Genomic DNA, 53,231 nt, shown 5'->3' on the forward strand with positions numbered 1-53,231 from the left:
GAGAGAGAGAGAGAGAGAGCTCGTGGTGCCACCCGCCGTAGACCTTAAGAGGTTCCTGTAAATCAGCACGAGGAAAGCATGGGTTGCTATTACAATTGTCGGCCGGCTATTGGTTGCTCCGAGCGAGAGGTGAGGGCACTAAGGGCTTGGTGAGGTGACGCGCATGGGGCTGCCGCGGGCCAGAGCTCGACCACTCAGGTTTGTCGATGTTGCAAGGACGGACCCATGCGCAAGCGCCGTGCCAGCATGAGAAGCTCCAGTGGTAGATGTCAATCGAACAGGCAATAATCACAGGAAGGTTAAGCATGAAAGGCAAATCAGCTTACGCAGAATGGATACATGCCACTGGGTCAGGCCCGAGCGGCTTGGGGATGATGCAGCCCGAGGGGCGCCCCTAGCAAGGTAAACTGAAGACATAAGAGAAAGTGGTACATGCCACAGGGACGGACCCATGCGGCCTAGGAATGATGCAGCCCTGAGGGCGCTCCTAGCTAAAATGAACTTGGAAGAGGTCACCTGGTACCATTGTAGAGGGGGTGTCGGAGTAGTTGAGGATATGGCTGAAGATGCGCGGTGAAGATGCCGACCCTCACGAGCCGCCGGAGCCCTGAGCCTCAGGAGGCTCTGCGGGTCCAGGTAGCTCCTCGAGAACCGTCTCCATCTCTACCAGGACCGCGTGGTTCCTGGCCTCCTGAGCCGCCAGAATGCTCTGCAGGTGATGCTGGAAGGTGGCAGCCGCGTTCGGCAGGCTGAAAGGCATGCGAACGTAGCTGTGTGGCGGATACTCGCAGTGTCCTATGCGCGAAGGCCAGAGGTGCTCCTGAGATGCGGCTTGGTTGAGCCCTGGGACATTGATGCAGACGTGCAGCCCACCATCCTTGCCTGGATGGGGGGGCACGCCAGGCAAGCGGCGGTCGCCGCGCATGGCTCTTGCTTCCTGAAGCTCCTATGTAGTCTTGGTGATGAACTCCTGAATGTTGGGCCCTCCACGCCCTGAGACCTCCTGAGGGAAACGTGACGTGAAGCACGCCTCCAAGTGGTGCCCGAGCGCCTCCCTTGTGATGTTGGCAAAGTCCGAGGCCCTCCAGAAGAGAGCCCCCGAGCCCTGCCCGAGGAGGGCGCCGGGCGCGCCTTCCTATGCAATGGAAGAAGGCGCCCCTTGCACGGGCACTGATCCTGATGCAGCACCTCCTGAGATGCCAACCTCCCGAGGCCTTGAGCTGAGCGGTTTCTTCTTCTTGGGGACTACCTCAGGAGGATCCTCGCCCCTGCTGTCTGGGTCCTTGATTGATGCAGCTTGGAAGGCGTGCTCGAGGGAGCACATCGCATCTCTCTCTTTGCAGGGGACCGTGATGATTCCACCACTTCCTGGCATCTTGAGGACATTGTAGCCATGGTGGGTCACCGCCATGAACTTGGCCAGGGCTAGATACCCGAGGATGGCATTGTATGGCAGGTGAATGTGGGCGACATCGAGGTCGATGAGCTCAGTGTGGTAGTTGTCGCGCTGGCCGAAGGTGATAGGGAGGCGGACCTGCCCTATTGGAGTGGTGGAACCGTTGGTGACTCCTGAGAAAGGCTTGGTCGGTTGGAGATGATCTTATGGCACTTGAAGGTTGTCGAACATCTCGACGGACAAGACATTAAGCCATGCGCCGCCATCGATGAGGATCCTGGTGACTTGCACGTTGCTGATGACTGGGGAACAAAGCATCGGGAGGACGCTGGCAGTAGCTACGCACTTGAGTTGATCTACCGAGCTGAAGGTCATGGTGCACTTGGACTACCTAAGGAGCGCGTGGCCTCGAGCTTGGAAGGACTGCATTCACCTCGCGAGTGAACTTCTTGAAGATGCATTGAGAGGCTGGGGCTTGAGCTCCACCTAAGATGCAGGCGATAGCACACGGTTCCTGGAAGCCCCCAGCCCTCTCGTCATGGTGATGGTCGTCATTCCTTCTTGGCGGCTGCGGCAGAGGACGAAGGCCTGTGTTGCCCTGCGGGCGGTCCTCGCGAGGCAGATCCCTCGAGGTACCCTCGCGAGGCTGGTCCTGCCAGCAATCCTCACAAGGTCGGTCACGCCACTCCTGGCAAGGGCCACGGTCGTCCCATCGTCCTCCGCCATGTCCTCCTCCTTGGACGTAGCCCTAGTCGTTGTGCTCGGGGCGTCGACCGAAGCGTCCTTCTCGAACAGCCCTGAGCTCTTGGCATTCGTTGGTGTTGTGGGTGTGGAGGTTGTGGTAGGCGCAGAACGGTCGGCTGCCCTTGGACGACTCTGGCTGATCCCTGTCGCGCTTCGTGTCTGGTTCTGCTGCAAGCACGGCTGCTCCCTTGCACTTCACGTCCTTGGCCTTGGCCCTCGTTTCTTCTGGGTCGGCAGCTGGAAGCTCGAAGGGGGAGAGGCGCCCTTCCTCAACTCTTGCGCACTTGGTCGCCAGGTTGAACAGCTCCAGGGATGTGCACAACTCCTCGTGGATGGTGATCTCCTCCTTCATCTTGATGTCACGGACGACATCAGAGAACGCTGAGATGATGGCCTCATCCGTCACCTTGGGGATCTTGAGGCGAGCGCTGTTGAAGCGATGGATGTATTTCTGCAGGGTCTCTCTAGGCCGTTGCTTGATGCGGCGTAGGTCACCCGCGGCCGGAGGGCAGGTCGCGAGTGCCCTGGAAGTTGGCGATGAAGCGGCTGCGCATCTCGTCCCAGGATGAGATTGAGCCAGGAGGCAGGTTTCGGAGCCAAGTGCAGGCACCATCCTTGAGCGCCATGGGAAACCAGTTCGCCATGACCTTCTCGTCTCTGTTCGCCACCTTGATGCCCAGCTCGTAGAGCTGCAAGAACTCCGCAGGGTCGGCGGTGCCGTCATAGCGAGGAGGCAGGTCCGGCTTGAACTTGCCAGGCTAGGCGACGCTACGCAGCTCGGTGGTGAAGACACGGCAACCTGTTGTGGTTACTGGAGCCCTTTGCTGACGCGGGTCTTGCTCTTGCTAGTGCCCGCGCACTGCCGCCAGGGGCAGTATGGGGTCTTGGCGCGTCGGTGTAGGGATGCGTTCTTGTCGTGCTGGTGCAGGAAGCACGGGACCACCTTCTTGAGGTCGAGGGATTTCTTTGCAGCTTCTTTCTTGCCGCGCGGGCGCTGGATGCAGTGGGTCGCGTCCAGGAACCGCACGCCTTGGAGCCAGGGTGCCGTCTTGGGGGAGAGGTGGCGGAGGCGCTCCCTAAGCTGCGTCGCCCATGCCCGACGGAGGGTGAGGCAGCGAGAGGGACGGCGCGGGAGAGCCCCCTGTGACGCTGACGAGCTCGGTGATGCGAGCGATCCGTTCTTCGTAGAGGTCGTCGATGGGGCAGTAGTGTAGGAGCTCACGTGCTAGGAGCAACACGGCCTGCGCGTCCGTGGGGGCACGACGAGCGTGAGACAACGAACCAGCTAGGGTCAGCGACAGAGTGGCGGTGCAGCCTTCCCGCCGCACCAAGGGGTGCAGCGAAGATGCTTGCTGCTCGTTCCCCGCCGGGCCGGTGGAGGCATTGGCGGCAGGCAATGGAGAACGACGAGGAGGCCCGCCGACAGGAGCCGTCTGGGCAATGCGAGCGGCGAGAGCAGCCCGGCACTCGGCGCGGGCTCGGCGAGCATCAACCATGGCTGCAACGAAGCGATGGGACGCAGATCGGCGGAAGGAAGATTCCGGTGCACCCCTACCTGGTGCGCCAAATGTCGGATATCTGGTTCCGGCAAACCATTAAGGTTCGAACTCTGGGGTGCGCACGAAGATTTCCTCCTACCGATTCACGCTCTAAGCCTCGCCGCAATCCCTAAGCTAGATCGATGAACTCACAACACAAGAGACACAAGGTTTATACTGGTTCGGGCCACCATTGTGGTATAATACCCTAATCCAGTGTGGTGTGGTGGATTGCCTCTTGGACTGATGATGTACAGTACAGGGGAAGAACAGCCTCGCAAGGAGAGGTGCTCTTGTGGTGGCGTGATGTTCTGCTTGGGAAGGATTCGATCCCCTCCTATTGTGGTTGCTAGCCCTATTTATAGAGGCCCTGGTCCTCTTCCCAAATATTGAGCGGGAAGGGATCCAACAACTGTCATTTTGAAAAGGGACAGCTAGTACAAGCTATCCTGACTATAGGTGGTCTTCGCCTGCCAAAGGTGCTGATGATAACGCCGCCTTGGGCTCCACGGTGACCTCCGTCCTGCCGCTCTGCTGGTCGTGGTCTCATTGCACTGATATGGAAACCTTTGCCTGATGCCTCGATACTCCGCACCTGCGCTTGCCTCCTTTGCACCAAAGAGGAAACGAGGACACTACGCGGGCTGGCGCCCGCCTGGCCTGGATCATCATGGCCTGCGTCATGGGCACCTCGTGAGGTACCCCTTGCCTTTATCTCTCCACCTCCTCGCGAGCCCGCCTGGTGAGGCCACTCCTGAGGAGGCCTTGTGTCGTCCGCTTGGCCCCTCACGAGGGTCTTGAGTGCTTTGGTTGATGAAGAAGGGCCGCACTGGGCCATTGTTTGAGCCACGCTGCAGGCTGCAGGCAGGCAAGTCTGGGGACCCCCGTTCCCAGAACACCGACAATGTGCTCTAGAAAGATCTTAACTCTGCCCATCCCAACTAGTTCCAATGACTACCTGATCGTACAATACGTAGACGACACTCTCATTGTACTTCCTGCTATGGATGCCCAGATCTTGGCTTTCAAGGAGATGCTTGAAAAATTTGCAAAGTCTACTGGTTTGAAGGTTAACTTCAGTAAATCCTCGCTGATTCCTATGAACATGTCTGATGAGGAGGGCTTAAGGATTGCTGGCTTGCTTGGATGTGAAGTTAGCGCCATGTCGTTCACCTATCTTGGGCTCCCGATGGGTGCTTCACATCCAACCATCTATGATCTTTTGCTCCTTGTAGACCGCATCGAGAGACGCTTATCGGCAACCTCTTGTCTGTTAAACCAAGGTAGTAGACTCTAGCTATTACAATCTGTGTTGGCTTCCATGCTGATTTATTTCTTGTGCTCCTTGTCTTTTCCCCAAGGCATTCTTAAGCAGATTGAGCGGATCATGCGGCAGTGTCTTTGGCATGGTAATTTTGACACCCCACGGCAGTCATTGGCTTCTTGGGACCTAGTTTGCAGGCCTAAGAAATTTGGTGGCCTTGGAGTTACACACATGGGTTTTCAAAATGAAGCTTTGCTTATGAGACACTTATTCAAGTTCTTCAACAAACTGGACATACCCTGGGTTAACCTAATTTGGAGCACATACTATGGATCCTCGGCCCCTCAAGCGACTCAGAGTTGTGGTTCTTTTTGGTGGCATGATGTGCTCAGCCTATATGATAAATTCTGTAAATTGGCTATACCTCAGGTGCGTGCAGGTGACACGGTGGTTTTCTGGTTGGATCATTGGAAAATTGATAACAGATCCATCCCATTGAAAGAAAGATTCCCGCGTCTCCATTCATTTGTCATTGATAACTTGATCACGGTTAGGGATTTTTTCAACATTACAACTGAGTCTGATTATTTGCACCTGCCCTTGTCTATGGCAGCATTTAATGAGTTGCAGCAGCTCCAATCTCTTTTGGCTCCCATAAATTTGGACCCCGAAGGGAAGGACATCTCGAAATGGCCTTCTAAGTCTGGAGATTTCAATCAAGGCTTTTTTAGGAGCTTAACTTCCATCACTTGTAGTTGACCCCATTCTTAAGTGGATTTGGAGATGCTCATGCACCCTCAAGCTCAAAGTCTTTGGCTGGCTCCTTCTAATGGATCGATTGAATACCAGGGATATGATGCAACGCAGGCATTGGAATGTGCAAGATGACACTTGTGTTTTGTGTCACATGGCCAGCCACGAGGATCATGTGCACCTTTTCTTCACTTGTAACTTCAGCCAGCGTGTTTGGAATTATCTTGGTATTTCTTGGATCTCCCATCCGAATCAAACCACATACATGATGGCTCATTCTGCCCGGAAGGACTTTGGGTTCCCTTTCTTCTCTGAAGTGGTTTTCACAACCACTTGGAATATTTGGACTCAGAGGAATGGCAAGGTCTTTAGGAATGAGAATCCTAGCTTCAGAGCTTCGAGAAGAAACTTTGTACATGATATATCTTTGTTAGCTCATAGGATAAAATGTAAATATAGGGACAACCTCCTATCTTGGATAGCCTCCCTTCCTTAGGACTTGGTATGTATTTTCCTCCCCTCCCCCACACACACCCTTCTATGTACATTGTAATTTGTTTGTTTTGGAGTTTTAATAAAGGACTGTGAGGCTGTTGCCTTGCAGTATATAGTCAAAAAAATTACTGGGATTAATAGCACCTGGTTTATCTGTTGTACCAATATGAAGAAAGGTTACTCCCAAAATTGGGACTCGATCCGCACACCCATTGCCTGATGGGCGATGAAGAAACGACATGGCGATGCTGGCAAAGGTTGGCTCGCCGAGGCAAGGCCCCCGGTCCAGCTAATGCGACGAAGTTGGTCGGCTGGTGACGCTGAATTCTCCGGAGTAGGTTGATGATGAGATGGCAAAGTCCTTGGTCTAGCCGAGGTGACGGAGCGGATCGGCAAGGAGGCGTTGCAGTTGCCATGTCATCCGAGATGTTGGAGCAGTTCGGCATGATGGACATCAGCTTGAAGAAGCAACAGGGCGGCCATGCCAACCCAGGTCGTGACTTGTGACGCGGTCAATGTCAGCTTGATGAAGTGACCGTGCGACAATGCCGGTGTGCCTGCTCCGTGTAATCCGTCGAGTGGCGATGTTGGTGATGATTTATCCTTCGCGATTTTGAACTCTTGTTCGGCTCGCTGAGATGATTATCCAAAGAAGTTGAGTTCGGCTCAACAAAGCGACGACATGTTTAGTGCAGGTCGGTACCATGGAGCAATGTTGCCGGACTGGTTTGACACCAGCGTGATGGTGAAGAATACCTCAGAGAAGGCTTAAAATTTTATGAGCACGTGTTTAAGAACAATTCACAATACCCTATAGAGAAATTCATTCAAAAGGTTGTCCAATATCCCGTCATGAAGAAACATGAACTCAGGTCGGATTCGTATTCGCGCAGAAAATAGATCTAAAAATTGGTCCACTCATCGGAAGGTTCCCGGAGTTTGAGCGGTCGGATCAAGCTGAAATTTTGAGGGGTGGTGGATATAGGAATCCCGCAGTAGATGGACGGTTGGATCTTCAAAAAGACCTCCAAGCTGGGCTCTAGAAACCACGCCCTAAACTCGTCCTGATTCTCATCCAGATTTAACAGGGCTCCAGTATACTCTAGATCGCCAGAGATTCCTCCATCGGAACGCAATGAAATTTTTCATGGTTGTTGTGGAATCAATTCCGCACAATTCCACTAAAGCAATCGTCAAAGCTATGCTCGAGGAAGCAGTGACGGTGGATACAAACTCGTTGTCTAGAAAAACAGCACGGTCGCTCAAGGGCAACGCTGACGTTGAGCCCCGAGCTCCATGAATGATTCATCCATGATCTTGATAGGGATCAGAGTTGATGTTGACGAATGCTCTCGTTCAAACATGATGACCTGACATGTAGCACAGTCCTCAGTCGAGCCAAGGTGATCGGTCGAGCCGACGATGAAGATGTCGATGTCGCAGTTGATCTGCAAGCTGGCCATTGATCCTTTGTCGATCTCACAGCGGGAATCTCAATGAAAGCACCATTGTCGATGTCAAAACCGGCAGATCTCAGGTAGGGGGTCCCAAGCTATGTTTCTTGGGATCGATGGGTAATAGGAGACGAGGGACACGGTGTTTACCCAGGTTCGGGCCCTCTCTAAGAGGTAAAACCCTACTCCTGCTTGATTATATTCAATGTGTATGATTACAGAGTTGATCTACCTCGAGAACATATGTTGTGGTCTAAAACTTGATGGTATGATGAATAATGTCATAATCATCTATCGACTAGCCTGGCCCTAGCTTATATAATGTACCAGAGGCCTAGGATAACAAGAGTCCTAGTCAAATACGTTGGTGGAGAGGAGTCCTTGTCTTGATCACCAAGTCTTGTGGAATCTTCCTCGTGTATGCATCGGTTGTCCAAACTGGCCCATGAGTGAACGTCCATGGGGGTCCTCAGCCCAACCCCACTGATTGGGAGACGACGTGGTGAGTACCCCTTAGTCCAGGACACCGTCAACGGCATTAAGTCAATCACCCTAAGGCAATACTAGCCCTAGATCTAATCCTACACCTACTCAGAGTGACAACCCGAATTCCTCTCACATCCCTACTCCTTCCGGTGAGGCCACAGGAGGTGAAGAGGAGAGGAGATAGAGAAGCAATGGTGACTCTCAAGAGGGAGGAGGGAGAAAGGGAGGGAAAATGAGAGCATCATTTCCATGCAGGCCCATTGTTGCTTGAAGTTTTTGAATGAAATATGCCCTAGAGGAAATAATAAAGTTATTATTTATTTCCTTATTTCATGATAAATGTTTATTGTTCATGCTAGAATTGTATTAACCGGAAACTTAGTACATGTGTGAATACATAGACAAAACATAGTGTCCCTAGTATGCCTCTACTTTACTAGCTCGTTAATCAAAGATGGTTATGTTTCCTAACCATAGACATGTGTTGTCCTTTGATAAACGGGGTCACATTATTATGAGAATGATGTGATGGACATGACCCATCCGTTAGCTTAGCATTACGATCATTCCTGTTTCATTGCTACTGCTTTCTTCATGACTTATACATGTTCCTCACACTATGAGATTATGCAACTCCCGAATACCGGAGGAACACCTTGTGTGCTATCAAACGTCACAACATAAATGGGTGATTATAAAGGTGATCTATAAGTGTCTCCGAAGGTGTTTGTTGGGTTGGCATAGATCGAGATTAGGATTTGTCACTCCGTGTTTTGGAGAGGTATCTCTGGGCCCTCTCGGTAATGTACATCACAATAAGCCTTGAAAGCAATGTGACTAATGAGTTAGTTGCGGGATGATGCATTATGAAACGAGTAAAGATACTTGCCAGTAATGAGATTGAACTAGGTATGATGATACCGACGATCGAATCTTGGGCAAGTAACATATCGATGACAAAGGGAACAACGTATGTTGTTATGTGGTTTGACCGATAAAGATCTTCAGAGAATATGCAGGAACCAATATGAGCATCCAGGTTCCGCTATTGGTTATTGACCAGAGACGTGTCTCGGTCATGTCTGCATAGTTCTCGAACCCGTAGGGTCCGCACGCTTAACGTTTGATGATGATTGGCATTATGAGTTTATGTGATTTGATGTACCAAAGTTTGTTCACAGTCCTGGATGAGATCACGGACCTCACGATGATTCTCAAAATGATAGAAACATAAAGATTGATATATTGGACGGCTATGTTCGGACACCAAAAGTGTTCCGTAGAAGTTTCGGATAATACTGGAGTGCTGGGGGTTACCGGAACCCCCCGGGAAGTAATGGGCCTTAGTGGGCCTATAGGGGAGAGAGAGGGCTGCACCAGGAGGTTCCCCCCCCAAGGGGAGTCCGAATAGGACAAGGGGAGGGGGCGCGGCCCCTCTTTCCCTCTCCCTCTCCCTCTCCTTCCTTCTCCTCCTAGTTGAACTAGGAAAGGGGGAAACCTACTCCTACTTGGAGTAGGACTCCCCACCTTGGGCGCGCCCCTTGTGGCCGGCCGCCCCCCTCCTCTTCTCCTTTATATATGGGGGAGGGGGCACCCCATAGACACACAAGTTGATCTTTAGCCGTGTGTGGTGCCCCCCCCCTCCACAGTTTTCCACCTCGGTCATATCATCGTAGTGCTTAGGTCAAGCCCTACACCGGTAACTTCGCCATCACCATCACCACGCTGTCATGCTAAAGGAACTCTCCCTCGGTGTCGGTGTCAAAACCGGCAGATCTCGGGTAGGGGGTCCCGAACTTGCGTCTAGGCGGATGGTAACAGGAGACAAGGAACACGATGTTTTACCCAGGTTCGGGCCCTCTTGATGGAGGTAAAACCCTACGTCCAGCTTGATTGATATTGATGATGTGGGTATTACAAGAGTAGATCTACCACGAGATCAAGGAGGCTAAACCCTAGAAGCTAGCCTATGGTATGATTGTTGTTCGTCCTATGGACTAAAGCCATCCGGTTTATATAGACACCGGAGAGGGCTAGGGTTACACAGAGTCGGTTACAATGGTAGGAGATCTACATATCCGTATTGCCAAGCTTGCCTTCCACGCCAAGGAAAGTCCCATCCGGACACGGGACGAAGTCTTCAATCTTGTATCTTCATAGTCTTGGAGTCCGGTCGATGATGATAGTTCGGCTATCCGGACACCCCCTAGTCCAGGACTCCCTCAGTAGCCCCTGAACCAGGCTTCAATGACGACGAGTCCAGCGCGCATATTGTCTTCGGCGTTGCAAGGCGGGTTCCTTCTCCGAATAATTTATAGAAGATTGTGAACACCAGGATAGTGTCCGGCTCTGCAAAATAAATTCCACATACCACTGTAGAGAGAATAATATTTACACAAGTTCAATCTGCTGACGTATTTTGTGGCGTGATGTCACACCACAACCAAGCCTTTACTCGAATTGTTTTTATTGTACCACCTCAGCGCGTTTAGCGAAGCAGTTTCCTTGGCATGTCTTGTCGAAGCAGAGATCGTGTTCCCCTTATCCCGGGATTCCCATTAATACGGACGTGGGTAACCCAACCGCGCCTGTTGCCACGCCCCCTCCATCGAAGGCAGGTTCCAAACGGTCACGGGGACGGCTCTTGGTATTCTCCCTCTTTATAATGAGACCAAGGCCCGTTCTTTTTCTTCAACCCTCAATCGAATCCGCCCCTCGCCCCGAGTTCCAACACCCAAGGCTCCAGATTCTGGTACTTTCGCCCTTCGACAATGTCCGGCTCCGACCTACGAGGCCGGTGGATGCCCTCCTCTGTCACGGAAGAGGACGTGCTCAAGCTGAGAGACGCCAGGTACTTAACCTACAAGATCTCGCATAGGTTGCCTGCCCAAGGGCAAGTTATTCCTACTCCCAAGCCCAGCGAGAGTGTTGTGTTCGTGTCTCACCTCCGTCGGGGTTTAGGCTTCCCAATGGATCCCTTCGTGAGGGGGCTCATGTTTTATTATGGGCTGGAATTTCACGACTTGGCTCGGAAGTCCATCCTCCACATCTCATCATTCATTGTCGTCTGTGAAGCCTTCCTCCGCACTACCCCTCACTTCGGCTTGTGGCTCAAAACCTTCAACATGGAGCCGAAGATGATCGCGGGGCGTCAAGCAGAGTGCGGCGGGGCGGTTATAAACAAGAGGGACGATGCTCCATGGCCCGAGGGCTTTTTTCAGGAGGAGCTCGGTTTGTGGCAACAGGAGTGGTTCTATATCACCGCTCCCAAGGGCAGCAGGCAGAGGCCGCTGCCCGTCTTTCGCTCGAGCCCTCCACAACGGCTAACGTCATGGGTCAACAAAGGGCTTGACTGGGGTCCGTCCAAAGACGTACCCCTGTTGCAGGGCCAGATTCGAGACCTCCAGGAAGGGGAGATCAATCTGGTCGTAGTGACACAGGTTATGGTAATTCGGCGCCTTCTGCCCTGCAAACGTCGCCCCCTCTGCCTGTGGGAATTTAATCCGGAGTGACCACGAGCTCTCCAACACTTCATGGGTTTGACACCCGTGGAGATGTACGAACTGTTCTTCGGATCACAAGAGATGCGTCTGGACTTGACCGAGGACGCTGGCCTAAGCTGCAATCGCCCGGATACTCAAGTAAGTAGCCCTATGTCCGGACACATTGTCCATTTATTTATCATGGGTTTTCCTTTTAACCAGCTATCCCTTGAATAGGAGTGGATAGCGCAAGCAAAATTGATACGGTGTCCGGCCCCCCTCCCTGAGACCACGCCGGATCCCGTGTTAATTAAATGTTGGAGGTCGCACCTTCGGAGAAGGGCAAAGGGGAGCACAGGGAAACTACCATCTCTGCCAAGGAGGCTTGCAGTAAGGGGGGAATCGAGGGTCCCTCCCTCCAGGGGGAGAAGAGGACCGCTTCCGAAGACCCGAAGGCCAAGGCCTCAAAGCGGGGAAGGAAATCACCAGAAGGTGCCGTGCCGGGAAAAGCCCCGGCCGCACAGTCTCCCCAAAGGAATCAGCCCTCCAGCGAGCCGTAAGTAAAAAGGGGGGTTTTGTAATAGGGGACATCCCTACTTTATTTCTAAGGTTAACCGAAGTTTTCACCTTGTAGTTCGGATCTCAGCCCTTCTCAGTAGAGCTCATCTTCGGGGGACCTTCGTTCGGAGATGATGGAGAGCGAAATGCCTCCATCTGCCGCCCCGTCAGGCGGGGCGGACGACCCTGAGGTGTCGTCACGGAGGGTCCCCCCGAGTCCGGCGGGGCCGAGGAGTTCGGCACCCACTGGAGTACGGCCGGTGGAGCTGCAGGATTTGCTCGAGAGGGCGTCTATCTCAGAAGATCACTGCACATTAATGAGTATGGTGATTGAAAGGATCTCATTCGCCGAGAGCGGGTTGTATGAGGCCGTCGGAAGTTTACTGATGGGGTTTGAGGTATGCAAAAAATGACATACCTTTTGATAGTTTTGCACATGGAGTGCGCCCTGTATAGATAGTAGCCCCTGAGACTTGGTATGTTGCCGAAAGTGACAGCGTGCCGAGGATCATTATCTCAGTTATAGAATGTTGCCTTTCCTATGCAGGTGGTGGAACGATCGGTGGCCAGCCGAACTGATGGAGCTGCCGAGCTGAAGCGGCAACTCAACATTGCGGATGCGGACATCGCGCTGGTCAATAAACGACTTGACGAATCACAAGGTAAATGGTTTCTCCACGGTCACCGAGTAAGGGAGCTGATGCCCGTTTCTTACAATTTGTATGCTTGATGCAGATGGTGCCGCTGCTGTGGAAGACCTTCGAGAAGAGCTTGCTCAAGCCAAGGAGCAAGCCAGGAAAAGTGATGTGGCTGCCTCGAAGGCATCAGAAGAGCTAAAAGCCGAAAAGGCTGCTCACTGCCGAAGCAGGGAGGAGATGGCCGGAATGGCCGTGAGATTAAAAGATGCTACCGACCGCTATGAGGTTCTTGAAAGAGAACGCCGAGTGGAGCAAGAGGACCTGAAGAAAGCCGTCGCCGAAGCCAAGGATGCCCGTAGCGTGATGCGGGCTATGAAGGAGGAATTGCGTCAGGCCGGAGACATTGCGGCTGGAAAGCCCTTTCTGCTGCGTAGGAAGTTCACGGATCCGAAGTATGCTCAGTTGGGCCAATTGTGTGGTGTGGAGGATCCTTATCTGGATTTGGCGGCGAGTGCGGTGGACGCAGTCGTGCACTTTCGAAGCCAGAAGGATCACAAAATGGAAGAGCTTTTCTGGTCTCAATTCCATAGTCCGGAGCGTCCACTTCCGTTGACTGACCGGTTGGCGGAGTGGGCTGAGCTGAATAGGTTGTCCGGACTTGCCATGACAGATGTGGTGGCTCATCTGTGGCCAGAAAGGCCCAAGCCGGAGAGTTATTTTGGCTTGTTGCAGCAATTCCTTGGGGCGGTGCCGCATATCGAGGCGACGCAGCGGTCGGCATGCATAGAGGGTGCACGGATGGCTCTTGCCCGTGTTAAGACATACTGGGCGGAGATGGATCCCACCGCTGTTGCATCCCGGGGTTCGGACAAAAGCCGATTACCCGCCGAGCACTATTTTGAGGAAGTCCTACAGGGCGCTCGTTTAATAGAGTCGCAGTGCTCGAAAGATGTTATGTTCAAATGACGTGTATGATTTGTGAGATCATGTTTATAATGCAACAGCTTTTTATACTTGTGCGTTCAAGTATTGAACTATCTCCTGTGCGGCCGTATATGTATGTATAATCTGAAAGATGGCAGTCTTTGGCTTCAGCCCCTACGCACATAGTGCGGGGGTGTTTGCAAAAGAAAAGCGCTTTTTCACACTTCATCCAACGTCTTGGTCCTTTGAAGGAGGTGATAGCGTAGCAAACTAGGCAACCGAACTATAATGCTTTATCACTTTCACTTAGCCATAGGAGCTTGAAGGTGGGGCTACGATATAGCCCCTAGAGGCACCGCGCTTCTCCGAACTCAGGGCGCGTATGTGCCTGACCGGGAAGCGGTCCTTCATCAAAGCGGAGGACTTCTAAACAATCCAGTAGTCGATCGAGCGGTTGACCAGTCTCTCGCTATATCATGACAGTCAGTTTTCGGCTTTCTCTACTGAGGTGCTCGCCCGGCCGAACCGGGGCACAATTGCAGTAGTTATCCTGGTGCCGCATTAGCCGATGGAGCGGAATGTAAGGCAGCAAAACACAGGAGCTGGGCAAACCCAACATTTGACCAAAGACATGACTCGGAGCTGATGCATATAAGGCCTAACTCGAGACGCAGAACACTCCCTGAGGTATTCGGTCTTTATGATACCGGGCAGAACAATGCCCTAAGCCCCTAGTGTCCAGGTACGGGCGAGAACTTCTGACGCGGCCGATGCCAAAACGCCAGCCTCCTCCTCGGTTATGGTAGGAAACCGGGGGATGTGTATCAACAAGAGACAGTGAGAAAGGTTTACGCAGGGTCTTAATCTGAAAAGAATCCTTGTAACGGGTCCCTGCTGCACGTCTGCGTCTCTGTCTCTGTTGTGCTGTATCCTGGACGGGTGTAGCACGTGCTTCATATGTAAAGGAGAAGAACTTAGTTTGGGAAAAAATATCGTGCAAAAGATGTTTTAAAATAAAGTATGATAAAGTTGAGCTTTATTGGCTCTCATTGTTTATACATGCAGCCCCTTGTAAAGAGGTATGCGGCGGGGAAGCCCCTTGTTTATTTATGCAGGACTCGCCTAACCGTGTCCAAGGTCTGAATGACCTGTTTTTAGGGGCTTTGACCAGCAAGGTCGGATTAGTGTGCGGCTGTCAAAGCAGTCTCACGTTTTCCGTGGTCGAGGAACACTCAGATTTACCCTTTACTGAGATTATGCCGCGCGGACCAGGCATTTTAAGCGTAAGAGACGCGAAATGCGGTATTGCGTTAAAGTGGGCGAATGCTTCGCGTCCTAGTAGTGCTTGATGGCTACTTTTGAATGGGGCGATATGGAAAATGAGCTTTTCACGATGGAGGTTGTCGGATGAACCGAACACAACCTCTAGTAGTACAGAGCCTGTACAATTGGCGTAAAGGCCAGGCGTCACTCCTTTGAAGGAAGTGCTGCTATGGTGAATTTTGGTAGGGTCTATCCCCATTCTACGGACGGTGTCCTGGTATAGCAGGTTTATATTGCTGCCGCCATCCATTAGGACTTGTGTGAATTGTAGTCCGTCGATTATGGGATCCAGTACCAAAGCAATCCCTCCTGTGTTTCGAACGCTTCTGGAGTAATCCTGATTGTCGAAAGTAATTGGTTTAAACATCCAATTCCAGGACTCTGCTGGGGTGGACCGTGCGGCGCGTGTTTTAGTAGGTGTCGCACTATTTTTCCGTGTTATCACATGAAGTGACTTCACTATTTTGACTTCTAGTGGGAAAGTCTTCTGTTTTCCGGCGTGCTGCTTGTGGGGTTCGTCATCGTCTTCACTTGGTGTGTCGAGCCCCTTGCGTTCGGCGTTAAGTCGGTCGGACTGCTTGAAGACCCAACAATCTCTGTGGGTATGGTTTGTAGGCTTCCCGGGGGTACTATGTATTTGACATATCCTATCCAAAATTTTGTTTAGGTTGGATAGCTCATCACTGTTGTCCTTGAGGGGCAGTGTTTTATTATTCGGCCGAGAGCTTTTGAATCCGGCATTGACCGCCGTGCTATTTGGGCCATTTTCCTTATTCCGGCGCTGATCTTTTCTGTGTCGTGATTTCCCATTTCCATCCCTGACTTCGGATGTACTCGGGTCGCTGGTGCTGCATCTAGCCAGCCAGCTGTCTTCCCCCGCGCAAAAGCGGGTCATGAGGCTTGTTAGTGCGGCCATTGTTCTTGGTTTTTCCTGGCCGAGGTGTCTGGCGAGCCATTCGTCTCGGACGTTATGCTTAAAGGCTGCTAAGGCTTCGGCGTCCGGACAGTCGACTATTTGGTTCTTTTTGGTGAGGAACCTATTCCAGAATTTGCATGCTGACTCTCCGGGCTGTTGAGTTATGTGACTTAGATCGTCTGCATCCGGAGGGCGAACATAAGTCCCCTGAAAATTTGCTCGAAACGCATCCTCGAGCTCTTCCCAACTTCCAATGGTATTTTCCAGGAGGCTTTTGAGCCAATGCCGAGCTGGCCCTTTGAGCTTGAGGGGTAGGTATTTTATGGCATGGAGGTCGTCTCCTCTGGCCATATGTATGTGTAGGATATAATCCTCCATCCAGACTCCGGGGTCTGTTGTTCCGTCATATGCCTCTGTGTTTACGGGTTTGAATCCCGCTGGAAATTCATGATCCAGTACCTCATTGGTGAAACATAGTGGGTGTGCGGCGCCCCTGTATTTAGGTGTGCCATTGTCTTCAAACACTCGGCAGGTTGTGTTGTTCCCTGGAGTATTCTTTTTTGGCCCATAGATGGACCTGACCGGGACATCCTTTTTGCGAGGATCCTTATGTGGATCATGTGCCGGCTTGTGTGCGGCGCCGCTTGCCGCTCTTAGCCTGTCATCTGGTCGTCTATCCGGCCAGACGGCCTCTTTATTTTTTTGACTGTGAGGGCTCTACGGCCTCCTCGTCAAATTCGGGCAGCAGCTTGCGCTTCGGGTAGCTCTTTGCCTGGTGATTATCGCCGCATTTATCTGCGGTATTGAGTACTTTGCTCCATCTCATTCTGAGTGCGTCCTTCGCTGTTTTGAGCTTCCGCTTTTGCTTCTTCAAACTTCTTGCAGTGGCGACGAGCCTTTTATGAAGGTTCTTATACTCCGGTGATGTGTCTGACGTGAGATCGTCTGGACTGTTGTTTTCGCTGGGGATGGGTTGCTTGTCCAATTCATCCTGTTCGGATGGTTGCTTGGTGGCATGTTCGTCGCCCACTGCTTCACTCTGCTCTAAGGCCAGGTCAGTATGGGTGACGTTGTTATTGAGGCGGGACTTTGGGCGGTGCTTGCATCGCCGTTTTGGTTTTTTTGTCTGGGGAGTTGTCCTTCGCCACGTCCCGTTGTTCCTTGTTATCGCTTCCTTTTGGCGCATCCACCATGTATACGTCGTGAGTTGAGGTGGCTTTCCAGTGCCCAGTAGGCGCTGGTTCTTGGTCGTCTCCGGCATTGTCGTCCATACCGTCGATGTCTTCAGAGTCGAAGTCTAGCATGTCGGTTAGATCGTCGATAGTGGCTACTAAGTGGGTGGTGGGTGGGTTTTGAATTTCTTCGCCGTCCGCATCCCAACCGTCCTGACCGCAGTCCGGCCAGGGCTCTCCTGATAATGAGAGATACTTTAGCGAACTCAAGATGTCGCCGAAAGGTGAGTGTTGAAAGATGTCCGCAGCGGTGAACTCCATGATCGGCGCCCAATCGGATTCAATTGGAGGGGGCGCGGGAGGTTCGGAGTCCGGCGAGGAGTCCGGCACCTCGGAGTCACGGGCTTCATGAGGGACAAGGTCAGTGTTCGGCTCTATCGCCGTAGAGGTTGCAGCCCCCGAGGCGGTGTCTAGCCACCCTTCCTTGATCTGCGTAGCCAGCTCCGAATTGAGGATCAGAGCGGACTCGTGTGCGGCCTCCAGGGTACTGTCCGGGTGCAGAGCTAAATCATGCCCGTCGTGACAGTGCGGCGCGCTCGGCTGTGGCTCAAATCCATCGAAGATCAAGTCTCCGCGGATGTCAGCCGTGAAGTTCAAACTTCCAAATCTGACCTGACAGCCAGGGGCGTAGCTTTCGATCTGCTCCAGATGGCCAAGCGAACTGGCCCGCAGTGCAAAGCCGCTGAATACGAAGATCTGTCCAGGGAGAAAGGTCTCACCCTGGACTGCGTCGTTGTTGATCGAAGAAGCCATCGAGCCTATCGGTGACGACACAGAGGAACTCTCAATGAAAGCACCAATGTCGGTGTCAAAACCGGCGGATCTCGGGTAGGGGGTCCCGAACTATGCGTCTAGGCAGATGGTAACAGGAGACAAGGGACACTATGTTTTACCCTGGTTCGGGCCCTCTTGATGGAGGTAAAACCCTACGTCCTGCTTGATTGATATTGATGATGTGGGTATTACAAGAGTAGATCTACCACGAGATCAAGGAGGCTAAACCCTAGAAGCTAGCCTATGGTATGATTGTTGTTCGTCCTATGGACTAAAGCCATCCAGTTTATAGACACCGGAGAGGGCTAGGGTTACACAGAGTCGGTTACAATGGTAGGAGATCTACATATCCGTATTGCCAAGCTTGCCTTCCACGCCAAGGAAAGTCCCATCCGGACATGGGACGAAGTCTTCAATCTTGTATCTTCATAGTCTTGGAGTCCGGCCGACGATGATAGTTCAGCTATCCGGACACCCCCTAGTCCAGGACTCCCTCACTCGGCCTCAGCTGGATCTAGAGTTCGAGGGACGTCACCGAGATGAACGTGTGCAGATCGCAGAGGTGTCGTGCATTCGGTACTTGATCGGTTGGATCGTGAAGATGTTCGACTACATCAACCGCGTTACATAACGCTTCCTCTTTCGGTCTACGAGGGTACATGGACACACTCTCCCCCTCGTTGCTATGCATCACCTAGATAGATCTTGCGTGATCATAGGAATTTTTTTAAAATTACTGTGTTCCCCAACAGTGGCATCTATTTGCATGAGTAGAACACAAAGAGTTGTGGGCGATAACAGTCATACTGCTTACCAGCATGTCATACTTTGATTCAGCGGTATTGTTGGATGAAGCGGCCCGGACCGACATTACATGACCGCGTTCGTGAGACTAGTTCTACTGACGTGCTTATGCACATAGGTGGCTGGCGGGTGTCTGTTTCTCCAACTTTAGTTGAATCAAGTGTGGCTACGTCCGATCCTTGTTGAAGGTCAAAATAGCACAATTGACGAAAAATCGTTGTTGTTTTGATGCATAGGTAAGAACGGTTCTTGCAATAAGGCTGTAACAACCACGTAAAACTTGCAATAACAAAGTAGAGGACGTCTAACTTGTTTTTGTAGGGCTTGATGTGATGTGATATGGTCAAGGCATGATGTGATATAAATTGTTGTATGGGATGATCATGTTTTGTAGCAAGGTTATCGGCAACTGGTAGGAGCCATATGGTTATCGCTTTATTGCATGCAATGCAATCGCCGTGTATTATTTTACTTTATCACTAAGCGGTAGCGATAGTCATAGTAACAATAGTTGGCGAGACGACAATGATGCTACGATGGAGATCAAGGTGTCGCGCCAGTGACGATGGAGATCATGAGCACAAGATGATGGCCATATCATGTCACATATTTTGATTGCATGTGATGTTTATCTTTTATACATCTTATTTTTCTTACTCCGGCGGTAGCATTATAAGATGACTCCTTACTAAATTTCAAGGTATAAGTGTTCTCCCTGAGTATGCACCGTTGCGACAGTTCTTCATGCCGAGACACCACATGATGATCAGGTGTGATAGGCTCTACGTTCACATACAATGGGTGCAAGCCAGTTTTGCACACACAGAATACTCGGGTTAAACTTGACGACCCTAGCATATGCAGATATGGCCTCGGAACACTGGAGACCGAAAGGTTGAGCGTGAATCATATAGTAGACATGATCAACATAGAGATGTTCACCATTGAAAGCTACTCCATCTCACGTGATGATCGGACATGGTTTAGTTCATATGGATTACGTGATCATTTAGATAACTAGAGGGATGTCTATCTAAGTGGGAGTTCTTAAGTAATATGATTAATTGAACATTAATTTATCATGAACTTAGTCCTAATAGTATTTTGCAAATTATATTTTAGATCAATAGCTTGCGTCATAGCTTCCCTTTATTTTTGATATGTTCCTAGAGAAAAATAAGTTAAAAGGTGATAGTAGCAATGATGCGGACTGGGTCCATGATCTGAGGTTTATCCTCATTGCTACACAGAAGAATTATGTACTTGATGCACCGCTAGGTGACAGACCTATTGCAGGAGTAGATGCATACATTATGAACGTTTGGCTAGCTCAATGATGACTACTTGATAGTTTAGTGCACCATGCTTTACGGCTTAGTACCGGGACTTCAAAAACGTTTTTGAATGCCACAGAGCATATGAGATGTTCCAAGAGCTGAAATTGGTATTTCAGACTCATGTCCGCGCCGAGAGGTATGAGACCTCAGGTAAATACTTCGCCTAAAAGATGGAGTAGAATTACTCAGCTAGTGAGCATGTGTTGGGGAACGTAGTAATTTCAAAAAAAAATCCTATGCACACGCAAGATCATGGTGATGGCATAGCAATGAGAGGGGAGAGTGTTGTCCACATACCCTCGTAGACCGTAAGCGGAAGCGTTAGCACAACGCGGTTGATGTAGTCGTACGTCTTCACGATCCGACCGATCCAAGTACCGAACGTGCGGCACCTCCGAGTTCAGCACACGTTCAGCTCGATGACGATCCCCGGACTCCGATCCAGTAAAGTGTCGGGGATGAGTTCGGTCAGCACGACGGCGTGGTGACAATGATGATGCTCTACCGGCGCAGGGCTTCGCCTAAACTCCGCGACGATATGACCGAGGTGGAATATGGTGGAGGGGGGGCACCGCACACGGCTAAGGAATGATCCGTAGATCAACTTGTGTTGTCGTGCCTAGAGGTGCCCCCCTGCCCCTATATATAAAGGATCAAGGGGGAGGGGGCGGCCGGCCAGGAGGAGGCGCGCCAAGGGGAGTCCTACTCCCACCGGGAGTAGGACTCCCTCCTTTCCTTGTTGGAGTAGGAGAAGGGGGGAAAGAGGGGGAGATGAGGAAGGAAAGGGGGGCCGCACCCCTTGTCCAATTCGGACCAGAGGGGGGCTGCGCGCCTCCTTCCTTTAGGCCTCTCTCCTCTATTCCCGTATGGCCCAATAAGGCCAATATACTCCCCGGCGAATTCCCGTAACTCTCCGGTACTCCGAAAAATACCCGAATCACTCGGAACCTTTCCGAACTCCAAATATAGTCGTCCAATATATCGATCTTTACGTCTCCACCATTTTGAGACTCCTCGTCATGTCCCCGATCTCATCCGGGACTCCGAACTCCTTTGGTACATCAAAACTCATAAACTCATAATATAACTGTCATCGAAACCTTAAGCGTGCGGACCCTACGGGTTCGAGAACAATGTAGACATGACCTAGAACTATTCTCGGTCAATAACCAATAGCGGAACCTGGATGCTCATATTGGCTCCCACATATTCTACGAAGATCTTTATCGATCAAACCGCATAACAACATACGCTGTTCCCTTTGTCACCGGTATGTTACTTGCCCGAGATTCGATCGTCGGTATCCAATACCTAGTTCAATCTCGTTACCGGCAAGTCTCTTTACTCGTTCTGTAACACATCATCTTATTACTAACTCATTAGTTATAATGCTTGCAAGGCTTAAGTGATGAGTATTACCGAGAGGGCCCAGAGATACCTCTCCGACAATCGAAGTGACAAAACCTAATCTCAAAATATGCCAACCCAACATGTACCTTTGGAGACACCTGTAGTACTCCTTTATAATCACCCAGTTACGTTGTGACGTTTGGTAGCACCCAAAGTGTTCCTCCGGTAAAAGGGAGTTGCATAATCTCATAGTTATAGGAACATGTATAAGTCATGATGAAAGCAATAGCAATATACTAAACGATCAAGCGCTAAGCTAACGGAATGGGTCAAGTCAATCACATCATTCTCCTAATGATGTGATCCCGTTAATCAAATGACAACACATGTCTATGGTTAGGAAACATAACCATCTTTGATTAATGAGCTAGTCAAGTAGAGGCATACTAGTGACGTTATGTTGGTCTATGTATTCACACATGTATTATGTTTCCGGTTAATACAATTCTAGCATAAATAATAAACATTTATCATGATATAAGGAAATAAATAATAACTTTATTATTGCCTCTAGGGCATATTTCCTGCAGTCTCCCACTTGCACTAGAGTCAATAATCTAGTTCACGTCATCATGTGATTTAACACCAATATTCACATCTGTATGTGATTAATACCCATAGTTCACATCGTCATGTGATCAACACCCAAAAAGGTTTACTAGAGTCAATAATCTAGTTCACATCGCTATGTGATTAACACCCAAAGAGTACTAAGGTATGATCATGTTTTGCTCGTGAGAGAAGTTTAGTCAACGGGTCTGTCATATTACAGAGTCGTATGTATTTTGCAAATATTCTATGTCTACAATGCTTTGCACGGAGCTACTCTAGCTAAATTGCTCCCACTTTCAATATGTATCCAGATTGAGACTTAGAGTCATCTGGATCGGTGTAGAAGCTTGCATCGATGTAACTCTTTACGACGAACTCTTTTATCACCTCCATAATCGAGAAACATATCCTCATTCTACTAAGGATAATTTTGACCAATGTCCAGTGATCTACTCTTAGATCACTATTGTACTCCCTTGCCAAACCAGGGCAGAGCATACAATAGGTCTGGTCCATAGCATGGCATACTTTTATAGAACCTATGACTGATGCATAGGGAATGACTTTCATTCTCTTTCTATTTTCTACCATGGTCGGGTCTTGAGTCTTACTCAATTTCACACCTTTGCAACACAGGCAAGAACTCTTTCTTTGACTGTTCCATTTTGAACTATTTCAAAATCTTGACAAGGTATGTACTTATTGAAAAACTTATCAAGCGTCTTGATCTATCTCAATAGATCTTGATGCTCAATATGTAAGCAGCTTCACCGAGGTCTTTCATTGAAAAACTTTTTATTCAAGTATCCTTTTATGCTATCCAGAAATTTTATATCATTTCCAATCAACAATATGTCTTGCACATATAATATCAGAAATGCTACAGAGCTCCCACTCACTTTCTTGTAAATACAGGCCTTTCCAAAAGTCTGTATAAAACCATATGCTTTGATCAACTCATCAAAGCGTATATTCCAACTCCGAGATGCTTGCACCAGTCCATTGATGGATTGCTGGAGCTTGCACACTTTGTTAGCATCTTTAGGATTGACAAAAACTTTCTGGTTGCATCATATACAACTCTTCTTTAATAAATCCATTAAGGAATGCAGTTTTGACATCCATTTGCCAGATTTCATAAAATGTGGCAATTGCTAACATGATTCAGACAGACTTAAGCTTCGATACGAGTGAGAAAATCTCATCATATTCAATACCTTGAACTTGTTGAAAACCTTTCGCAACAAGTCGAGCTTAGTAGATAGTAACACTACTATCAGTGTTCGTCTTCCTCTTGAAGATCCATTTATTTAACATGGCTTGCTGATCATCGAGCAAGTCAATCAAAGTCCATACTTTGTTCTCATACATGGATCCTATCTCAGATTTCATGGCCTCAAGCCATTTCGCGGAATCTGGGCTCATCATCGCTTCCTCATAGTTCGTAGGTTCATCATGGTCTAGTAACATGACTTCTAGAACGGTATTACCGTACCACTTTGGTGCGGATCTTATTCTGGAAGACCTACGAGGTTCAGTAGTAACTTGATCTGAAGCTTCATGATCATCATCATTAACTTCCTCACTAATCGGTGTAGGAATCACAGGAACTGATTTCTGTGATGAACTACTTTCCAATTTGGGAGAAGGTACGATTACCTTATCAAGTTTTACTTTCCTCCCACTCACTTCTTTCGAGAGAAACTCCTTCTCTAGAAAGGATCCATTCTTTAGCAACGAATGTTTTTGCCTTCGGATCTGTGATAGAAGGTGTAGCCAACAGTTTCCTTTGGATATTCTATGAAGACGCACTTCTCCAATTTGGGTTTGAGCTTATCAGGATGAAACTTTTTCACATAAGCATCGCAGCCCCAAACTTTAAGAAACGACAACTTGGGTTTCTTGCTAAACCAGAGTTCATATAGTGTCGTCTCAATGGATTTAGATGGTGCCCTTTTAACGTGAATGCAGCTGTCTCTAATGCATAACCCCCAAACGATAATTGTAAATCAATAAGAGACATCATAGATCGCACCATATCCAATAAAGTGCGGTTACGACGTTCGGACACACCATTAAGCTGTGGTGTTCCAGGTGGCATGAGTTTGTGAAACTATTACACACTGTTTTAATTGAAGACCAAACTCGTAACTCAAATATTTGTCTCCACGATCAAATTGCAGAAACTTTATTTTCTCGTTACGATGATTTTTCCACTTCACTCTGAAATTCTTTGAACCTTTCAACTATTTCAGACTTATGTTTCATCAAGTAGATATACCCATATCTGCTCAAATCATCTTGTGAAGGTCAGAAAATAACGATACTTGCCACGAGCATCAACACTCATTGGATCACATACATCGGTATGTATTATTTCCAACAAGTCAGTAGCTTGTTCCATTGTTCTGGAGAACGGAGTTTTAGTCATCTTGCCCAAAAGGCACGGTTCGCAAGCATCAAATGATTCATAACCAAGTGATTCCAAAAATCCATCTTTATGGAGTTTCTTCATGCGCTTTACACCGATATGACCCAAACGGCAGTGCCACATATAAGTTGCACTATCATTATTAACTTTGCATCTTTTGGCATCAATATTATGAATATGTGTATCACTACGATCAAGATCCAACAAACTATTTTCATTGGGTGTATGACCATCGAAGGTTTTATTCATGTAAACAGAACAACAATTATTCTTTGACTTTAAATGAATAACCGTATCGCAATAAACATGATCAAATCATGTTCATGCTCAACGCAAATGCCAAATAACATTTATTTAGGTTTAACACTAATCCCGAAAGTATAGGGAGTGTGCGATGATGATCATATCAATCTTGGAACTACTTCCAACACTCATCGTCACTTCCCCTTCAACTAGTCTCTGTCTATTCTGTAACTCCTGTTTCGAGTTACTAATCTTAGCAACCGAACAAGTATCAAATACTTAGGAGCTACTATAAACACTAGTAAGGCACACATCAATAACTTGTATATCAAATATACCCTCGTTCACTTTGCCATCCTTCTTATCCACCAAATATTCAGGGCATTTCCGCTTCCAGTGACCATTTCCTTTGCAGTGTAAGCACTCAGTTTCAGGCTTTGGTTCAGCTTTGGGCTTCTTCGTGGGATTGACAACTTGCTTGTCATTCTACTTGAAGTTCCCTTTCTTTCCCTTTTGCCCTTTTCTTGAAACTAGTGGTCTTGTCAATCATCAACACTTGATGCTCTTTCTTGACTTCTACCTTCGTCGATTTCAACATCACGAAGAGCTCGGGAATTGTTTTCGTCATCCCTTGCATACTATAGTTCATCACGAAGTTCTAGTAACTTAGTTATGGTGACTAGAGAATTCTGTCAATCACTATCTTATCTGGAAGATTAACTCCCACTTGATTCAAGCGATTGTAGTACCCAGACAATCTGAGCACATGCTCACTAGTTGAGCGATTCTCCTCCATCTTTTAGCTATAGAACTTGTTGGAGACTACATATCTCTCTACTCGGGTATTTGCTTGAAATATTAACTTCAACTCCTGGAACATCTCATATGGTCCATGACGTTCAAAACGTTTTTGAAGTCCCGATTCTAAGCCATAAAGCATGGTGCACAAAACTATCAAGTAGTCATCATATTGAGCTAGCCAAACGTTCATAACGTCTGCATCTGCTCCTGCAATAGGTCTGTCACCTAGCGGTGCATTAAGGACATAATTCTTCTGTGCAGCAATGAGGATAAACCTCAGATCACGGATCCAATCCGCATCATTGCTACTAACATCTTTCAACACAATTTTCTCTAGGAACATATAAAAATAAACATATGAAAACAACAACGCAAGCTATTGATCTACAACATAATTTGCAAAATACTACCAGGACTAAGTTCATGATAAATTAAAGTTCAATTAATCATATTACTTAAGAACTCCCACTTAGACAGACATCTCTCTAGTCATCTAAGTGATCACGTGATCCAAATCAACTAAACCATGTCCGATCATCACGTGAGATGGAGTAGTTTCAATGGTGAACATCAATATGTTGATCATATCTACTATATGATTCACGCTCGACCTTTCGGACTCCGTGTTCCGAGGCCATATCTGCATATGCTAGGCTCGCCAAGTTTAACCTGAGTATTCTGCGTGTGCAAAACTGGCTTGCACCCGTTGTAGATGGACGTAGAGCTTATCACACCCGATCATCACGTGGTGTCTGGGCACGACGAACTTTGGCAACGGTGCATACTCAAGGAGAACACTTCTTGATAATTTTAGTGAGAGATCATCTTAAAATGCTACCGTCAATCAAAGCAAGATAAGATGCATAAAGGATAAACATCACATGCAATCAATATAAGTGATATGATATGGTCATCATCATCTTGTGCTTGTGATCTCCATCTTCGAAGCACCGTCGTGATCACCATCGTCACCGGCGCGACACCTTGATCTCCATCGTAGCATCGTTGTCGTTACGCCATCTATTGCTTCTACGACTATCGCCACCGCTTAGTGATAAAGTAAAGCAATTACAGGGCGTTTGCATTTCATACAATAAAGCGACAACCATATGACTCCTGCCAGTTGCCGATAACTTCGGTTACAAAACATGATCGTCTCATACAATAAAATATAGCATCACGTCTTGACCATATCACATCACAACATGCCCTGCAAAAACAAGTTAGACGTCCTCTACTTTGTTGTTGCAAATTTTACGTGGCTGCTACGGGCTTTTGCAAGAACCGTTCTTACCTACGCATAAAAACCACAACGATAGTTCGTCAAGTTGGTGCTGTTTTAACCTTCGCAAGGATCGGGCGTAGCCACACTCGATTCAACTAAAGTGAGAGAGACAGACACCCTCCGGTCACCTTTAAGCAATGAGTGCTCGTAGCGGTGAAACCAGTCTCGCGTAAGCGTACGCATAATGTCGGTCTGGGCCGCTTCATCTCACAATACCGCCAAACCAAAGTATGACATGCTGGTAAGCAGTATGACTTGTATCGCCCACAACTCACTTGTGTTCTACTCGTGCATATGACATCTACGCATAAAACCTAGGCTCGGATGCCACTGTTGGGGAACGTAGTAATTTCAAAAAAATTCCTACGCACATGCAAGATCATGGTGATCGCATAGCAACGAGAGGGGAGAGTGTTGTCCACATACCCTCATAGACCGTAAGCAGAAGCGTTAGCACAACGCGGTTGATGTAGTCGTACGTCTTCACGATCCGACCGATCCAAGTACCGAACGTACGGCACCTCCGAGTTCAGCACACGTTCAGCTCGATGACGATCCCAGAACTCCGATCCAGCAAAGTGTCGGGGATGAGTTCCATCAGCACGACGGCGTGGTGACGATGATGATGCTCTACCGGCGCAGGGCTTCGCCTAAACTTCGTGACGATATGACCGAGGTGGAATATGGTGGAGGGGGGCACCGCACACGGCTAAGGAATGATCCGTAGATCAACTTGTGTTGTCGTGCCTAGAGGTGCCCCCCTGCCCCTGTATATAAAGGATCAAGGGGGAGGGGGCGGCCGGCCAGGAGGAGGCGCCAAGGGGAGTCCTACTCCCACCGGGAGTAGGACTCCCTCCTTTCCTTGTTGGAGTAGGAGAAGGGGGGAAAGAGGGGGAGAGGAGGAAGGAAAGGGGGGCCGCACCCCTTGTCCAATTCGGACCAGAGGGGGGCTGCGCGCCTCCTTCCTTTAGGCCTCTCTCCTCTATTCCCGTATGGCCCAATAAGGCCCATATACTCCCCGGCGAATTCCCGTAACTCTCCGGTACTCCGAAAAATACCCGAATCACTCGGAACCTTTCCGAACTCCGAATATAGTCGTCCAATATATCAATCTTTACGTCTCGACCATTTTGAGACTCCTCGTCATGTCCCCGATCTCATCCGGGACTCCAAACTCCGTCGGTACATCAAAACTCATAAACTCATAATATAACTGTCATCGAAACCTTAAGCGTGCGGACCCTACGGGTTCGAGAACAATGTAGACATGACCTAGAACTATTCTCGGTCAATAACCAATAGCGGAACCTGGATGCTCATATTGGCTCCCACATATTCTACGAAAATCTTTATCGGTCAAACCGCATAACAACATACGCTGTTCCCTTTGTCATCGGTATGTTACTTGCCCGAGATTCGATCGTCGGTATCCAATACCTAGTTCAATCTCGTTACCGGCAAGTCTCTTTACTCGTTCTGTAACACATCATCTTATTACTAACTCATTAGTTATAATGCTTGCAAGGCTTAAGTGATGAGTATTACCGAGAGGGCCCAGAGATACCTCTCCGACAATCAGAGTGGCAAAACCTAATCTCGAAATATGCCAACCCAACATGTACCTTTGGAGACACCTGTAGTACTCCTTTATAATCACCCAGTTACGTTGTGACGTTTGGTAGCACCCAAAGTGTTCCTCCGGTAAACGGGAGTTGCATAATCTCATAGTTACAGGAACATGTATAAGTCATGATGAAAGCAATAGCAATATACTAAACGATCAAGTGCTAAGCTAACGGAATGGGTCAAGTCAATCACATCATTCTCCTAATGATGTGATCCCGTTAATCAAATGACAACACATGTCTATGGTTAGGAAACATAACCATCTTTGATTAATGAGCTAGTCAAGTAGAGGCATACTAGTGACGTTATGTTGGTCTATGTATTCACACATGTATTATGTTTCCGGTTAATACAATTCTAGCATGAATAATAAACATTTATCATGATATAAGGAAATAAATAATAACTTTATTATTGCCTCTAGGGCATATTTACTTCAGCATGTACTCAGAATGTCTGGGTACTACAATCACTTGAATCAAGCGGGAGTTAATCTTCCAGATAAGATAGTGATTGATAGAGTTCTCTAGTCGCCATCACCAAGTTACTGTAACTTCATGATGAACTATAGTATCCAAGGGATGACGAAAACGATCCCCGAGCTCTTCGTGATGCTGAAATCAACGAAGGTAGAAATCAAGAAAAATATCAAGTGTTGATTGACAAGACCACTAGTTTCAAAAAAGGCAAAGGGAAAGAAAGGGAACTTCAAATAGAATGGCAAGCAAGTTGTCACTCCCGTGAAGAAGCCCAAAGCTAAACCTAAGCCTAAAACTAAGTACTTTTACTGCAAAGGAAATGGTCACTGGAAACGAAACTACCCCAAATACTTGGTGGATAAGAAGGATGGCAAAGTGAACAAAGGTATATTTGATATACAGATTATTGATGTGTACTTTACTAGTGTTCATAGTAACCCCTGGGTATTTGATACTTGTTCGGTTGCTAAGATTAGTAACTCGAAACAGGAGTTACAGAAACTGAGACTAGTTAAGGGTGAAGTGACAATGTGTGTTGGGAGTAGTTCCAAGATTGATATGATCATCATCGCACCCCCCTATACTTTCGGGATTAGTGTTGAACTTAAATATATTTGGTGTTTGCGTTGAGCATGAATATAATTAGATCATGTTTATTGAAATACGGTTATTCATTTAAGACAGAGGATAATTGCTATTCTGTTTACATGAATAAAACCTTCTATGGTCATACACCCAATGTTGATGGTTTATTGAATCTCGATCGTAATGATACACACAATATTGATGCCAAAAGATGAAAAGTTGATAATGATAGTGCAACTTATTTGTGGCACTGCCGTTTGGGTCATATTGGTGTAAAGCACATGAAGAAACTCCATAAAGATGGACTTTTGGAATCACTTGATTATGAATCATTTGATACTTGCGAACCGTGCCTTATGAGCAAGATGACTAAAACTCCGTTCTCCGGAACAATGGAATGAGATAGTGACTTATTGGAAATAATGCATACCGATGTATGTGGTCCAATGAGTATTGATGCGTGTGGCATGTATCGTTATTTTCTGACCTTCACAAATGATTTGAGTAGATATGGGTATATCTACTTAATGAAACACAAGTCTGAAACATTTGAAAAGTTTAAAGAATTTTAGAGTGAAGTAGAGAATCATCGTAACAAGAAAAAAAAGTTTCTATGATCTGATCGTGGAGGAGAATATTTGAGTTACGAGTTTGGCCTTCATTTAAAATAACATGGAATAGTTTCACAGCTCACGCCACCTGGAACACCACAGCATAATGGTGTGTCCGAACATCGTAACCGCACTTTATTGGATATGGTGCAATCTATGATGTCTCTTACCAATTTACCACTATCGTTTTGGGTTTATGCATTAGATACAACTGCATTCATGTTAAACAGGGCACCGTCAAAATCCGTTGAGACGACGCCTTATGAACTGTGGTTTGGCAAGAAATCAAAGTTGTCGTTCTTAAAGTTTGGGCTTGCGATGCTTATGTGAAAAAACTTCAACCTGATAAGCTCGAACCCAAATCGGAGAAGTGTGTTTTCATAGGATACCCAAAGGGGGAAACCTACTCCTACTTGGAGTAGGACTCCCCCCTTGGGCGCACCCCTTGTGTCCGGCCGGCCCCCTCCTCTCCTCCTTTATATACAGGGGAGGGGGCACCCCATAGACACACAAGTTGATCTTTAGCCATGTGCGGTGCCCCCTGCACAGTTTTCCACCTCGGTCATACCGTCGTAGTGCTTAGGCGAAGCCCTGCGCCGGTAACTTCATCATCACCGTCACCATGCCGTCCTGCTGACAGAAATCTCCCTTGGCCTCAGCTGGATCTAGAGTTTGAGGGACGTCACCGAGCTGAACGTGTGCAAATCACGGAGGTGTCGTGCGTTCGGTACTTGATCGGTTGGATCGCGAAGATGTTCAACTAAATCAACCGCGTTACATAACGCTTCCGCTTTCGGTCTACGAGGGTACATGGACACACTCTCCCCCTCGTTGTTATGCATCACCTAGATAGATCTTGCGTGATCGTAGGATTTTTTTTGAAATTACTGCGTTCCCCAACAGTTTTGTTGTACTTTGAAAAAAAGGAAGTAAATTTTGTTAGAAATTGACATGGTAAGAAATATTGGTGAAATCCATAACAGTTGTGGCCAATGTCCTATTGGGAAAAAATATATCTAAATTACCAACCTATTTGTGTCATCACCCACCTACTGACGTAACCCTAGCATGAATCAAGGCCCCAACGCAATCACACCAATGTCTGAAATAATACTTTGAAGTCAACATAACCTGGAACTCGAGAATGCATGGTTTGTCACCAAAGCGAACCGTGTGCTGCACCTGCCACGAGATGTTGCACCCCTGAGCGAGGTGAGTCATCGTCTCAAGGGCGTTACTGTGGAAGGGGACAAGCATGCTACAAAACCACCCATTCACGGGTAGCCTATCGGCCGTGAGGATGCTGCACCATACCTAAAGCAAAATATGAACCCTGATAAACTTTTCGCCCATTTCCTCAAAATAGTCTGGTCCTTGGTATATGAGAATGATCCCTGGAACCAAATCATGTAGATTAATTTTGGGGAGTACCATGTGCGCTCGATATGCCTCACCTCACCCCGGCTCGATGGAAACTGATGATTTGAGTGTTCCCAGTGGCCTAGCTGGGAGGTGCTTTGAGGTCCGTGCGATGCGGGCCAAATAGTGAATGTGGGCTACCAAACAACCCAATTTCTTCCTGTGTGGGCCTGGTTGGCCTCTATGCGGGTTACCAAACATGCCCATAATGCAGTGGCTAGAGGAATACGATGATACCTCATGCCAGCTACAACACCCTATGGAACGCCAAATCTGGACAAGTGTTATGCGGCTATGTCCCCATCTCCCATTCTATTTCTATGACCGAGGAAGATAGGAGTGACAACCACATCAACTCACTCATGTGAGCTGTTGAGGTTAGTACATGTGCCTTCACTAAATACAACTCTAGAAATCATCCCCCGCTATGGAGGGTGAGCGGGAGAAGGAGTACACGACAACAGGAGCGACTCCCAAGCGCCAGGGCACAACTTTGGTATGACATCAAGTCCATTGCCTCTAAGACAATCCTGGACCTAGTTCTAATCCTACACCTACTAAGCAAAGCGACAACCAGACTGCTCTAACATGCCTACTCCTTGCGGGTAGACCCCATGAGGAGATGGGGAGAGGAGCCATGGAAGTAGTGGCAACTCTCAAGGGTGAGGGAGAAGGGAGAAAAGGAGGGAAAATGAGAGCATCCTTTACATGGTACAAGATAGGCCCATTGTTGCTCGAAGTTTTGCCATTATTCGGGCAAAACAAGTTAATTTTATTAGAAATTAAAACGAGAAGAAAGTTTGGAGAAATCCATAACACTTGCGGTTGATATACTATTGGGACAAAACATATCTAAAGTACCAACCTGTTGTACCCATCCAATGAACCTAACCCTAACATAAATCGAGGCACCGACGCAATTACACCAATGTAGAAGAATTTGGCGTTGACATAGCCTGGAACTCAGCGAGCGCATGATTACCTACCATAGTGAATCGTGTGCGGCACCAGCAACGAGATGTTGCATCCCTGAGCGAGGTGACTCGTGGTATCAAGGGCGTACCAATGAGGGGCCCAAGCATGCTACAAGGCTATCCCCTTCATGGATAACGCATCGTCCGTGAGAATGTTGCACCGTACCTAAAGCCACATGAAAAGCCTAATAAACTTTTCACCCACGCTTTTGAGATAACCTGGTCGTTGATAGATGAGAATGATCCTTGAAAAATAATCATGTAGTTTTAGTTTGAGGAGTAGGTCCAACATTCCGCAACCTGCGCAACATACTCATGCACGCACCCATCTCATTTTCCGCCGATGTGGACGACTATTTTGTTGACCTTAGCGTGGCTTCACACATGTTGTTGGGAGGACTTCGTCGACGGTAAATCGGAGTCGGTTGCTTGTAGAGCGGTGATGACGAATTGACAATGAGACTTATGTGCAACCTCAGCGGTGTATTTATCTTCTAGGCTGTGTGTAATGTATTTGTTGTGAGATAGGTTGGTCGAGTATGCCTTTGTAGTATTCATGTTCCACGCTGTCTAGCGTGGGCATTTGTTAATGAGATAGGGTACAACTTCTGCCTTCGTTTCAAACTAGGGCTTGACATGTCACGCGCCAAGCGGCCTTCTCCAGGCGGGCGCTGCAAAATAGCATTTCCAAGCCGCAATGAGGTGATCACATATACACACTTATTAGTCATTTACAAGGGCAATTATTATCACAGGGCAGCGAAATATCTCCCCCTCCCGATCAAGACGCCAATTACCCAACACAAACTAGCAATTCCAAGGACATTGTACAACATACATACACGGCACACGGCTCCCGCCGTGAGCATCACAAAGTCGCTACTTGTTGTTGAAGCTCTTCCACCGGAACAAGCTGCCGACCTTGCGCATGACCACGCGCCGCCGGCCAGGCATCGTCGTCATCCTGGTGAACACGCCCATCTCGCCCTTGGGCTCCTCGACCGTCCCGAAGATGTCGTACACGGACCCCTCGTAGTTCTCCGACATCTGCCGCGGCAGCGGGAACCCGTCCGGCGGCGGCTTCATCCTCGCGTCCAACAGCCGGCTCTCGCCCTCGGGCGGCTGATCCGCCGGCGTCCGCGGCGACGGCGACGACGGGTCGACCTCCAGGTCGAACGACCTCCCCGCTCCCGCCGCCGCGGACGGCGTGGGGGTGGGGCTCGACGACGTGGCCACCAGCAGGCTCTGCAGCTCCTTGACGCTGTCGCGCGCCGCGGCCTCGCTGACCCGCAGGCACTCCAGCTCCTCCTTGCTGCACTTGACGGCGGTGTCCTTGCTCCCGACCATCTCCTTGAGCGCCGCGTTCTCGCTCCTCGCCTCCTCCAGCGCCTCCTTGACGAACTTGGTGTCCTTGACGGCCTGCTTCAGGATGTCCCGCAGCTTGGCCACCTCGTGCCGCCCGGACCGCTGCGACTCGAGGAGCCGCGCGTTCTCGCGCCGGGACGCGGCCAGCTCCGCCTCCGAGGACTTCATGCACGCCGTGAACCCGGCCTCCTTGCCCCGGAACGTGGCGAACGCCTCCTCGGCGTCGGAGCGGAGCCGGGCCACCTCGTCGGACAGCGCGCGGACCTTGTCGTCCTTGCGCTTCAGCGACACGTGCAGCCGGTCGGACTCGAGCCTCGCCGTCTCCGACTCGTGCTGCGCGCGCGCCAGCTGCTGCCGCGTGGTGTGCAGCTCCGCGTTCACCTCCTTGAGCGCCAGCACGAGCTCCTCCATGGCCCGCTTGTTCTTCTCCTCCCCGGCCAGCGCCACCCGCAGCTCGCCGCTGACCCGCTGCAGCTCGCGGTCGTAGCGGCCCCTCGGCTTGGCGGCGGCGACGGCGACGGCGCTGGCCTCGAGCCGCTGCACCGTGTCCCGCAGCGACGCGACGTCGATCCTGGCCTCCTCGAGCGCCATCTTGGTGATCTCCAGCTGCTTGGTCTGCAGCGACAGCGACTCGAGCATCCGGGACTCGGACTCCCGCGACGCGTCCAGCTGCGCCTCCAGCGTCTCGATGGTGGTGCGGTCGTTGGCCGAGTCGAGCGCCTTCCACTCCGTCACCTCCAGGACGCGGTGGGCGCGGTCGCGCTCCTCCCGCACCTTGCGCAGCTCTCCACGGAGCTCGGCGACCTGCTGCTCCATGTCCGGCCGGACCGCCTGCATCCGGACCGAGCCGTTTGCTGAAATGGATGACCGGGGCAACAACTCTCAGGCCATAACGGTGCTGCGGTTGGCAATGCGCTAAAATTTTAGGCATGTGGGGGAAGAAGAGGATAAAAGAGGGAGGTGCATTACGCGTGCGTTCGAAGTGGTTGGTAAATATGTGGCTGGGAACCGGGTGCCTAAATTTGGGCGTGATGACAAGTTGAGACGGTTGTTAGCTTTGGTTTAGGAACATGTGAAAGTTCTGGTTTTTCAGCAAGAAAAGATCACGCCCGAGACTTCTCTGAATCACTGAAGAAACAAGTCAACTATTGCACTAACGGAGACACACAGATAACGGTTACAATTCACACAACTGGTGATAGTGTACTGATGAACAATGAAGTTCAACACGGATGGATGAAGTTACATCGGCACATTAAGTCAACACATGCACGGCACAAAGAGGACTACTACACGCGGCAGCAATGAAACCCAATTATTTTGTACTGGAATGAGCAGCAAACTCCACTTAACAGCCATGCGGCATTGTCACTTGTCCATCCATATGGTGCACCTGAGGCTCTTCCCCTGCAGCAGCAGGTCGAACGCCGTGTTGATGTCCTTGAGGCCAACCTCGTGGGTTATGAACTTGTCCAGCTCCAGCTCCTGTGTTGTCCAACAAAACAAAACACATGGAAAAATTCTCTGAATCAGAAGCTCTCAAGAACATCGACAGTGCTACGCATGGTCAGTCTGATGAGTGTCACCTTGTTCAGGTACTTGTCGGCGAGGATTGGAATGTCCTGCTTGGGCTTCACCCCTCCGAAGAGCGACCCCATGACGCATTTCCCGTGGAGGATCTCCAGCGAAGATATGGTGAGAGGGGCGCCGTGCATCTCCACCCCGAGGATGATCGTCTTGCCCCATCCCTGCGTCGGCAAAGCCATGTCAAGAAGTGAAAGTCATCTTTGCATGACAGATGGAGGAATGTGTGTGTGCACATACCGCCCGGGAGCTCTGGAAGGCGTCGTTCATCAGCGCCGCCAGCCCGATGCACTCGAAGCAGTAGTCGGCGCCGCCGTCGGTCATCTCGATGATCACCTGTTTATCACGCGGAACCAGGTGTCTAAGTGCACGATTTCAACAAAAACATTGACCAGATCACGAGGCCAATGGTGAAACAGCATAGACAGGTGCTCACCTGGCTCACAGTTTTCTCCCCAAGCTCTTTTGGATTGATGAAATGTGTCACGCCAAACTTCTTTCCTGAAACACGAAGCAGGTGCTGAAACGTGTCAGACAACAGAACGACTTAAGTATTCAGTGCAGTTTTCAGAGCAATTTCATGGCGTAAAACGGAAGACGGCCTTGCCGAGCTCTTCTTTATCGGGGTTCAAGTCCACGCCGATAATCTTCGACGCCCCACAAATCCTGGCGCCTTCAGCCACCTGACCGCGAAATGTTGTCCAGTAAATTTCCGCAATGGAGTGCAATGCAATGGCTAAACATGTACAGAACTACAGCAGCAGGAATCAGATTACCGCCAATCCGACGGCGCCGAGGCCGAAGATAGCGACCGAAGATCCCGGCTCGACCTTGGCCAGCTTCCATGCCGCTCCGACGCCTGATCACAAACATTTCAGTACGTACTGTACTGACTACTAGCAGTTCCAGACTGCAGAGCACAGTGGGTGTAGTGGACTGACCGGTGGTGGCGCCGCAGCTGAGGAGGCAGGCGGTGGCCGGCGGCACGGCGGGGTCGACCTTGACGACCTGGGTCACGTCCACCACGGTGTACTCGCTGAAGCTGGACACGCCGAACAAGTGGTGGATGGGGTTCCCGTCGCCGTCGCGGAAGCGGGTGGTGCCGTCGCGCGGCATCCCCGGCCGCACCGCGAATCGGTACTTGGAGCACACGTTGCTCCGGGACGACCTGCAGTCCGCGCACTCGCTGCACTGCGCCAGGAACGTCGGCACCACCGCGTCCCCCGCCGCGAAGCCCTCCACCTGCTCGCCGATGCTCTCCACCACCCTGCAGTCACGGAGCGACGGTTCAGGAGAAACTCAAATTTGCTTGACTTCAAATCTTGCCGGTAAATAGAGAAACAACCAAAAGTTTCAAATGGCCTAGCAAACTGTGCTCGATTTCCCCCTAAATACTCGGGTAAAGATTGATTGAATTATCCGATATTTTTTCAGTTTTTCTGACCGAGCACATTTGCCAGTACCACGTCGATGACATGCAGCTCCCATTTATCATATTTCACCATAACCTACTCCCTCTGTAAAGAAATATAAGAGCTTTTAGGTCACTAAAGTAGTGATTAAATGATCTTATATTTTTTTACAGAGGGAGTACTAACCAACTTGATTACGTGTGAGTGTGACTTCACATCTGGCCGAGGTACGCTAGGGTATGTTGGTAGATTTGGAACGAGAGGAATGCTAGGGTATTCCGCCAAAGCTTCCCTTCCATCAAGAGTGGTCGCAACGATTAAAGATGAGGCAAAGACGTGGGTGATCGCCGGGGCTAAATTATTGGACAATTTAATTCCGGGAGAGTAATCCTTTTGATTGAACCTGTAATCTCAAAACATTGTCTTACCCCTTCTTAATTAATGAGACGAGGCAAAGCTTTTGCCATCCGTTTCAAAAATATCTGGCTGAGGAATACAAAAACAGGCAAAAAGTTTGAAATGGCCCAGCAAAATGTGCCGAAAAAATCTGAGAATACTCAGGGAAAGATTGATTGAATTATCCAAAAAAAATTGTTTGCCCTCTCAAGCCTACCATAGTCAATGACATGCGGGCCCCATTTATCATATTTCAACCTTTTGCGAAATTATCATATTTCGTTTTAACCTACTAACCAACCAAATCATGGCTATCAGTTAAAAAAATCTGAGTTGTAGTACTCTCTCGGTTCCTGAATATAAGGTGTATTTTTTTTTCAAAAGTTAAACTTCCCTAACTTTGACCAAGTTTATTGACAAAAATATCAATGTCTGGAATACCAAACCATTGTCACTAGATCAACATGAAATATATTTTTATACTTTATATATTTAGTATTGTAAATCTTTATATATTTTTTCTATAAAGTTGGTACAACATAGACAATGTTTGACTTTAATTTGTTTTTGAATAGCCAGATAGTGTGATAATAATATTATTTTCTAAATACCATAATGACATGCTACTACCAGATAATGTCATAATATTCAAACATCTGTGACATGTCGGGTCTCTATGAAAACCATGCCCATGCAGACAGGAAACCACCTCAAACAGTCTAAAGGACTAAACTTACCTGGTTCTGAAAGTTGAGACACTACTGACTTCGTGGGTGAAGTCGAGGGATAAATTATTTCAATAAAGACGAGGGACGAAAAGTATGATTTTTTTTCTTTTTGCGGACGAAAATTATGATTTACTATTAATTTATCGGTTGCATAATGAAGCTCCATTACAACTTTGATGGCAAAGCCGTACAAGGGGGTATACTATGCCCATCGTGAGACTTAGTACTACAGGATTTTTTTTGCTGAAAAGCGAATGGTTACCTAATGGAATTTACTTTTTTCAAATTTACTGTTCACCCACTTTTCTAAAAAAAATGTGTGGTTCTAATTTTGTTTTTAAGTCGTAGTGAGAGCTGACCATGAAAAGATCACATTATTTTGCTAAAGTTTACATGTACATGCGCTATATGTTTTTTGAAAAGGAGGATTATCCCGGCCTCTACATCAATGCACACAACCAATACATGTTCTATATGTATACTACATGTATGTTTTCTTTACAATTACTGAATACATTATTTTAGAAAATGAGGATTGACCCGGCTCAATTGCTGAATACTTGGAATAGTTTTTTTTTTGCTGGTGAGTTTTTTTTCTAAGCTACTAACATTGTAATAATCATACGTATAACTACCCACTTGCTATTTCCTGGTCGTAGAGCATTTTCCTACTAATTAGTTAGTTGACAATTAGATGATATTGACGCGTTTTTCATTGTACAATGAAAAGAAGATATGCAGTACACTGGAAGCAGCAACTTTCTACTCTGTTCCTATCAAACAGTGCCGGGCAATGTACATCCCTAGAAAAAGGAGGATCGTGAGAGGTGTGTACATAGGCTGATTTGGGTCGAAACCCATGATGTGCCGTGCAGACTTGACTTGTAAGATCAACGGAAGCCCATACAAGTCACGGGCGGAATTTTCAAAGAGAGTGCGCGGTACTACAATTCTACGGACAGACAGACAGGGATGGAAAACGGAGCACTCACCCGAACGCTTCGTGGCCAAATATCCTCGGGAAGACGCCGGGGAAGTCCTGCAAACGCACGGGCAGTAGCAGACACGCGTCATTAATGGCCTTCACACGTGTGGGGCGAGTACCGCGCGCGCGTGCATGGGCTGTGCTGCCGTGCGGCGCGTGAGCTGCTGTGCTGCTGTGGAGCAGCACAGCAATGGCGGACACACGCGCGCGCGGTGGAGCGGGTTGAGGTGCATACCTTCATGCGCCAGAAGGTGACGTCGCTGTGGCAGAGCGAGGTGCAGACGATCTTGATCCGGAGCTCGTGGGCCTTGGGCGGGTCCACGACGACCTCCTCCACCGCGAGCGGCTCGCCGGCGGCCCTGCACACGGCCGCTGCTCGCCGGCGCGGACACACGGTTAGCCATACGCCCATGCATGGCGCGCGGGTACGCGAGAAAAGACGGGCCACGGAGCAGAATCGCTAACTACTACGGACGTTTTATGCGGAGAAGCTCGGGATTTTGATTTTGGCGGCGTACCTTTGCAGCGGATGGGCTTGGGGCACTTGTCCTCCATCGGGGGCGAGAGAAGAAGAAGACGAGGGAGGTTGTTTGATGGGGCGTCTGGTTGGAGTCTTGGAAGGGAGCTCGGGAGGGAGGCCGGCATGATAGCGCCCTGTTTATATATGGTTCTGCATTCTTCTCCCGTTCAAAACACAGAAGATGCCGATTATTTACCCTTGGGAACGGAGAACTGTACCTAGACCACACAAAAGTAGCAATTAACCGGATGAGAGAAATCATTCGAGGAGCAACACATATACTACTTCATGAGAGTGATGGAACGCGGCCTAGTACATGCAGTGTTTTCCTTTCCGGTGAAAAATAGAACTCGAGATGACTCCTGGGCGAGCGCGGTGACCCCCCGCCTGGGCGCACAGCGGCTGTTGCATGCACGTACTGTACACGCAGCCAAACGTTGGGGAGCATGCAGATTTTTCTCTCCCTCGGGCTTCCCTCTCCACTGAAGCGGGACCCATCATGTGACATTTGTCTTCTTTTTACTCGTGTGGATTTTGAAATTTCTCAAAGTCTGTATTGTTCTAGAAGTATGAAATACTCCCTCCGTTCCTAAATATAAGTCTTTTAAAAATTGCACTATGATCTACATACGGAGTAAAATGAGTGAATCTACGCTCTAAAATACGTCTATATACATCCGTATGTAGTTTGTAGTGGAATATCTAAAAAACTTATATTTACGAACGGGAGTATATAAAAGCAGCATCTACGGCTCGATTCCCGAAATTAACCAGACGGACGCAAGATCACTGGCGAGGTGCAGTTAGACTATGGGGGTGTTTGGTTCACAAGTCCTAGGACTTTTTCTAGTCCCGGGGACTAATCAAAAAAGACTCTCTAGTAGAGTCTTTTTCTAGTCCCTGTAGAAAAAGTCCCTCCCGTTTGGTTCCTAGGGATTTTTTAGGGACTTTTTCTAGTCTTTGGGACTAAAAAGTTCCTGAACCAAATACCTCCTATGTAGTACGATGGATGCATGAATAAATGCCTAGAAGGGTCGTACTCCAATTTTTTTTAATAAGACGGACGCAAGACCATTGACTGGACAGGAGAGAAATACTTATATTGGCCTCATGTATGGGATGAGTATGAGGAGTGTCTGGGTGTGTCCAGTCAGTGGTTCTGAGTCTGTCACATAGGATTTGGCCCACCACGAAGCATATTTTCTACTTTCTTTATTATTATTTTTCTTTCTTTCTCTCCTTCTCCACCAATCACATGCATGTGACTAAACGTATAGGAAAAAAATGAAGGACGTGGTTGCGTGGACAGACAAATAGAGAGTCAAAACTAACACGCCCTGATAATGATCAGACGCGTATGTGGACGTTTGAGGGGCAAATTTGCTCAGTCTGGCTTTAGATGCCCTTACTCTCTCCCCTCCCGATTTAGGGGCGTACCTTATTTTTTATAGAAGTTTATTTTTATTTTTCCCGTCATTATTTGTTCAGATTTTGAGGTGCGTTAAATCGCTACATCAAGGTATTAAGAGAAAGTAATTAACCATCCAAAGAGTCCTTTCCTTAGCCGCCGCCTCCAATGTAGCCAGCCGCCGCCTCCCCAAAACTAGGGTTCTTTGTCTCCCACCGGCGCCGGCACACCGGTCCGTCCCGTCTCCGGTGGCCTTAGGGCCATGGAGGCGGAGTGGATCTCGGCCCTTGTCGGTGGGAGGGCTCCGCTTTCATATCTTTTTTCGAGCTTTGTTAGGGTGTGTGTCCTGCTCAGGAAGGCGAGACGGTGTCGGCTCCCTGAAGATGAAATAAAGGTCTCCCCGTCTAGTCCCCGTTCCGATGATGTGTGTAGCATCATCGATGGGCGTGTGGAGGTGTGTCTCCGGCGGATCTGTCTTTGGTGGATTTGCTCGGATCTGTTCGTTGTTCGTCTTTGTTCGTGTGTCTTCAGGTTGGATCCTTTTGATCTACACTTCATCTGCGGCGGTTGCTGTTCTGGTGCGTTAGTTCCATGGGGCCTTAGCACGACGACTTCCTGACTGTCTACTACAACAATGTTTGCCCGGCTCTGTCGAGGAAGCGGCGATGACAGCGGCGCACCTTCGGCTCGCTTCAGTACTTGTAGTCGTCGCTAGGTGGTCTACGGTTCTGGATGTAATTTTTATTATTTCTAGTGTCTGTTGTACTACCATGATCGCAGATGAATAGATTGAAAGTTTTTCTGCAAAAAAAGGTATTAAGAGAAAAACAAGCGCACTATTAAGTACTTTCGCAAACTGCGAAGATTATTTTACCACTCACCATCTGTCTAGGTTGGGAATTTGTTTGAGTCCCAAAACAAAGGAAGTGGGATTCATGATTTTCTGACAGTTTCAAAAATCTCCGACCTTTTAAATTCTGAAAGTTTCAAAAAATTTGAAAGCTTCAGAGTGCAAAACTTCGTCCTAGAATTTACAAAAGCCGATAATGTATTTTAGGGAATTTACCAAAAAATAAGGCTTTGGCTATTGGGGAACGTTGCATGGAAAACAAAAATTTTCTACGCACACGCAAGATCGATCCATGAAGATGTATAGCTACGAGAGGGGGAGAGCAACTTCATACCCTTGAAGATCGCTAAGCGGAAGCGTTTATCAACGCGGTTGATGTAGTCGTACACCTTCATGATCCGTCTCGATCAAGTACCGAACATACGGCACATCCGAGTTCAACACACGTTCAGCTCGATGACGCCCTCGCCTTCTTGATCCGGTAAGAGGAGCGAAGTAGTAGATGAGTTCCGGCAGCACGACGGCGTGGTGATGGTGGTGGTGAAGAACAATCTCCGCAGGGCTTCGCCAAGTACTACGAAACTATGACGAGGGATAAACTAGAGGGTCGGGGTTGCCGGCACACGGCTTGGTGTATCTTGATGTGTTCCAGGTGCTAGCCCTGCCGCTCTATTTATATGTTGAGCCCTAGGGTCGAAACTTGGAGAAAAAGCCTCCTCAAAGCCGGTTTTGCCCACAAGGCAAGAGTCCTACTCGGACTCCAGGACAAGACGCCAGGGTCCCTGGCGTCTGGCCCCTGGCCTTTGCAAAGCTGCCTTTTGCACTTACCAAAAGCCCTGTGGGCTTTACCCTTGGCCCAAATAAAGTGTTCTCATGTCCGAAAATTTCAGGAAACATCCGAAACCTCTTCCGGTGAATTTCGGAACCCTTCCAGAGACCAAACACGATTATTCCATTTATCAATCTTTACCTCTGGACTACTCCGGAGCTCCTCATCATGTCCGTGATCTCATCCAGGACTCCGAACAACATTCAGTCACCAACATACATAACTCATATAATACTATATCGTCAATCAACGTTAAGCGTGCGGACCCTACGAGTTTGAGAACTATGTAGACATGACCGAGACACCTCTTCGGTCAATAACCAATAGCGGAAACTGGATGCCCATATTGGTCCCTACATATTCTACAAAGATCTTTATCGGTCAAACCTTATGACAACATACATAATTCCCTTTGTCTGTCAGCATTTTACTTGCCCGAGATTTGATCATCGGTATCTTCATACCTAGTTCAATCTCGTTATCGGCAAGTCTCTTTACTCATTTCGTAATACATCATCTTGTAACTAACTCCTTAGTCATTTTGCTTGCAAGCTTCTTGTGATGCTGTATTACCGAGAAGTTCTAGAGATACCTCCCCGATACTCGGAGTGACAAATCGCAATCTCGATCCATGCCAACTCAATAAACACCTTCGTAGATACCTGTAGAGCATCTTTATGATCACCCAATTATGTTGTGATGTTTGATAGAACACAAGGTATTCCTCGGTATTCGGGAGTTGCATGATCTCATGGTCAAAGAACATGTATTTGACATTCAAGAAAGCAGTAGCAATAAACTGAACGACATATGCTAAGCTAACGGATGGGTCTTTTCCATCACATCATTCTCCTAATGATGTGATTGAAGGAAATATGCCCTAGAGGCAATAATAAAGTTAAATATTTATTTCCTTATATCATGATAAATGTTTATTATTCATGCTAGAATTGTATTAACCGGAAACATAATACATGTGTGAATACATAGACAAACATAGTGTCACTAGTATGCCTCTACTTGACTAGCTCGTTTATCAAAGATGGTTATGTTTCCTAGCCATGGACAAAAGAGTTGTCATTTGATTAACGGGATCACATCATTAGGAGAATGATGTGATTGACTTGACCCATTCCATTAGCTTAGCACTTGATCGTTTAGTATGTTGCTACTGCTTTCTTCATGACTTATACATGTTCCTATAATTATGAGATTATGCAACTCCCATTTACCGAAGGAACACTTTGTGTGCTACCAAACGTCACAACGTAACTGGGTGATTATAAAGGAGCTCTACAGGTGTCTCCGAAGGTACATGTTGGGTTGGCGTATTTCGAGATTAGGATTTGTCACTCCGATTGTCGGAGAGGTATCTCTGGGCCCTCTCGGTAATGCACATCACTATAAGCCTTGCAGGCAATGTAGCTAATGAGTTAGTTACGGAATGATGCATTACGTAACGAGTAAAGAGACTTGCCGGTAACGAGATTGAACTAGGTACTGAGATACCGATGATCGAATCTCGGGCAAGTAACATACCGATGACAAAGGGAACAATGTATGTTGTTATGCGGTTTGACCGATAAAGATCTTCGTAGAATATGTGGGAGCCAATATGAGCATCCAGGTTCCGCTATTGGTTATTGACTGGAAACGTGTTTCGGTCATGTCTACATTGTTCTCGAACCCGTAGGGTCCGCACGCTTAAGGTTTTGATGACAGTTATATTATGAATTTATCAGTTTTGATGTACCGAAGGAGTTCGGAGTCCCGGATAAGATGGGGTACATGACGAGGAGTCTCAAAATGGTCGAGACGTAAAGATCGATATATTGGACGACTATATTCAGACTTCGGAAAGGTTCCGAGTGATTCAGGTATTTTTCGGAGTACCGGAGAGTTACGGGAATTCGCGAGGGCGTATATGGGCCTTATTGGGCCATACGGGAATAGAGGAGAGAGGACGAAAGGAATGAGGCGCGCAGCCCCCCTCTGGTCGGAATTGGACAAGGGGTGCAGCCCCCTTTTCCTTCCTCCTCTCCCCCTCTTTCCCCCTTCTCCTACTCCAACAAGGAAGGAGGGAGTCCTACTCCCGGTGGGAGTAGGACTCCCCTTGGCGCGCCCCCTCCTAGACCGGCCGCCCCCTCCCCCCTTGCTCCTTTATCTACGGGGGCAGGGGGCACCTCTAGGGACAACAACAATTGAGCATTGATCTCTTAGCCGTGTGCGGTGCCCCCCTCCACCGTAGTCCTCCTCGATAATATTGTAGCGGTGCTTAGGCGAAGCCCTGCGACGGTAGAACATCAAGATCGTCACCACGCCGTCATGCTAACGGAACTCTCCCTCGACACTCGGCTGGATCGGAGTTCGAGGAACGTCATCGAGCTGAACGTGTGCTAGAACTCGGAGGTGCCGTAGTTTCGGTGCTTGATCGGTCGGGCCGTGAAGACGTACGACTACATCAACCGCGTTGTCATAACGCTTCCGCTTTCGGTCTACGAGGGTACGTGGACAACACTCTCCCCTCTCGTTGGTATGCATCACCATGATCTTGCGTGTGCGTAGGAAATTTTTGAAATTACTACGTTCCCCAACAGTGGCATCCGAACCCAGGTTTTATGCGTAGATGTTATATGCACGAGTAGAACACAAGTGAGTTATGGGCGATACAAGTCATACTGCTTACCAACATGTCATACTTTGGTTCGGCGGTATTGTTGGATGAAGCGGCCCGGACTGACATTACGCGTACGCTTACGCGAGACTGGTTCCACCGACGTGCTTTGCACACAGGTGGCTGGCGGGTGTCAGTTTCACCAACTTTAGTTGAACCGAGTGTGGCTACGCCCGGTCCTTGAGAAGGTTAAAACAGCACTAACTTGACAAACTATCATTGTGGTTTTGATGTGTAGGTAAGAGGTTCTTGCTCAGCCCATAGCAGCCACATAAAACTTGCAACAACAAAGTAAAGGACGTCTAACTTGTTTTTGCAGGGCATGTTGTGGTGTGATATGGTCAAGACGTGATGAGATATAAGTTGTTGTATGAGATGATCATGTTTTGTTAAAGTTATCGGCGACTGGCAGAAGCCCTATGGTTGTCTCTTTGTTGCATATGATGCAAAAGCCAAATAATTACTTTACTTTATCGCTATGCGATAGCAATAGTTTCAAGAGCAATAGTTGGCGAGACGACCATGTGACAACACATTGATATAGATCAAGATGATGAAGATCATTGTGTCGTGCCGGTGACGATAGAGATCATGACAGTACTTTGGAGATGGAGATCAAAGGCGCAAGATGATCATGGCCATATCATGTCACATATTTTGATTGCATATGATGTTTATCTTTTATACATCTTATTTTGCTTAATTAGACGGTAGCTTTTTAAGATGATCTCTCACTAATTATCAAGAAGTGTTCTCCCCGAGTATGCACCGTTGCGAAAGTTCTTCGTACTGAGACACCACGTGATGATCGGGTGTGATAGGCTCTACGTTCAAATACAACGGGTGCAAAACAGTTGCACACGCGGAATACTCAGGTTAAACTTGACGAGCCTAGCATATACAGATATGGCCTCGGAACACGGAGACCGAAAGGTCGAGCGTGAATCATATAGTAGATATGATCAACATAGTGATGTTCACCATTGAAACTACTCCATCTCACGTGATGATCGGACATGGTTTAGTTGATTTGGATCACGTGATCACTTAGATGACTAGAGAGATGTCTGTCTAAGTGGGAGTTCTTAAGTAATATGATTAATTGAACTTTAATTTATCATGAACTTAGTCCTGGTAGTATTTTGCAAATTATGTTGTAGATCAATAACTCATGTTGTTGCTTCCCTATGTTTTTGCTTCCCTATGTTTTTATATGTGTTCCTAGAGAAAACTAAGTTGAAAAATGTTAGTAGCAATGATGCGGACTTGATCCGTAATATGAGGTTTATCCTCATTGCTGCACAGAAGAATTATGTCCTTGATGCATCGCTAGGTGACAGACCTATTGCAGGAGCAGATGCAGACGTTATGAACGTTTGGCTATCTCAATATGATGACTACTTGATAGTTTTGTGCATCATGCTTTATGGCTTAGAACCGGGACTACAAAAACGTTTTTGAAATGTCATGGAACATATAAGATGTTTCAAGAGATGAAATTGGTATTTCAGACTCATGCCTGTGTCAAGAGGTATGAGACCTTTTGACAAATACTTCTCCTAAAAGATGGAGGAGAATTGCTCAACTAGTGAGCAAGTACTTAGATTGTCTGAGTACTACAATCGCTTGAATCAAGTGGGAGTTAATCTTCCAGATAAAATAGTGATTGGCAGAATTCTCTAGTCACCATCACCAAGTTACTGGAACTTCGTGATGAACTATAATGCAAGGGATGACAAAAACGATTCCTGAGCTCTTTGTGATGCTGAAATCGACGAAGGTAGAAATCAAGAAAGAGCATCAAGTGTTGATGATTGACAAGACCACTAGTTTCAAGAAAAGGGCAAAAGGAAAGAAAGGGAACTTCAAGTAGAATGACAAGCAAGTGGTCACTCCCGCAAAGAAGCCCAAAGCTGGACCAAAGCCTGAAACTGAGTGCTTACACTGCAAAGGAAATGGTCACTAGAAGCGTAAATGCCCTGATTATTTGGTGAATAAGAAGGATGGCAAAGTGAACAAGGGTATATTTGATATGCAGGTTATTAATATGTACCTTACTAGTGTTTATAGTAGCCCCTGAGTATTTGATACTTGTTCGGTTGCTAAAGATTAGTAACTCGAAACAGGAGTTACAGAATAAATAGAAACTAGTTGAGGGTGAAGTGACAATGTGTGTTGGAAGTGGTTCCAAGATTGATATGATCATCATCGCACACTCCCTATACTTTCGAGATAAGTGTTGAACCTAAATAAATGTTATTTGGCGTTTGCGTTGAGCATGAATATGATTTGATCATGTTTATTGCAAAACGGTTATTCATTTAAAGTCAGAGAATAATTGTTGTTCTGTTTAGATGAATAAAACCTTCGATGTTCACACACCCAATGAAAATAGTTTGTTGGATCTCGATCGTAGTGATACACATATTCATAATATTGATGCCAAAAGATGCAAAGTTAATAATGATAGTGCAAGTTATTTGTGGCACTACCGTTTGGGTCATATCGGTGTAAAGCGCATGAAGAAACTCCATAAAGATGGATTTTTGGAATCACTTGGTTATGAATCATTTGATGCTTGCGAACCATGACTTATGGGCAAGATGACTAAAACTCCGTTCTTCAGAACAATGGAACGAGCTACTGACTTGTTGGAAATAATACATACCGATGTATGCGATCCAATGAGTATTGATGCTCGTGGCAGGTATCATTATTTTCTGACCTTCACAAGATGATTTGAGCAGATATGAGTATATCTACTTAATGAAGCACAGTCTGAAACATTTGAAAAGTTCAAAGAATTTCAGAGTGAAGTGGAGAATCATCGTAACAAGAAAATAAAGTTTCTGTGATTTGATCGCGGAGACAAATATTTGAGTTACGAGTTTGGTCTTCAATTAAAACAATGTGGAATAGTTACACAAACTCATGCCACCTGGAACACCACAACGTTATGGTGTGTCCGAACGTCGTACCCGCACTTTATTGGATATGGTGCGATCTATGATGTCTCTTATCGATTTACCACTATCATTATGGGGTTATGCATTAGAGACAGCTGCATTCACTTTAAATAGGGCACCATCAAAAAATCCATTGAGACGATGCCTTATGAATTGTGGTTTGGCAATAAACCAAAGTTGTCGTTTCTTAAAGTTTGGGGATGCGATGCTTATGTGAAAAAGTTTCAACCTGATAAGCTCGAACCCAAATCGGAGAAGTGCATCTTCATAGAATACCCAAAGGTAACTATTGGGTACACCTTCTATCACAGATCCTAAGGCAAGTTATTCGTTGCTAAGATGGATCCTTTCTAGAGAAGGAGTTTCTCTCGAAAGAAGTGAGTGGGAGGAAAGTAGAACTTGATAAGGTAACTGTACCTGCTCCCTTATTGGAAAGTAGTTTATCACAGAAATCAGTTCCTGTGATTCCTACACAATTAATTAGGAAGTTAATGATGATGATCATGAAACTTTAGATCAATTATCTACCAAACCTCATAGGTCTTCCAGAGTAAGATCCACACCAGAGTGGTACGGTAATCATGTTCTGGAAGTCATGTTACTAGACCATGATGAACCTATGAACTATGAGGAAGCGATGATGAGCCCAGATTTCGTGAAATGGCTTGAGGCCATAAAATCTGAGATATGATCCATGTATGAGAACAAAGTATGGACTTTGATTGACTTGCTCGATGATCAGCAAGCCATGTTAAATAAATGGATCTTCAAGAGGAAGACGGACACTGGTAGTAGTGTTACTATCTACTAAGCTTGACTTGTTGCGAAAGGTTTTCGACAAGTTCAAGGTGTTGAATACGATGAGATTTTCTCACTCGTATCAATGCTTAAGTCTGTCCGAATCATGTTAGCAATTGCCACATTTTATGAAATCTGGCAAATGGATGTCAAAATTGCATTCCTTAATGGATTTTTTAAAGAAGAGTTGTATATGATGCAACCAGAAGGTTTTGTTAATCCTAAAGGTGCTAACAAAATGTGCAAGCTCCAGCGATCCATCAATGGACTGGTGCAAGCATCTCGGTGTTGGAATATATGCTTTGATGAATTGATCAAAGCATATGGTTTTATACAGACTTTTTGAAAGGCATGTATTTACAAGAAAGTGAGTGGTAGCACTACAGCCTTTCTGATAAGTATATGTGAATGACATATTGTTGATCAGAAATAATGTAGAATTTTCTGGAAAGCATAAAGGAGTATTTGAATAAGAGTTTTTCAAAGCAAGACCTCAGCAAAGCTACTTACATATTGAGCATCAAGATCTATTGAGATAGATCAAGACGCTTGATATGTCACATCCCTAGTTCTGGTATGCTCGACGCTAGCTAGTCATGTGTGCATCATGTTTAAATTCCATTTAAATTTGAAATGAGGATTTGTGAAACCCTCAGAATCATCTCTGGAAATGACCTAGATAAAAACTGCTCCAAAAAGGTCCAATAAAATGTTCATGTTGCTCTCTGAAAATATTCGACAGAGATAAAAAGCAAACCAATATTTTAGGAGCTCATAAGTATTTATTTTCGTCATTTGGAATTAATGCATAATTATTTGCATTGGATATATATTTGTTATATATATAATATATGTCCAAAAATTATGCCATTTGTTGACGAGCTCTGGAATAATACCACTAGTTCCTACAAAAATTGGTATAAGTAAATAAAATGATTTAGTATTATTATTAAATCAAAACAAATGTCAGAAAATTAGAAAAGATAAAGAAATGGGAAAAAGGGAGCTTACCTGGGCTTACCTCCATGTGCAGCCCAGAGGCCTAGCTGTGCGGGCCAGCTGGCCCAGCCCGCCTCCTCCTCTGTCTTCTTCCTCGCGCCTACTGGCACTGTGCGTGTCGTGCGCGCGCTCGCCCGCGGCCACGTCTCCCGCCACCTCCTGCTTCCCCTCCTTGTCGCTCTGGCCCCCCTGGATATCGCCACGACGCCCCGCACCTCTCTCCCTCTCTCTCATTCCTCCCCCTCCCCTGGTCTCTCTCCCACGCGCACGGCCGAACGCCACCGTCGCCGCTGCTCGCCGTCCCCGTAGCCACCGCCTCCCCCTCGCCTCTCTGACACGCGCAGGAGCTCCGCCTCCTCGATCTGAAGCTCTCCGCCGGCCCACGCAAGCCGGAGCGTGCCATGGAGCCGTCGCCATCGCCATCTTCATCTCCGGTCGCCGGAGATCGTCTTCACCGCCCCGCCGTCTTCAGCGCGTCCCCGGGCTCGCCGACAAGCCCGTCGCGTCCGCTGTGAGCTTCTTCTCCGTCCCCCTCTATCCATTTCTCCGTCCTCGCGCCATAGCTCCCGTTCCCCACCACGACCGTAGCACCTCGCCACCGTCCATGTCACCACCGTCGCGCTAGCTGCCGTAGCTCACGTCCGCGCACGTCAACGTGCTCAGCTGCCTCCCAGCAAGCCAACGCCACTACCCATAGCCCCTGCCGTGCATCGTAGCCCCTTCTTCCCTCCTCGCCGAACTCCGGCCACCGCCGCGGTCGATGCCACCGTCGCCTCCGGCCACCCCACGGCCTCCCGCGTGACCCATTGGATGCGCGCGAGCTTGGGCATCGCGTAGGTGGTCTCCGCCACGCGTTTGGTCGCCGGCGGGCGATTTCCGCAGGCCGCCGCCGCATCTGGCCTCGCCGGCGTCGAGTCACCGGTGGGGTTAGCCCCGGTTGACCGGGTTTGACCCCGTCTGACCAGGGTTTGACCACCTTGTGTCACTGACGTGTGGGGCCAGACCCATTAATTAAACCAGTTTAGGTTTAATTTAATTTAAGATTAGCCACACTCACTAACACATGGGTCCCACTGGTCAGGTTTGACCTGGACCGACCCGTTGACCTGCTGATGTCACTCAGACGTCATGCTGATGCAGTTATCCATTTTCTAGATTTAAAATAACTCATAAAATTCCAGAAAATGATATAAACTTCAAAAGTTCATAGAAATTCAACCGTAGCTCAGATTGAAATAATTTATATATGAAAAATTATCAGAAAAATGCAATCTATCCATTTTTACTAGTTTCATGCATGAAAAACCAACTTATACCTACTGTATTAGTGAAAACATGTAAATGGCATTTATAATGAGTTAATTTGGAGTTGCATTTGAACTCTTGGTTCAAATGAACTTCAACCAAATGTTTTGTAGTTGCATTAGCTCAAACAGCATCACATCTTCATGCCATGTTCATGCATCATATTGTTGCATATGCTTGTGTATTGATTGTCGACACCGTTCCTACTCGATAGGTCCTCCTCCGGAGAGTGTTCCAGAGTACCTGTCTAAGGAGCAGTGCCACCCTGTTGATCTATCAGGCAAGCAAACCCCCTTGTTCATTCCGATACAATCCTACTCTCTTGCTCCTGCTCTCTTTTATTGCATTAGGATAACAGCGATTCAACTGCTACTTTGTGCTGCGGTAGTTGAACCCATTCCTCTGCATGACCTGTCATTGCCACAGTAAATAGTTGAAACCCACTAGCATGTGTAGGAGTTGATTGAGCCATGTTGTGTTCTTACCATGCTATGCCTGCTATTGCTTAGAGTTGTGTCAGGTCTGATTCATTGGGAATGAATTGGAGTGTTACGAAATGTTCTGATGCTGAGAGTGAAGTGTGTGAACACGATTTGGTAAAGGTAGCGGTGAGAGGCCATGTAGGAGTACATGGTGGGTTATCTCACTGGAACCGTCCTTAAGCACTGAGTTCTATGTATGTTGTCCAATGACTCGATACTACCACACATTGGGATCCTTAATTGACTCTCTCGACTTATTAACCGACTTGATCTCTGTCCAGGAGTCGCAATAGTTTCTGGTGTTTGTAGATAGTGCTATTTTTCTACCGAGTGGCACCCGACAGGGTGGGCTTGGGACAGACTAGGCATAGGTGGCACGGTGTATCAAGTGGCACCCGGTGGTGGGCTTGGGAACCCTGCTCACATCGTTTGGGGCCGTGAGCGACACCCCGGCCGGATCTCCTTGCGGATGGAACCCGAATAGGCGATAAACCTGGACTAGAGTCTTGTGTTGTTAGTCAGGTCATGGCCGACACCCTCGCCAGGCTTCCACTTGAAGGTTGCCGAGATACATGACGTGTACATGACGGTAAGTGGCGAGAGCGTGTGTGAAGAAGTACACCCCTGCAGGGTTAACATGATCTATTCGAATAGCCGGGTCCGCGGTTATGGACTTCTTGGATGCTTACATGGTACATACACTAGTAGAAAAAGGGTCAAATGTGAAGCACAATAGTGCCGGTTGGAATTTCAGCCGGCACTAATGTGCACACTAGTGCCGGTTCGTGGCGGCGATCAATAGCACCGGTTCGTGGCGAACCTTTAGTACCGGTTCATGCCATGAACCGGTACTAAAGAGGCTGTGTCAGCCTGCGGTCAGGCTATAGCCCCACCACCACCATTTAGTGCCGGTTCGTACCACGAACCGGTACTAATGAGGTTATGGCAAGCTGTTTTTTAGTCCCACCTCGCGAAGTGAGAGGGACTAGGAGCGGTTTATAAGCCCTGAGTGCAGAGACGATGAAGAAGAGGCTCAATGCTCACGTTGCTTAGCTTCAAGCCTTCAGGAATACGGTAGACTGCATGGAGCTATGCGCAGTGCAGTTTACACTATTCCGAATGGCTTGAAGCAAATTAACGAGCATTGCACCTCTTTTTTATTTTTAATAACTTATTAAAACTCCGGACTTCTTCTGTTATGGCAAAAACTAATTGCACGTCGACATTTCTTTTTTTTTTTAAGTTATAACTCCAGACTTTGACCATCAAGTTTTGCAGAAAAGAAAAAATAGCAGAAAAGAAGAAAAACTATAGCTGAAAAGAAAAAAAACAAAATAAAAAAACTACTCAGAAATAAATAGAAGAAAATAAATATAGCAGAAAAGAAAAAACTATT

At 47.7% G+C, this 53,231-nt stretch overlaps 2 protein-coding genes across 2 annotated transcripts; both read right to left on the bottom strand.

Annotated features, from left to right (window-relative positions):
* Positions 1-33,147: 33,147 nt before the first annotated feature.
* Positions 33,148-34,858, bottom strand: LOC119294003 (actin cytoskeleton-regulatory complex protein pan1-like). Its single transcript, XM_037572296.1, has one exon. It carries the CDS (start codon positions 34,734-34,736, stop codon positions 33,414-33,416), a length of 1,323 nt encoding a protein of 440 aa, XP_037428193.1. The 5' UTR covers positions 34,737-34,858; the 3' UTR covers positions 33,148-33,413.
* A 160-nt stretch (positions 34,859-35,018) lies between these two features.
* LOC119291719 (alcohol dehydrogenase-like 2) lies at positions 35,019-39,663 on the bottom strand. Its single transcript, XM_037570526.1, has 10 exons — positions 39,523-39,663; positions 39,240-39,376; positions 39,012-39,058; positions 36,425-36,750; positions 36,260-36,342; positions 36,091-36,166; positions 35,920-35,984; positions 35,724-35,819; positions 35,486-35,647; positions 35,019-35,384 (listed from the first exon to the last, which is right to left on the bottom strand). Exons 1-10 carry the CDS (start codon positions 39,647-39,649, stop codon positions 35,268-35,270), a joined length of 1,236 nt encoding a protein of 411 aa, XP_037426423.1. The 5' UTR covers positions 39,650-39,663; the 3' UTR covers positions 35,019-35,267.
* Positions 39,664-53,231: the final 13,568 nt, after the last annotated feature.

The sequence above is a fragment of the Triticum dicoccoides genome, chromosome 4B (assembly GCF_002162155.2).
Source record: "Triticum dicoccoides isolate Atlit2015 ecotype Zavitan chromosome 4B, WEW_v2.0, whole genome shotgun sequence".
NCBI lineage: Eukaryota > Viridiplantae > Streptophyta > Magnoliopsida > Poales > Poaceae > Triticum > Triticum dicoccoides.

What these genes read in the sequence shown, in the direction of transcription:
- LOC119294003 (XM_037572296.1), bottom strand. Translation starts at nt 34,736, where the DNA reads ATGCAGGCGGTCCGGCCGGACATGGAGCAGCAGGTCGCCGAGCTCCGT.
- LOC119291719 (XM_037570526.1), bottom strand. Translation starts at nt 39,649, where the DNA reads ATGCCGGCCTCCCTCCCGAGCTCCCTTCCAAGACTCCAACCAGACGCC. An exon ending in CAAGCCCATCCGCTGCAAAG is followed by an intron (nt 39,377 to 39,522) that starts GTACGCCGCCAA and finishes GCCGGCGAGCAG; the next exon opens with CGGCCGTGTGCAGGGCCGCC. An exon ending in TCGGCGCCGTCGGATTGGCG is followed by an intron (nt 36,167 to 36,259) that starts GTAATCTGATTC and finishes TTTCGCGGTCAG; the next exon opens with GTGGCTGAAGGCGCCAGGAT.